Genomic DNA, 72089 nt, shown 5'->3' with positions numbered 1-72089 from the left:
GTAATCGTAGATTAGTAAGCACTTTGCATTCACCGGTCATGTTTAAATTTGTCACCCCGATTTACTTAGAAGACTAACAAATCTTAGTAAATGGGTACAACTACTGTAACAGGTTAGTATATACAAGTGCTGATTGTTGGGCGAGTTGGTATTGTACGTGAAAAAACATGAGAGCGCTTTAAGACAAGGACAGAGGAAGAACGTACACCACAGAGCGCTACACCACATTAGCTACTCAGCACCACAGCAGACCCACATGACCGCCAACCCTAACTGCCGAACTTCGGCAAATATGCAAACATTTTTGCCGAAGTGCTCTGCCAGATTAAAATTGAATGTATGTTTTATTTAAACATGAGAAGAACAGTACACAAGGACGAAAACAAAGAAAAAAAACACACCCAAAAAGAACACACCGAAAAAGACACGCTCAAGCGCCTTGTGTGTCCTACTCTAATTTATTTACTCGAAGTATACCCTCAATTTTCTCTGGAAAATGAACGAACACCACACACACACACAAAGAAAATATTAAAATCAAGAACCTCATTTCAAGTGCCCAAATGCGAACAAGAACGTCAAAATAATATATCTGACCACGCTTACCTGCAGTTGCGTCCAAGGTAGCAGGCATCCAGTACCCTCGACGAAATCACCCTACAACGTTGACGCAGTAGGAAAGAAATATATTCAATCAACTTCAAATAGTGCAAACTTGAGCCATATCTAACTCGCCTACTGAAAGATTAGACTTTTAAAGAAGCCTAATCACACGAAAAAAAAAAAGTCATGACGACATTATAATTGCTAGTCTCTCTGCCGGCAACAACTTAATGACCTTATTCCGTAATATACTACTTTTAATGTTTGCGGAGCGCACGAATAATTTCTAATTGCCGAATGTCGAACTTCGGCAAATATGTAAATATTTTTGCCGAAGTGATTTGCCTGATTAAAATTCAATGTATGTTTTATTTAGACATGAGAAGAACAGCGCACAAGGACGAAAACACAAAAAAAGAACACCGAAGAAGACGCACTCAAGCGCCTTGTATGCCTCACCCTCATTTATTTACTCGAAGTATACCCTCAATTTTCTCTCTTAAATGAACAAACAGCACACACACAAAATAAACATAAAGATCAAGAGCCCCATTTCAAGTGCACAAATGGGAACAAGAAAATCAAAATAAAATATCGAACTACGCTTAGCTGCAGTTAACAGTGTTAAGAACTGTCACGAGATGAGTCCAAGGTAGCAGGCATCCAGTACCCTCGACGAAATCACCCTACAACGTTGCCGCAGGACTAAAGAAATATATCCAATCAACTTCAAATAATGCAAACTTGAGTTATATCTAACTCGCCTACTGAATGATCAGTTTTAGAAATGCCTGATCACACGCAAAGAAAATGCCAAGAAAATATAATTGCTAGTCTCGCTGCCGGTAACACCTTCATGACCTCATTCCGTAATATACTAGCTACTATTAATGTAAGTGAAGCGCACGAATAATTAGCTCAGACATTTATATTCGGTATTTCATAACGTGACATTTTGCCAAACTATTTATTAAACCTCGTTAAATTAAAAACAAACAAACAAAAACGTTGCTATTAAAAATCAGTGTTCAACACTGACTTTTACAAATATCAACGACGTTGAGAATTAATCGCGCCGGTTGGCCGGTGCCGCCAATGAATGCCTGATCGACTACTGCTCTGCGAAAAAAAAAACACTAACCACCTTATGAGATTTTCAAATATTTGATCAGATCCTCAATTTAACGTCCGACGCGACACACCAACGGCCCCAAAAAGAGAAAACCTCCTACCCCCTCACGCCTTAAACCAATGTTACTAAAACACTCAGTTGGGAAACTCCCATAAAGACAGCTTTCAAAAAGTGGCCCCAATCTGTCTCCGAGCACCGAGCTAATGACGCACACCACGCCACCATTTTTCCCGCAGCGGCCTCTCGAAGAAGTGCACGTGACTTCTATTTCGGCTTTCAGAACAGATACAACGGTAGAGGTACAGGGTTTAAAGAAAAGTTTATTGACACTGTAAACTGCAAGACGTAAATCACACCGGTATACAATAGGAACATGTACGCTACAAAGATCCAGGGGCGGAGGTAACGAAAAAACATAACTTAGCGAACCAAATATGGCCGCTGTTTACATCTCATCAGCACACACGAGGAGGGTTCTCTCCTTTATCTAAGAAATGTCAGTGTAAGCCAGGCGTAGCGTTCGGCTGGCTAACGTCATATCCCCCCCCCCCCCCCCCTCTCACCCCACCCCACGCCTCTCACACCTGTGCGAGAGGCGCGAAAAGCAAGTGGATGTGACCACCGACCAGCCGGACGTAGCGGCAAGACCACCGCCTGAGGAACTCTTCCTCGCCCAACCAAAAGAGCTCGGAGTCTAGGTGACGGAGCAGGGTACCCCGCAGTCGAGAGAGGACTGGCCACATTGCACGAGATCGTCGTTGCTGGCCAACCGCCGCACAACGATTCTGCCAGAGGACCAGTTGGCCGACTGCCAACAGGAGCAGGGCGAAGCCCCCGCGGGGGCACCTACCGCCTGACACAAAGTTCCAGATGCCGATACCCCGGAAGCCATGGTGCACCAAACGCCAAAATGAGCGCGCAACGGGACAATCAAAGAAAACATGGGTGTTTGTTTCTACCTGTCCACAGTTGGGGCACTTAGGGTCGGGAACGATGCCCCAGCGGTGGAGTCGTTGTCTTGTTGGAAGGACACCCCAGCCCCGACGCCACTCAAAATCCTCCACAGGTCCGGGAAGGCGGCGAGAAACCAACCAGGTCCACGGAAAGGCGTTCGCCCGATCCCTCTGCTCACGAGTGATCCGGGTCACGCAGAGCTCTTCGACGACGCGAGCCGGTGGCACTTCGCGTACTTCGAGGTCTGGTAACGCCTGCCTCAACTCTTCTTGGCAAGCCACCACCGCTTGGTAAAACGGTGGCGTTGCTTCTGCGCTCGGGTAAAGGTTGCCCAACGCGCGAGGAACAAGCACTCGGCGCGAGGGCCCTAGAAAATAAAGAGCCAGGGACCGTGCCGGGTGATCCGTGTCATCTAACACCCCTAGAACAGTGCGGAGGGAGAGCAGGCGGCACACCGTGCTGACGCAGGGCATGCCCCTTCCGCCCAGTGACGTGGGAAGGCGGAGCACCGACCTTGTCACTAGCTCAGTGCCCCTGCTCCAGTAAAACCGGAAGAGACATGAGGTGATGCGGCTAGCGAATCGAGAAGGGGGAAGTGCAATGGGAGCAACATAGAAAAGTTGCCCACAAAAAACAGCTCTTACTAGGTAAGCTCTGTCGCGGAGGGAGAGCGTAAAGGTCCCTGCAACAGCCACCTGACGTTCAACGGCGGATGCTACAACCTCCCACGTGCGGGGTGCCACTCCACGAGAGTCAAAAAACACGCCGAGAACTCGGAGCTCGTTCACAATCTGGATATCCGCAGGTAGAGCGGGAGGGGAGCCTCCAAACTCCAAAGCCTGGCTCTTGGTAGTGTTTAAACAAGCCCCAGAAAGTGCGCCATACTCCAAGAACAGCTGTCCAGCAGCCTCAAAACTGTCAGAGTTGCGGACAAACAAACTGACGTCGTCTGCGTAGGCGCTAACCACGACTGAGTCCCGGCCGGGCAGCGGAAAGCCACAAATCCGGGAGCAGGATGCAAGACGTCGGAGAAGCGGATCAAGACTAAGAACGTAGAGTAAGGGAGACAACGGGCAGCCCTGTCGTACTCCCCTACTTACCGGAAAAGGTGGAAGAAGACACCCGTTGACTTGCAAATGGCCAGTCAGTCCGCTGTATAGGGACTGAAGTAACGAAATGAAAGTCTCGGGGAAGCGAAAGGCTCTCAGGACCTCGAACAGATAACTATGCTCAACCCTATCAAACGCTTTCGCTTGATCGAGGGAGACACAGGCCCCCGACAGATGGGTAAAATTCGCGTACGAAAAGAGGTCTCGTGTGAGTGACAGGGACGAAAAAATGTTTCTCCCAGGCACCGAACACGTTTGAACTGGGCTCACCACATGGGGCATTGCCGTACGGAGGCGTGAGACGAGTAGAGACGCTACTATCTTATAGTCTGCGTTTAACAGAGTGATAGGTCGCCAAGCCGCAGGATCCGATGAAGAGCCACCCTCCTTTGGGAGGAGGATGACGCGACCTCTTCTGAAGGATGGTGGAACTTTGCCTGTCTCCAGAAAACCGTTCACAAGCTGGACTAGGGGATTCGCGAGGACATCCCAAAAAGTGACGTAAAATTCGGCTGGTAAGCCGTCGGGGCCTGGGGCAGACCCGACTTTCATAGCCCGGAGGACGTCAAAGAGTTCCTCGCGTGTTGTAGGACGGAACAGAGAGGAGCCGAGATCATCAGGGCAGGCCGGGAGATCTCCGCAAAAAAGGCGAACCCGCTCGGCGAAATTCGAGATGTTTACGGCGGGGTTCGAGCAAAATAGGGACGAAAAGAAATTTCGGAACACCGCGCCAATTTCACGGGGGTCCTCCGAAAGGCTACCGTCCGCGAGATGTACATTGGGAACGTACGAGTACCCGTCCCCACCGGCGCGTGTGGCACGGAGGCACCGGAGCACCTCCGGGTCTTCCACCGGCTGGTCACGCAGCCGCTGCGCCACAGCACTTCGAGAGGACATGCTCAACAGACGTTGATGGCGATCGCGAAGAACCGTGAGGTACTCAAACATCAAGGAGGTGCGCACAACACCACGCTGCACAATGCGAATGCGACGGACAACCTCATTGAGGGCCTCCGTCGTGCGGCGCCGAAGCGACTTCCCAGCTGCCGTCGCGAAAAACCGGCAGTCAGACTTCAGCGCGTCCCACTGGGCGGGGGACAAGGCAACGGCCGTCAGTGACGCCCGAATCGATTGTCGTAAGCTAGAGATGGACGGTTCGTCCCGCAGTAGCGAGATATCTAGGCGCCATGTGTCGCCGCGTGGGTACAAAAAACTCGACACATCAAAAACCGCTGAAACCGGGCGATGATCTGAAACGTAGCCTGCAGCTGATGGAAAGGAAAGCACCTCGCAGCTGAGGAGACGCGATGCAAGATGTTTCCGGACATAGACGCGGTCCAGCCGGCTCGACGACGTGCCCCGCGACCACGTGGAGTCGTACGCAGCGCCGTGTAGTTCGACCCAGGCATCGCGCAGGTCGTGCAGCCCGAGAAGCCGAACCAGCTCCTGAGCGTCAGAGGTATTCCGCCCGCGAACAGGGACGGCGCCAGGATCTTCATAATGGGGGGGCAGTGGGGAAGCGAACCAAATTGGGGGGGGGGGGGGGGGGGGGGGGGGGGGGGGAGTTGCTCTGAGGTGCTGTCGCCCACGGGCTTATCGAAGATAGCTTACGCGGTGCGCTCATTGAAAGGGAAATGTGGAGACACGTGAAGGAAGAGGGGGTGGAGGGGGGTTTTCACAGCTGGGACCTCTGCCCCCTGCGCTCAGACTTAGGGCTCACAACCAGGTTTTGCTTCCCTTTCTGAGACAGTCCGGAATTCCCCATGACCTCGACTTTAACTAAGCTCCCCTTCGTTCACGTCTCCCGTCTCCGCTGAAGATAAGCACCACAAAGCGAAATACGGAGAGAAAAGCCAGCAGGCGTCACAAAGGGGAGCTACTTTTTCTAAAGCGCTTGATAGCTTACTCGCCCGCAGTACGACTTCCAGTGGCTGGAAGTTAATAGAAAAAATAAATAAATAAAAGGCATGAACGGCTCTAAAGTCTGGACACTCGTTACACTGGGATTATTTGTACAAAGCTGCTTCATCTTGGGGTGGCAGAAGAAATTTTAGGGGAGGCGCCCGCCACCCCTCGCCTCCCCTTGGCGCCGTCCCTGCCCGCGAACGTCTCGAGAGGAGTCTATTACACAGTTAAAGTCCCCGCAGAGGAAGAAAAAACCGTCCTCGGGCACATACTGCAGAAGGCTTCTAAAAAAATCCCTCGCCGGCGTGTGGCCGCCACGAACTGGAGCGTAAACGCTTATAGCCCGAAACTTGGCATGACCGATAAAAAAACTGTACACAAGGATGCGACCGTCCGGGTCGCATAGTGAAAAAGCACCTCGCAAAAACGAAGTGCGGAATATTAAAACGCCAACACCACGCGCACAAGAAGGTGCGAGAGAAAAATAACAAGGAATCGAAAAACGGGCCTTAAATTCTGCCACATCCCGAGCAGAAAAAAAATTAGTTTCTTGCAAAAAGAGCAGATCGCAGTGATTAGACTGGGCAAAGTGTATCACCTCGCGCTGCTTGTTCGGATTCCGAAAACCCTGCACATTTAACGTCAAAATGTGTAGGCCCATGAAAAAAAAAGTAAAAGGAAAACATGGCAGACAGTTGATTAGAATTCCAGCGATTCCGCGTAGTCAAAATTGTCCGCGCCGAGCCGCTTCTTTTTAGCTGACGAGGCGGGAGACGCGTCCGAGCCGCCGCTAGCAGGCGAGAAAACGCGTTTGGCATCGGAGCGGTCGTCCGGCAAGTCGGCGTCGGGAGATGCCGACTCTGCGGACGACTCACGTGACGTCGTTGTCGTCGAAACCTCTGGCGTGGGTGGCGGATGTCCCCGGCCTGGGGTCACGTCCCCTTCCTCAGCGATGAAAAGGCGGTCGGAATCGTCGCTCAGATCTTCGGAATCAATGCTGTGAGATTCGAGGATGGCGGCCGCATTCGACGAAGCGTCTGAGGTTTGGCAGTCGGGTTTAGCGGCCACGTTCGATGGAACGCGCGAGGCTTGGCTGCTGGCCGCGTTCGATGAAACGCGCGACGCTTGGCTGCCGGGGTTGGCGTCCGCGTTCCACGGAATGTCCGAAGTTTGGCCGTCGGTAGGGGCGGCCGCGTTCGATGGAGCGCCCGAAGCTTGGCTGTCGGAAACTCCGGCGTTCGACGAAGCGTCGGAATCCGAGACAACAGGGGGAGGTGGTGGGGTCCGCGGGCGGATGGACGGGTCCGAGTCGTCACCGGAAAGCTGGGGGGCTGGGTCGGAGACGGTGTCGACAACTCGCTGCGAAGTGCGTGGACGGTCCTCCCTGGGTTGCTTGGCGGCGGCGGCATACGACTTTCGCTGGACGCAGTCCGTGGTCGCGTGGCCGTGGCCGCACCGCTGGCAAGGAGCCGTGCAACCTGCCGTCGCATGCCCAAAAACGCCACATCTGTCGCAACGTGGGGTCTTGCAGGCGGGTCCGATGTGGCCTTCCAGCCCGCACCGGCTGCAGACGCGTCGCAGACCACGGTAGTCCACCATCACCCGGTGTCCCTGGATGTGGACGAAGTTGGGGACCGGCTTCGACATCTCCATCTTGACCACCCGGGTGCCGGTCCTGACGTCCGGGCGGTCTCGAAAGGTGACGTGGTTGATCGCCTTCACCTTGCCGTACTGTGCGAGGACTTGCACCAGTGCCTCCTCTGACACGTACGGGGGAAGGCGGTACACCGAGACAAACACAACGTGGGCTCCCACTGGCTCCAGGGGGACTTCCACGTTACCCAGCGACAAGAAACCTTGCGCTACAAGTCGTTGTGCGGCGGCCATGGTGCTGACCGCTGCCATGAACCTTGCTCCACCGTGGTGTTGCAGGTACGACAGACCATCCCCGCCGGCGACGGCTTGAATGCTGTCCATGATGGCATCTACCGGAGTGTCCGCCGGAGTGTCCGCCGGAACATTAAAAGAGAAACACTGTGCCTTCGTAGGCGTCGACATGGCGGAGGCTTCGAACCCCGGGGACCACAAATAAATTGAGGTCCCTGGGCGCGCGCAAAACTAGAGACGCTTCACACGAACGAGCGACCGCAACCCGACGACAAGCCACCCCCGTGGTGCCACCCCCGTCTCTCCGGCTGACGCGCCGCGTTGAACTACCGACGTTTAAATGCACCTAGGTCAGGATGTGCTACCTGAAAGGCCCGCTGAGGCATAGTTGTATGAAAACAATATTAATTGTTCCGCAAAACCTTGCAAACTAAAGATGATAAAAACATCACGCGCCCATCATTTGGTACTAAACTCCAATAAATTTCATACAAAAAGAGTATTTTCCGTTTGTTTTTACGCAAAAACGGGCTTTCAAAAAGCTCAAGGTGACCACAGTACAGACAAACGATAAAGAGTGGCGCTGTTGTCGCATTTAGCTCGGTCTCGGTGGACGCCAGCGGCCCAGGTTTCGACGGCCAGTTTCCCAACTGAGTGTTTTAGTAACGTTGCCTTAAACCTAGGCGACCCCCGATTCAAAAGGCGTCTTGTCGCCCGGCCGCCCGGCTCGCCGAACCGCCGCTCTCCCCTTTCTTCCACCCGCACACACATACACCGGGAAAAGCTGCTGGTTACGCCACTGGTTAGCGAATGTCAACCTTCTAAATATGCGCTAGTGCAAGCGACAGTCATTCCTGTTCTTGCTCTTTATGAATTTCGATGGTCTAAACCGTGTCTGCGTTCGCGCCACACACTAATTTTATCGAACGCTCGACGCCTTCAAAAGTGCCAACATGTCCGCCAAGCCTTTGTCTAAGGAATACGGAGGTCGCCTTCCCGGGCGGTCATAACCGACGACAACTGCCGCCCGCGCAGAATATTTCCTTACCTGCATACGGTGCACACGACTTGGATCTTCGACTGAAGTCAATGCAGTGCTCTCAGTGACCTCGTAAGAAGAGACTGAGCCGAACAGAACAAAAAGGAACGTTCCTGCGCAGGGACGCCTCCGTCGAACGTTCGAGAAGAAAGACCGTTATGCCGTTATGACCGGGAGCGTCGCCGGTCGGCCGGGCGAGAGCTCTCCCACGCATGCGCGAAGAATGACGTGTCATACGAGGAGACCAATTAGCGAACTCGTTTGCGCCTTTCCACAGCCAATCGCAGCGCCCAGGCTTTGGCAGTGCTCGAACACGTGCACCCTCTGGGAGGTAATATTTACCTCTTTGGTGCCCCTTCGAGGCGAACTTCACCTTGTAGCACCGCATTCCTACTGTCCGCTGCGCCTGAGGAGGTAACAAGCGGAGCGCTTCCCCCCTGGCCGGGAGGAGGGTGGTAAAGGTGGTCTGTTACCTCCTTTTGGTCCCCTTTTTTCTAATACCCCTGTTACACGGGCACCCTTAACCGCGGTTAACTCAGCTTTAACTGCGGTTACGTGGCAGCACAGATGCCGCACTATACCCTCGGACAGCTATATCAAAAGAAGTGAAAAGAGCGCGTGCACTGCTTTGATGGATGCTCAAGATGCTCAAGCGCACGTTCGCCCATAGCTCTGACTGCATCGCCGCAGAATGTTGTCGGCAAGTATTGTGCGCTAATTGTGGTTTAGCGTAACTGCAGTTAAGTGTGCCCGTGTAACAGCGGTGTGTGTGGCGGCTGCTCGAGAGAAGCTATATAATGGATTAATATGCACATTCGATATCAATTATGGTTTACTTTGTGTAATGCGACTAAACTTCGTGTACTGTTTTATTTATCTGTAACCAATTATCGTGTTTGTTTGTTTATTTATTTATGTTTTGCATTGCAATGTAGTAGTTTTCTTCTTTTTTTTAGGTTTACTGGCGGGCAGCGCGCTCCCGGTAGTGCGAGTGTTATTGGTTTTCGTGCTTTTGTTATTTATTTTTATTTGACATTGTTTACAGCCCCCTTATTGTGTAATGTCCTTTTTAATCGGCCCTTAAGGATACATGACGATGAAACTAGTGTGACTAAACAGTTTTTTCGCGTATAAGCCGCAGTAGCCAGTAAAACACAGCATCACTTTTCCTTTTGAATAATTGAGGGTAATGCACACGCTTAATTTCAATTGAAGTATTAGGCTTGTAATGTTGCAATGAAAGGCTGCAAGCTGTATTTTTGTTTCAAAATAAACAATATGAAGAAAAAAAAAGTGTTTACACCCTTTTCCGCAACCCACCATTGGATCGAAGTTTTGCTTTGTGCCTACGCATATTTTTCTCCACCGCTTTTCCTCTTCCAGTAACTTTCGGAAGTCCTGCGCGCTCTTGCTTTTCCATCTGACACGGATGAGAGCGAGAGGATAGCGCAGTTGCTCACCGTGGAGAGCAACTGCGCTAGACATCGTCTTTTTCATCTGTTACAAGCGCATGTACTGTTAAATAGCGTTAAGAGAAGGAATAAAAGGGTTTATGTACAATATTTACATTGTTGAGAAACGTTCTGATCCGTTGAGGCGTTCGGTATGTATTGCGTCGTTCGGTATTCGTTGAGGCTATATCGTTGCGCACTTCGTTCTCTTCGTTCTGCTGCCCCGTTCATTTCGCGATCCAGCATGTCCTTTTCATCGCTCTCACTCAAGAACAAAGTCATAATTAAATTATTTTACATGTACCTTAAGTTTCCGGCATTCCTTTTGGAACCGCAAAAAAAAAAAAAAAAAAAAAGTTTGTCGACGAAACGTTTTACGGTGGTGCTGTCGACGAAACGATTGTCGATGAAACGTCACACTGTCGACGAAACGTGTGTCCATGAAACGTGTGTCCACGAAAAGTTTTCCACGAAACGTAATTCCACGATACGGACCCCCAAAGTAGGAACTTTCTAAAGAGCTACTCTGCCTGTGCCACATATGATTCAGTTAAGGCAACATTGCTAAGGTATGCATGCAATGGCAGACGAAAAAGTTAACAACACTGAGGGAACTTGAACCTGGCGTCTGAGATCCAGAGATCGAACGCGTATTCCGGAGCTCGAAGCTAAGTGAAAATTTGTTGATTTGTATCTGGGTTTGGTTTTAAGTGTACTTCTTATGTTTTAGCATAAAGTAGATTCAACAGAGCAGTAGCATCAAGGAGGTGAAGTAGGAATGTAGGGGTAGGGAGAAGGCGATTGCAGCGGTAGTGTAGGGTCACGTGTCAGGACACGTGTAGTTAAAATTTATGGGCGGACGCTTTGGGGAGGACAGGAGCGCGAATGGCAAAAAAACCGGACAAGGCCAAGCCAGATAGGGCCAAACCGGATGTGTCCAACGTGGCACGCGGTAATTGTGAACGATGGAGCCTCCTCATGGAAACCCCGTTCGGGAGCGTGGAGGAAGCAGCGGACAAAGAGTACCAATGCCGGATCTGCGTGAATGCTGATGAGGTGAAGGGGATGTTGGAGATGATGCGGGGGGAACTCGGGAAAGAGCGGGAGGCTTGAGAGAGAATGGAGGTGGAGATAAAGGAGGCTATGGAGGGGCTCAGGGACGAGAAGGGCGAAAACAAAGGGGTGGACGGGGGAGAACTTGGCGGGCAGAGGAAGGGAACACACACACAGTGTGGTGACTGCAAAAAGTCAGTGGACATAGATGACACAAGGTTTGATAGCGTAGACGAGGCAGGGATGACAAAGTTCATGTGTAGAACGTGCGTCCTAAACGCACGACAGGACAGGCTGGAAGCAGAGAATACAGAGCTGATGTCAAGGATTGTGAAGCTAGAGGCAGAACTGTAGAGGGAAAGAAGTGAAAGACAGACAGTGGATGACAAGCTGGCAAAGGCAAACGAGAAGTTGGCAGATCTGGAGGTGGTCCTTTTGCCATCGGACATCACAGCGAACGACACGGCCGTAGAAAGGGATGGGGGGAGGACGTAAAAAAGAAGCACTGAAGCCGGGAGGAGAAGAGACGGGAAAAGGGAAGGAAAAGTCAAAGGGCAAAGCCCCTGCTTTAATGGAGAGTAGGCAGGACATGGAGGGCAACGTGATCATAGCAGGGGACTCCAACATAGAAAGGTGCAAAAGGGCAATAGCTGAAAAGGTGAAGGGGGACGCCAGGGTCTGGATTGGGGTGTTGCCTGGACAGACAATGAGGGCGGTGATTGAGGGGGTGAAAGATAAAGTATGGGAGACAAAAGAAGGCCAAAACTTTGTGGTGATAGCGGGGGGCTGAACCATGTATTACGAGGGAACGGGGGAGGGGTGGGGAAGTAGTTGCGCAGGGGAGTGAGGGACTTGAGGGCGACATCAGACAATATACAGATCCATGTCTGCACGGTGCCAGAGGTGAGGGGGCAGGGCGTTCACATTGAGAGCCGTGGTGGCCGCAAACCGGGACATCTGGAGACTGGGAAGGGAGATGGGTTTCGAGGTGATGGACATGAATTGGGAGGTGTGCAATAACAGAGAGAAGGCTTTTGAAGGGAGCGGTATCCATTTCAGCCCCTACGTGGGGAGGGCCATTGGGTGGCGGATGGCAGGGAGGGCGGTGGCTTCTTTAGGAGGTCCCAAAGCTCTAAGGGCGAGGAACCCTGCCAGGAGCAAGGCGAAAGGCCCGTAGGAGAGGGGAGGTGGGGTGGGCACATCAGAGGGACACTGGAGGGCAAAGGGGTAGAGGAGAGCAGCGAAGTGGGTTTGGGGGAGGTGCCCAGGGAGGGTGGGCGGAAGCCACGCAGAAACAGGAGAAAGCAGCTACTTAGAATAGCTTTCATAAATATGCAGGGGGGCAGGAACAAAATAAAGTGGGAGGAGATTGAGGAGCAATTAGAAAGCGAAAACTTTGCAGTGTATGGATTAGCAGAAACATCTGAGGGATTTGGAAGAACCACCACACATACCGGGATATCTTTGGATGGGATGCAACAGGGCCAACGGGGAACGCAAGGGAGGCAGATTAGGGATTTTAGTGAAGGGTCAGGAATGGGAAAGGGAACGAGAGGACTGCAGGGAACTTATGTGGATCAAAGGTAACATTGAAGGTTTAGACACAATCCTGGGTTCCGTGTATCTAAAAACAGGGAGTGATGCAAAGGAGGAAAACACACAACACTAAACATGCATATCGAAAGACATTAGGGAAAACGGCACTAACAAGGAAATAATTATCCCGGGGGGCATGAATGCACAATTGGAAGACTTTGATGGACATACGGATACAACAGGGAGGATGTTAGAGGAGTTCTGCGAAGCTCTTGATCTGGTATTGGTTAATGCCCAGGTAAAATGTGATGGAAAAATAACATGGGAGAGAAAGAACTCACACTTGACTATCGACTACTGTTTAATGTCACGGAAGATATACAACAGACTTGGTGGTATGGGAATAGTTGAGGAAAGCACAAAAAAATGAAAGCCGTTTACAACTCCCTGTAACGCCGAATTAGAGCGCAGCTCTTGAGGAGGAGGAGGGAAGGGTACTGAGGGGGTGGGTCAAGTGACCTCGGGTGGCGGGGGGTCACGTGACCTTGGGGGTCACGTGACCTTGTGGGAGTCACGTGACCTTGTGGGAGTCACGTGACCTTGGGACGTCACGTGACGTCGGGGGGGTCACGTGACCTGGGGCCACGTGACGATGCCGATGACGTCATCAGTGACGTCACTGATGACGCCATCAGTGATGATGACGATACGGATGCCGGTGACGTCATCAGTGACGTCACTGATGACGTCATCAGTGATGATGACGATGACGATGCGGATGCCGGTGACGTAATCAGTGACGTCACTGATGACGTCATCAGTGGCTATGACGTCAAAGGGGAGTCACGTGACCTCGGGGGTATCCCCAGGTCACGTGACCCCAGGGGCGGTCACGTGACCTGGGTAACTATCGTGACCTTCGTGAGGGTAACCCTAGTAACCCTTGTGAGGGCAACTCTCGTGACCCTCGTGAGGGTAACTCTCGTGACCCTCGTGAGGGTAACTCTCGTGACCCTCGTGAGGGTAACTCTCATAACCCTCGTGACCCTCGTGAGGGTAACCCTCGTGAAGGTTACCCTCATGAGGGTTACTAACCCTCGTAACCCTCGTGAGGGTTACGAGGGTAAGTAACCCTCGTGAGGGTAACTCTCGTGAAGGTAACCCTTTTGAGGGTAACTAACCCTCGTAACCCTCGTGAGGGTTACGAGGGTAAGTAACCCTCGTGGCCCTCGTGATCCTCGTGAGGTTAACCCTCATGAGATTAACCCTCGTAACCCTCGTAACCCTCACGAGGGTTACGAGGGTTGCGGTTACGCCGACGCCGACGCCGACGGCGACGGCGACGCCGACGCCGCTCAAGCCGGGAACGGGCCCCTAAGAGCTGCGCTCTAAAAGTCTGGGGAGCGACCATAAGAGAATCAAGATCAGGTTTGGCACAGTAAAATCAGAAACGCAAAATTAAAAACGAGGGTAGAAATAACTTAAATGATAAACAATTACAGAACGTATCTAAGCGAATCGAGAACATAGTATCCAAGCAACCGGAAAGAGAATGGACATATGAAGACTTAGTTACTGCTTTCAAAAGAGGATTAGAGAAATATAGAACCAGACAAGGAGGAAGAAAACATAAACGCAAGCCCAAAAGCTGCTGGGATAAAGAGGTTAAGGCAGCAATATCGAGAGGCCAAGCGGCATCTAGAAAACACAGATGGGCAAAAATAAGAGAACCACACCAGCCGAAGTGACATCATGATGGGAGGACTTTCAGGAACAAAAGCGGGAGGCATCAATCAGCATTAATACAGGCCGAAATTGGGAGGGCAGGGGTCCAGTGGATGATAGAGATAAACCAAAAGGATAGGAATGCGGCAAAAAGGGTCTGGGAACACATCAGTGCACACGGAAAAAAGACCGAGGGGTACCAGCAGACACTAATCACATAGGAAGGGACAAAGGTAGAGGGGGAAGAGGTAAGGGAATACATTAGACATACACTCGAAGCAGCATTTTCGGAATTAGAACAGATCAGGCCATAGGGAATAATAGCATCTACACAACACAAGAGGAGGATCATAGAGAAGGAGAGGAAATGACCATAGGGGAATGGGAGAAAGCAGAAGGAAGGGCTCCGGCTGGAACTGCGACAGGTCCAGACGGCATACCAATGAGACTGATAAAAGTTCTAGGCCAGACAAGCAAATTAAAACTAAGGCAGGTGAATGACCAGATACTTATGGGAGGGGAAATACCCAGTGACTGGAAATTGAGCAGGATGAGATTATTATACAAGGGCAGGGGAAACATAAAGACAGTATCAAATCATACCGACCAATCACAGTAACTTCAGTAATATACAGACTAGCTATGTAAATCGTAAAAAGAAGAATGGAAGAATGGGCAGAGAGAAAGCAGATTCTGGGGGAGCTCCAAAACGGTCTCAGGATGGATAGACGATTAGATGATAACTTATTCATAATCACTCAGTGCATAGAGATAGCAATGACAAGCCAAAGGCCATTATGAGTAGCATTTTTGGACATCAAAGGGGCATATGACAATGTGAATCAGGAAAAACTTTGGGACCAACTAAAAGGGTATGGCCTAGGGGGAACCACGGTTAAGTTCCTAGAACGGGTTTATACGGAGAATAGGGTGATTATAAAATGGGAAGCCGAAACTACAAAACCAGCAGCATTAAAAAGAGGACTTAGACAGGGTTGCCCATTGCCTCCCCTGCTCTTTATGATATACCTCAGTGAGATGGAAAAAAGATTAGAGCAGTGCAACCTAGGTTTTGACCTGAATTACATGGAGGAAGGACGTAAAGTAAATCAACTATTGCCAGGGTTAATGTATGCAGATGACATTGTACTCGTATCAGAAAGCCGTGAGACAATAGAGGAACTGATTAGGATTTGCAGCAGGGAAGGGGACAGTTTAGGACTAAAATTCAGTAGGGACAAGTCGGGTATAATAGTTTTCAACGATGAGAAGGGGGAACCCCTGGAGATACAGGACAGTGATAGAACACATAGAAAAGTACAAATATCTAGGGGTCTGGCTCAATGAGGGAAGGAAATATCTAGAGTAACACGAAAAGGGAAAAGAAATTCATCTATTACGAAGCTCAAGGCACTATGAAACTATAACAGATATGAAGTGGTCAGAGGTATATGGAAGGGAGTGATGGTACCAGGACTGTCTTTGGCAATGCAGTACTGTGCATGAAATCTGAGGTTCAATCAGGGTTAGAAATTCAACAAAGAAGCATAGGCAGATTGGCACTGGGAGCACATGGAAAAACACCAAATGAGGGAGTACAGGGGGACATGGGATGGTCATCTGTTGAGAGCAGGGAGGCAATTAGTAAGTTGAAATTTGAACAAAGGTTGACTGAAATGGATGATACGCGGTGGGCACGGAAGGTATTCAGGTATTTATACATGAAAAGTTTAAACACAAAATGGACAGACCAAACCCAAAAGCTTACATTTAAATATCTACACACTGGTGATGGAGCTGAAAAGACTATGTCAGTGAAAAAGACGGTGAACGAGGCAGAGAGGAAAATGGTGGCAGGGGAGAATGCAGGAGAAATCAGCTGTAACAGTGTACAGGTCACGAAAGCAGGAGATAAGAAAGGAAAATCTATTTGACATTTCACTGGGAAGTGCTTTGCTGTTCGAGGCAAGAACGGGAGTTTTGAGGACGAGGACGTATAGGGCTAAATTTCAGGAGGCAGACACAATATGTGCTGCCTGCCATAATGATAGCGAGACACTGGAGCACTTGGTTTTGAAGTGCACGGGGCTTCGTCCTGCCCTCCCTGAAGGGGTAACGGATTTGGCCGGGGCCCTGCGTTTCACTGGCGACGATGGAAGGACAGTAGAGAAAAGGATTACAGTGACAAAGAGACGATTAGAAGATTGGTGGAAATTATCTAGGGAAAATTAAATGATGGACAACCAACTAGCACAGCTGGGAACAGGCGGGACAGAGGAAAATTGGGATCATTACGAACCAGCGCAAGTAGACAGTTATTCAAAATCCAAACACGCAAAAAATACACTCACACAGCGCTAAGTGAGTGTATTTTTTGTGTATTTGGATTTTGAATAACTGTCTACTTGTGCTGGTTCGTAATGATGCCTTACCAACTCGCCCAATCTGCAGTATTAACAGAAAATTGGGACTCCCTCCCGCGTGGCTCCACTCCGGCCCCAGTGGGTCCGGTGCTGGGGTAACGCCGAAAAGGTTTGACCAGAAGAAAATTGGCGACTCCCTCGCCGGGGGGAAGAGGCAGGGGAGTGATGTTTTTTAGTTTTTTTGCCCGATCCCCCAAAGGTCATCCTTGTGATATCCTACACTACCTGGTGATAGTTAGGGGGAGAAAAATTGGTCTTAAGACGGGAGGAATCACGTTTTTGTCTCTTTAGACTTGGGCTAGTTGGCGCAAGCTACCGCCCGTTACAAAGGGAAGAGCCATTGACATCCATCCATCCAGACCTTTATTTCTGAGAAACAGTGAAACAAAAGTTTGATTACATATTTATTATCCACAGATTTTGTTCAAGCCAAACGACATAAAAGTTTAAAAAAATCATTGCAATAAAGATTGGCTTTGAAATTAATTACACAATGAAAAATAAACATGCCTTCAGCAACAATTTAAAGGACCCTGTAACCAAAGAAAATTCATGGCTGAGTTAGTATTCACTAAAACTTGGCTTCACCGACCCTCTTCATTCTAATAAAAATTATAAGAATGTTAGCCATCAGTGAAGCAGAGAAACATACTAACTGTGTTACACAAAAACAAGCAAAAGTAATTTTCCAGCAAAACAAGGACACCTAAGGTGTGAAAATACTGATGCAGACAGCCAAGCAACAGGTAGACAACTGCCAGGAACATGAAGACGGAACAAGAGAGTACTGGGAACACCTAACAGAACGGAAACTGACATCTCAAAGCATATGTCATATAAATACATGATTGAGAAGATGCCAGAACAAGGAAGGAAGGCGAAAACACTTTAGAAGCATGCTAGTCAGTTCCAAATTTTCGAAATCTTTCGTCAATGCAGCCTCGAAGGGGATTACATTGCATTCAAAATGAGTACAGTGCCAATTTATAGCAAAACCCGCTGGGCTGTGCGAGGAATATTCAAATAGCGATGTCCGAACCGGTAGCAGGAAGTGTTCTGGTGAACACACACACTCAGTGATCAGTTCCCCACTGAGGAAACTGCTAGAATGAGGTCTTAGCACGGTACAGGATGTATAAAGAAAAAGTTTGGAAAAAGTTAAATCATACGACTTCATGGGGGACACTACCTAGAAAAAGAAATTCCTGGAAAAAAAAAGTAATTTTAAAAAATGCCATGCCGACATCTACCAACACCTAGAGAGTATTCCCAGAATGTTTGATTTGTGTGCACTGCATAGTTATATTTTATAAATTATTTTCGGTCTATCGATGTTAAAGAAGGTCGAGGTTCAAGCGCTTAGAGCCTGTTTTTCTTCATTTCATTTTTTGTCATAAATTTCAATTACAAAAAATGTCGTTAGGTAATTAGACAAAAGGAAAGGCTTACTCATTGTTTTTCGTAAATGAAATTTAATGGGCACTGCAACTGTGGCATTATTTTTTGTTTACTTTATAGACATCTTTTGTAAAAAATGTTAAAATTTTGTCGACAAAGTAAAAAGTTTAAGTTTTAAGCACGATGTTAGTGAAAATAAATTTGTATGCTTACGTAATTGCATACAAGAACTAATCATTAAACGTAGAATCTCACACAGGCTAGGTGGTGCCGGAAAAAGGGTGGCCAAGAAGATTGTCACCACGGTCTTGGTATCTAAAGTGACATATGCGGCAAACTTCTACCTGCTCACAAAGGCGCACCACTTCAAGCTACAAAGTCTGTTGAATGATGCGAGGAGGGCAATCCTTGGACTACCTAAGCACGCTCGCTTAGAAGAGCTGCACAACTGCATCTACCTCCCTGAATTCAAAGTTCTCCTACGACAACAAAAGGAAGCCCATCGTCCACGACTCCAGCACATTAAAGAAGAGCGAGCCTTTGCGAGATACTTGGACGTCCCAATCAAATTTGTGAAGCCCATTCCGGAGCCAAGGCCTCCTAGGAACTCATCAATCTCACAACCGGCGCCAAAGCTTTCCCACAAAATATGAATACAAAAAGGGGCAAAGAAAGACGAAAGCAGCAAGGCAAGCAACATCGGCAGGAATTACAAGAGCTTCTGGAAGACGAAAACAACATAGTGGTGTATACCGACGGATCTACCAACCCTCCTACTGGTACGTGGGTGGGGGCCGCGTCGATATACCACTGCTTTCAAAGGGCACCCCTGGCCCACTCGGTCATGCCCAGCCCGGCGGGAAGGTCTGGGGACTCTACTGAGATAGCGGAACTTCATGCCATCCTGCTTGGGCTGCACAGCACCGAGGCGCTGAACGTCAGCAACAAACAACTCATCCTCTACACAGACTCTCAATCAGCCATCAGAGAAATCCAAAGACATCGCTGCACCTGCAGCCCCACGATAGACAAGGTCTACAAAACAGCCAACAGGTTAACGAAAGAAAACAACATTCAGTTCGACATCCGATGGGTCCCTGCTCACAACGGGATCCCTGGAAATGAAGCTGCACACGAGACAGCTGGATGCGAGACGAGAAGAATTTCATCGAGCCCGTCCACATCAACGCAATCCTCCCAGCATGCTACTAGACCATCCGACTCATCCTCCGAAGAGTATGACCCTAGAGAATGGTTTCGCCATGAACAAACAAGCGGCAAAAAGAACTCAAGGAGCTGTGGACTGCTAACTACGACCCTATTCCAGAAAAAGTGTTCCGCAGAAAAGACATGGTGCTACTTCACCGTATTCGTACTGGTGGTGCAATGACTCCTAGGACTATATATCACATTGAACTTAGTACTTAGAAGAATAGAACCATATGCAGTACCCCCTGACCATAGCCGTAAACGATGTAAGGATTCTAACTCTATCCACTGACTCAATCATATGATACGGGGATGCTCGGCTCTTGCCAGGCATCAGAGGATGTCTTGGGTGGCCTTCCACTCGACGTAAGACCCACGAATATGGGACAGTGGACACACCCAAATCGGGTCTCTGAAAGGAGGACCCGAATCCTGAAGTCCCTACTTGACTATCTGTCTCGTGGGGAGCTCAGAGTCTGAGGCCTCCCCACCTTGAACACCTCATCATACCGTAAAAACCCGCATATAATACGAGATTTTTTTTCAAATTTTGCCATGTAAAATTTGCGGTTCGTATTATACGTGGGTCCCAACAATTTTCAGCTTCTATGAGACGCGATCTGACGCAGTTTGACGTGGTTTCGGTTTCGTAGCAATATGGCATTCAAAACAGCTATCATCATCATTAAAATCACAATGTCTGAGAAGCCACCATGTGTCCATGGTCAGGCTAGGCAATGGCGTCAACACGAATCACCGAAAACGATGCTCGGCCGCCTTCAAAAGAAAAGTAATTTTGGTTGCAAAAGACATCGGCAACAGTGCTGCCGGGCGACAATACGCCGAAAATGAAGGCAGCATCCGCGGATGGAGACGACGAAAGCAAGCTCTGTTCCCGTGCAACGGAACGAGAAGAAGCTTTGGAGGCCCAAAAAATGGCGTGCTCGCCGACGTCGAGGCAAGTCTCGGCGACTTTGTAAAAGAGCAATGTGAACGGCACGTCGCCGTAGACATCAAGCTGCTGCAAGAGAGGGCCGGAGAACTTTGATGAGCCGACATTGGGTACATTGGGTTGTTCGCTTTATACGCCGCGCCGGGCTTTCACTGCGTAGGTGCACGCCCGTCGCTCGCTCTTTCAAGAAATACGGAATTTCAAATGTGCTCGACAGCACTAAAGACGACTGCTTTAGGGAGGAGGCGTCGGACAAGAAGTCTGATGGAAGTGATGACAGTGATTAAGGTTCAATTATGACGCAAATATACGTTTTTCTTAAGACTTCCTGGGTTGCATTTTACGCGGAATATCTTCGCGGTCCTTAAATTGTTTCACATTATATGCGGATAAAACTTTTTTTTTTCTTCGCGGTCCTCAAATCATGCCTCGTATTATACGCGGGTTTGTATTATATGCGGGTTTTTACGGCCCGCATATAATACCCCGCAAGATTTTAGGGTCTGGCCAGGTTTCCGAACCACCGCTGGTGCGTGGCAAATCTATGCTTAAGCGAAATACCACATGATCTTTCTGTAAATAAATATGTTTACTACTACTAAATAAATTACTTTTTGGAAATTTTGTTTTCACAGTTGCACTCTCCAGGCATTCTGCTGTGTATCTAGCGAATGAAAATGTTGGGTACAGTATAGACCACTTACAACGTAACCGCTTATAGTGCAGGACCGGGTATAACGCGGCTTTTTTAAACCGCCGGTTCGCCTCCTATAGAATTCCAAATACCGCTTAAATTGCAGGCGCGCGAAGGGAAATACCGGTTATAGTGCGGTTTCTGGAATAGCGCGCCGATTGACTGGCGCAGTTCCCTGTAAGACACTAGATAACGGCGCTAGCCTGGCTAGCCGCAAGCGGCGGGGCAAGGAGGTTGCTCAAAGTCATGGCTCCAAGAAGCGGAGAGAAGCGAAGAGAGAGGCTTCAGTTGCCATAGCGACGGAGGGACGCACGCACGTGTCGTTCACGTGCGTGCGTCCCTCCGCTGCGTTGGCGTTGGAAACAACCGCAACGACAGACCAATCGCAGGTCGAGGAGAAGTGTTCGCGCGCGTTGCATGCCGGTCGCGGGCCGGCTTCTATCCGCAAACATGGCGTCGGTTGCGATCGTTCCGCGTAAAAGCGCTATCCTTGACTGTAAATTTTCGTTGTGTGCCGCTATGATAACCCAGCACGTACTAGAAGGGAAAATCCACCTACTCGTGCGGCGATGTCGTGGGGGCACTCTCAAGATGGCAGAAACGCCCGTGTCGTCATGTTTGTTTACTTCGACTACAGTGGTGCTTTCTAAGCATTTGTGTTTTCGAACATCGCCCAGATTTCTTATTTGGAGCATTTCACGCCTGTGCTAAAGTTGAAGGTATTACTGGCGCGTACTGTATAATGGATGCGAACTTTCACGCGTCTTCATCGCCGGAGAAAAGTGATTAGGGTTAGTAATCCTGAACGCTCGCAACGTCCGTCCGCAATCAGCGATGCCGCTAAAAGGCTGCGCCAGGCAAAAGTCGCTCATTTCTTTCAAAATTGGCACACTTAAAAGAGAAGTGTAGTCTGGTGAAATAAAGACTCCTCTTCGTCTAACATAAAATAAATTATTTTACAAAAATAAGTTGTCTCATGGCATGTATTTTGGCCTGAAAAATTGATGTTTTGGTTATAACGCGGTACCGCTTATAGTGCGGATTTTCGCGACTCCAGCAACATACGTTATATGTGGTCTACACTGTATTACACTAGTTTCCTAACAATAGTTTTCCCAAAACAATGTCAGCGTGTTTCTAATAAAAACAACTATAATTTCCTTCACATTTCACGTACACAGATGAAACTTTGCAGTGCATTTTGTCTTGCTACTACCAATATACTTTAATTTTCATTTATACTAAGCCAAAAGTTCAAGAGTAGACCCTTTTCGGTAGTGTCCGCCCTTAAGACCCGTTCACACACTTGCGTTTGACTACGACCGACTGGGACAAGACCGGCTTTTAAGCGTCTTGCGACTGCTCACGACGATTTTGTATATTTTATTGCACAGCAATGCAAAAAGTTGCAAGCTCTCACTAGAGCCTTAAAAACATGTTTTTAGCTTCTCCAGTGTAAGCAGTCCCAGGGGTGTGAACGAGCCATTACATCAGTATCGAATTCCGCAGCAGCGAAAGAAACAATGTAAAAATTTAAACTGCCAACCTTTTTTTTTTATAAGCAAGATTAAATTCTGACTGCACATTAATCTTTGTTACATTTGTATCTTCCTCATAAATAGGAGTAGTATAAAAAAAAAAACAATAAAGACATTTTTACAAACATATTAGACCTTGCCTCGAAGAGCACACCTTGAGCAAGTTCAAGGGAGCTTGGAACAAGAGCTAGAGCATGACCCAATGTACATTCAGTTACAGAACACAAAGTAGTTGCTTTGAAAAATATTAAACAATGTTTCCTAATCCTTGACCCAACCTCTGGATCACAGCTGGAGAAGAATCACCTAATACTCCCCAATACCTTAGTGTGATGACGAACGGTGGCATTTGGACAAGAGGCTCCAGAGCAAGGCCAATAGTCTGGCTCTGTGTGCACACTGTATGTGGCCAATCAAGCTGGAATTCCGATTCAAGTTTCTCGGATATTGCTGGCATCTGAAAGGCCCACTTGGTTCAGGCAAACCCCCAAACGCAAATGCCCTTAGGGTTTGTTAACCTCGGTTGTTAGCATGTGCCCGATAAGGCAAGACCGTTAAAACAATGACTTCGGACACTGCTGGAATTAGTCAGGCTTATTGTGCATAAAAGCTTCAGTGTGGCACGCTTAAATAATAATCCGAGCAAAGCCTTTGGGACACCCATGTTGCACTCGGTTATGTGAATACTTCGATTGGGCACAGATCCAAGAGGCGTCATACTCCGCTCGAGGAGGAGGGAAGGGGGAGGGAGAGGAGAATGAAAAAGGAGGGAAGAAGGAAGGAGAGGAGGATTAGAGAGAAAGCAAGAGGGTGTGGGAGGGAATCGGGGAAATTTGTCCGAAAATTTGTCTCAAAACAAAAAAGAGGGGACTTGCGGTCAGTGAGATTCCCTGGCGATTTGTGGTGGGCACTTTGTTGTGGCGTTCTAGCAGATTTAGAAACTCTGTTTCTGGATGTTCGGCTGAACGCTGGTCGCTTACTGTTACAGTTAATGAATGGGGTTAATATTTTTAATACACTCGACTAGCTCTACCTGCTCCCGAAGGCAAGGGGCTGCAGCGGGAGGTATGAGAGGATGCCAGCTGGCAAAATAAAAACTGCTGCAACGCTGCAGACACGCCTTAACTGGCTGAGATGAATGTCGATGGACACCCCATCCGCTGCAATGATGCCTTCCTCCGAGTCCTCGATATCGTTGCTAAGCACTACCCGATGCCTTAGAGCACTCGAGCGGGGTTCGATTTGAAATTAAACTAACAAAAAGATTTTGTGTTGATTTGTAAATTGGTTGAACTCGGAACTTATTTTTACTCTTAGGAGCACAGGAGCAATAAGTGTGCACTCTTTACATTGGGCCTATTGCTCAGGTTTTCAAGAACATACTAGGTTACTGGATTTGATTTCGTATAGCTGCGTTCTTAGCATTTTGAATTTGGGTTGTTTTGTTATTTTATTTAATGTAATTGTATATTTTGTTTTGGGATTGGGTCAATCCTGGGTAAAGTTGTTTCCAAACTTATTTGAAACGGGCTGTTCCTATTCCACCTACAAACCGCCAGGGTGCGCTGAGTCGAGGGTATCACAAATATTAACCCCATTATGTGCTACAATAAGCGACCAGAGTTTAGTCGAACATCCAAAAACAGAGTTTCAAAATCTGTTAGAACGCCCTAAGCACATGAAAAGAAGATATCGCATTCCAATTCGTCTGCTTCCCTACAACAAAGCACCCACAAAAAATTGCCGCAGGACCTCCCCAACCGCAAGGCCAGCCCTTTTTCTATTCTCACATCTCACTTACTCCTCTCTCTCTCTAAACCTTCCTTCCTTCTTCCTCTCCTTACTCTTTCCTCCTCCTCCTCAAGAGGAGAAAGATATGCCTCTTGGATCTGTACCCTTCGACTGAAATGGCATCAAGTTCTGCATGACTTTAATGATTACACATGGAGCAGGCTCAACTTGCAGGCCAACTGCAAGCATTCTGCACGTGTGCCATCTGGTTCTGGCAAATAAACTTCTATTCTCAGCAAAGCTTTTGGGGCATTGTTTGCTCTTGTAGGCATTTTAAACACTGTGTGTTCGATAATGGCGGACAAGAGTGGTATTATGAGAAAAGGCTTGGGGACACTGCTTGCATTTAAATGGCTTTTCACCTGTGTGCACTCGATTATGGCTTCTCAAATAGGAATTGCGGGCAAAAGCTTGTGGGCACTCCTTGCACTTAAATGGCCTTTCACCAGTGTGCAATCGATTATGGCTTTGTAGACCAGAATTTCGAGTAAAGGCTAGGGGGCACTCCTTGCACTTAAATGGCTTTTCACCGGTGTGCGTTCGATTATGGCTTCGTAGATCAGAATTTCGAGCAAAGGCTCGAAGGCACTCCTTACACTTAAACGGCTTTTCATCAGTGTGTACTCGATTATGGCTTCGTAGATGGGAGTTTTGAGCATAGGCTTTGGGGCACTGCTTGCACATGAATGGCTTTTCGCCAGCGTGCATTCGATTATGGTTTTGTAGATGGGAATTTCGAGCAAAGGCTTTGGGGCACAGCTTGCATTCAAATGGCTTTTCACCAGTGTGTGTTCGATTATGAATTTGTAGAGTGGAATATTGAGCAAAGGCTTGGGAGCACCGCTTGCACTTAAATGGCTTTTCACCAGTGTGTGTTCGATTATGGCTTTGTAGAGTGGAATTTTGAGCGAAAGCTTGAGGGCACTGCTTGCACTTATATGGCTTTTCACCAGTGTGCTTTCGATTATGGCTTTGCAGACGGGAATTTCGAGCAAAGGCTTGGGGACACTGCTTGCACTTAAATGGCTTTTCACCAGTGTGTGTTCGATTATGACAGGTCAGAAGAGAATTATAAGCAAACTCTTGGGGACAAAGCTTACACTTAAATGGCTTTTCATCAGTGTGCATTCGATTATGCTTTCTTAAAAGGGAATTTCGAGCAAAGGTTTGTGGACACTGCTTGCATTTAAATGGCTTTTCATTGGAGTGCATTCGATTGTGACCTTGCAGATGAGAATTTCGAGCAAAGGCTCGGGGGCACTGCTTGCACTTAAATGGCTTTTCTCCAGTGTGCACATTATTATGTCTTCGTAGGTCGGAATTTCGAGCGAAGGCTCGGGGGCACTCCTTGCACTTAAATGGCTTTTCAACAGTGTGTGTTTGATCATGGTTTCGTAGATCGGAATTTTGAGCAAAGGCTTGGGGGCACTGCTTGCACTTAAATGGCTTTTTACCGGAGTGTATTCGATTATGGTTTTTTAGAAGGGAACTGTGAGCAAAGGCTTGGGGGCACTGCTTGCACTTAAATGGCTTTTTACCGGAGTGTATTCGATTATGGTTTTTTAAAAGGGAATTGTGAGCAAAGGCTTGGGGGCACTGCTTGCACTTAAAAGGCTTTTCACCAGTATGTGTTCGACTATGACAGGTCAGCATGGCATTATAAGCAAACTCTTGGGGGCAACGTTTGCACTTAAATGGCTTTTCACTGTTGTGCTTTTCAGTGTTGCTGAGCACTTGGACCTTAGAGCCAGACTTGGAAGGATGCCGGCACTTGGATTGTGCATCACCATGAGCAGCCAGGTGGCTCACAATTCCACGCTGATCTTTGGTGACATAGTTGCAGGAACAGCATCTGAACCAGATGTCCTTGGTGACTTTCAGTGGGCAGCTGGTCTTGCCCAACAATGTGGCTCCATCACCTAGAAGAAAAAACCATATGTATTCACACACAAGGAAAGCCTAACAAAGATAGCCAATTAGTTTGGAAAAAAGAAGTCATTAATGCAGTTTTGCCACAGCTGTAGTTTAATATTGTGTGGTGCTTTGAAATTCAATTCACGGAAGAACTCAAATGCAACTGGCAATTTTAAGCAAAGTGAAAAATGAAAATCCCAGTGATGTGATTGGCCTAAGCCGTTTTGGAGCACCTTTTGGAGCAGCCAAAACGGTGTTTTGGAGCAGCGAAATTGGCCTTTGGAGCAGCCAAAACAGTGTTTTGGAGCAGCAAAAGTGGCTTTTGGAGCAGCCAAAACAGTGTTTAGGAGCAGCAAAAGTGGCTTTTGGAGCAGATATTCTTAGAAAAATAAACATATTCGTTTTAAGTGCTGGACGAACAAAGGACACTTCGCTCGCCGCAATAAACAAATTATGGTCAAGTTGGACCACCTGGGAGTCTTCAGTGGCGTACCAACTTGTTTTTAAGTGTGTGGGGGGGGGGCAAACCAGACACCCCCCCCCCCTCCCTCCCCAGGGCCGGGGGGCAGTGCCCTTGGTATTCCTTGGACGCTGCCGGCCAGTGCCAGCGGTGGCTGTTTCGGGGGGAAGAGGGGGCGACAAGCGCCCCCCTTGCCCCCCTGGTTGGTACGCCCACGGAGTCTTTCAACATGTAACTGAAATGCCAATGATATGACACATTTTGCAATGGTTCTGTTAAATTATACATATATATGTACCGTTATAGATAAAAAAAAGAACCAAACTACACATATTAAAATTTATTTGAAAATGACCAGCTTATTAGTAAATATCACAGCATTAGGTTGACTACCGCCTGCCTTTGGCTAGCAATGAATTCCCACTTTCAATGCCTCCAAAGAGCCATTGAGACATCCTCAAGTGAACAGTGCTGTGAGCGTTGCCGAGCAATTCCGAAAAACCGCTTGACACCGTTTTACTGGTTCCCGACGTGCCAGATTTTCGTCAAAGGTAAGCAAACGTAAAACAACGGGTTGCACGCGTCCCGGCTGGTGCTTCTGTCGTGCAGTCATGTTTGCATGCACATGAGGGCAACTTCAGCAGGCTTGCATTTGCACTTGCTTCGTCGCGCGAGCGGAGATGGCTGTTCGATCGAAACAGACACCATGCCACTCCGCTCCGTCACCAACTGGTTCCCAAAATTGTACACAAAATGTAACTGTCCAGCATACGACAAAAAACTGTCCAGTTACACGTGCTTGCCAGGCCGGCAGGCGAGGTACAAGCTAAACACACAGAAAAAAAGAACCTGAGCGAGTCAGGTCAAAACAAGACATCGCGAGTCAGGGTCAAAAAGTACTTGGAGCACTTTGTACAACGACTGAAGCACTGAAGCGTCAACACACGCCCGTGTCTATCGTTGAATTTTTTTTTTTTTAAAGGCGCGAGACGAGACACATGAACGACGAGAGCGTAAAACGAGAGGTGGCGGGAAAAACTATGCAGCCCGGATGGACGATTGATACAGGGTACTTTTTGTTGGCCGGCCGCTTGGCTACCTAGCTCATTCATGCATGCTCAATTACGGTACTCAGTTTAGTTTCAGTTTTGAAAGACGACCAAAATTGGTCTTTTGGCGCAGGCTTGGCGCAGATCACCGATATTTTGGCAAAATGTAGCAGGATGTAGCAGGGTTAGCCCCTGGGAGCAGTTTGGCGCAATTGGCGCAGCAATCACATCACTGAAATCCTAAAAAAATTCATATATTTTTATTATTTTTATTTATAAATTATACTTCACATATCTTCTCACTTTGGAAAGTTTTTCTGTTTTCTAAAAAATTTTCTTTTTTCACAAGAAAATGTTTGTACCCAGTACCTTTTGATTTAGGATCTGGATCCGAATAATTTTGGGGGGCTGGATACATAATTATTCAGAAACTACAACAAAAACAATATCTGAAGATTGCTAGATATGTTGTTTCCTAATTGGCAATGACTGATTATGGCAGTTCAAATGGAACGTCTTCCATGAAGTTATCAGTAAAAGAATTACAACATGTGGTGCAGTCAGTCTTGGGCAGTAACTAGTTACTAGTAACGTGTTACCGGTAACTAGTTACTTTTTTTAGTAACTTGTAACTGTAATGTGTTACTGCTTAGTGGAAATAACTTGTAACTGTAACAGAGTTACCGTATTTGCACGAATATAACGCGAGTTTTTTTCCGAAATTACGTGCTCCAAAACGCACCTCGCGTTATATTCGGAATCGAGTTCAGCCACGAGGCGCGCGAGTCTGGAGAAAGCCAGAGGAGAAAGTCATCCCTCCGGCTCAATGCAAAAGATCCAATGGGAAAAGAAGTGGGGGTGTGGAGGGCCATTTTCTAGCCATTGGGCCACGTGAAGGGGCGAATAGAAAACATAAAAAAGCATTTTTATCGCTTTTGTGTTTTTACATCGCGCGCACGCTGCACGCGCGCGCGCCATGCGGGAATGCGGGCACCGGCCAATTCGAGCCAAGCCAAGCCGGGTCAAGTCAAATCAACACAAGCCAAGCCAAGACCGCCGACCGCGTTTACGCAATCGTGCAACACGAGGCATTTGTTTACGAAGAGGGACCAGAACAAGAAGTGTGTTCGTGTATCGGGTTCAGCAGTCTTTTTTTCTGCCAGCGCATTGTTTAGTTTCTGCTCCAGAGTGGTCTGGTGTTTGTGTGTTGGTGCTTCTGCTTCCGCGCCTTGTTTGGATTGTGGGCTGCCGAGGAGCTCCCACGGAAGAAAAAAGAACTACCAGACAAGCAGGTGCCGTGCTGCTGCATACCTGCGTAGTCGCCAAGTGGATTGTAAACGGAAGGACCTGAGCAGTGAGGATGAGTGCAGTCAAAACATAAACAGATATTTCTTCCATTTCCATTGACTTTTCACTTCTGCTATGCCCCCAAGTGCGAGAAATTGACGCGGCATCGGTTCGCGTTATAATAGTAATAATATTTTTTTTTCTTTTTGGGGGCATCAAAAACTGCCCTCGCGTTATATTCGTGGTCGCGTTATATTCGTGCAAATACGGTACTAGTTTTTTAGAGTAACTGTAAAAAGCAACGTCGTTGCAGTTACTTCTCAGATTTACAGGAATACGACCATCAAATTGCCTTGCAACTCGTGAGAGAGTCCCAAGCCCTGGTGCGGGAAGGGCACAGCAAAAACTGCTGCAGGGAACGCCTGGAGCAGGAAGGAAAAAAAATAAAAATATAAAGAAACTAAATTTTGTTTGACACTGCACGGCCAAGCTAGTCCCGCCAACTGGGAGGATGGGGACGTTTGTGTCCGTACCAGCCATGTATGCCCACAGCGCACAGGGATGTAACAAAGCGCGGCATCTTTAAAGCATTCCTCTTTTCTTCGTCCCGCGGAGGGAGCGAGTGCTTTTTGAAGAGGACAGTTTTTAGGGATGGTCGCCCCAAACGCCCGCAGGTTTACGGGCGTTTTCTTGCCACCAAGCATACGTTTCCTTCCCCTCTAATTTGAATCGTCCATCTCCCAGATGCACTCTTGCGGGGTCTCGACTTCAGGCTTGTTTTCTCTCCCTTCCTTTTTTTTTCACAACCCAATTACCGGCCTTGCCTCCCGTCACCCATTTCTCCCTTCTCGGGTCCCTTCACTTGAGAAAGAGTATCTGCTCGAAACGTCTGCGTCGTTCTGCTTGTTTGTCTGTGTGTTTTTGTAATTGAAAGACCGCCCTTAGCTGGGGCCAGGGGCACTTGGCATCAGTTGACTTATAGATATTCAAGTCGTGGGCTTTCCGGGTGGTCTCTTCTATTTCGGGTGGTAAGATAGAGGAGCAAGTTCGATCTGGTTAGGAAGCGACGGAGGAAAGGCAACAGCCGTTTGGAATTCCATGCGCAGTGGTTGTTTGTACCTCGATCAGTGCTTATTTTGACGGAGGAATGTAGCCGCAACATTGCTCTCAAAGTTTTCAAGGAAAGCTTTGTGTTTCATGAAAGATTGAGAACACGCAGTAGAAAATGATTTGATCGACAAGTGGATTAGAGTAGCATAAGAATTACAAGGTAGGACATATTATTATTGACTTCACATTTGCACGATTTATATTGCTTCAGTCCAATTTCGCCTCATAAAAAAAATCCGAAATTAGAATTGACCGACTGTAAACTGGCACCATGATTGGATATACAAGATCTGGACGCGTGCCCTTGTGTTCGTGTACACCTTATGGTGGTCTCTCTTATTTTAAAGTTCTTTGTAGACCAGCTATCAGCTATGCTAATGTTTAAAAGACTATGGTCCCCTGTAATTTTGCCAACCAAGAGACTCCAATTCTTTATCATATACCGTAAAATACCGGGCAAGCACCCGCTCAAAATTTTGAGATAATCATAAAAAAATGGAGGATGGGCGCTTGTCCGGTCATCAGTTCTACATATCAATGTACTGTGCATATTTTCTCAGATTTTACAAATTTGGGAATTGGCGCTTAATGTGGTATGGGCGGATGCACGGTATTCTACGGTAGTGGATTTACTCGGATACTGCTTTAAGTTATGATCTGAGCTATTCATAGTAAAAATTGAAACAGGAAGAACCAAATATATTAATATATATTATTAAGAAAATCTTAGTTCGATATAATCAGATTCACTACCGTGAACAACACAATGTCTTTTAAGAAATCTATGCTAAACTAAAGGCATATAAAAGAATGTCCATTTTGAATGTTTTCTCATGTTTCTTCGTAAAGTAACGACGAAGTAACGGCGTTACTTTAGAGACGTAACTATAACTATAACAAGTTACTCTTTCAATTTTGTAACTCTAACTAGGTTACTTTTTTACCTGAGTAACTGTAACTGTAACACTGTTACATTTTAGCAGTAACGTGCCCATGACCGGGTGCAGTCATGTCGCGCTAATATGGATGCCCCACTATACAGACACAATTTTGGGGGATCAATCCCCCCCTATGCAACTCTGCCTCGTGAATATTAAAAGCCGGAGTGCAGGCTAAGGTTAGCTAGTTCTGGGAAGAAACTGGGTAAATACATGCAACTCTGTCTCATTATTACGAACACAAAAAGGTCCACAAATAAGAAAAAAAGAGCTAGGTTAAGACCTTGGGTTACAGACTTCACCAAGTTCCACTACTTTCGGCTGCTCGTTTCGCTCCCTTCAAAAGGCATGACCTTGGCACCGAAGATAAGCTCAATTTATCGGGGCTTTCCAGCCAAATTTGTAACCTTTCCTTCTTTCCTTGTTATGATGTTCTTCAGGTTTGTCATCTGTGGCCACTTTCTAGCTTGTCTGGCCTCTTTCGTCTATGCACATTGGCAGGCAGCCACGTTCTGGTTGAAAATCAGTCTGGTAACCGTGGACAGACCTTGGCAAAGCGATAATGCCAGAGGGAGCACTTAGCTGGCTCAGGCAGGGACAGGAGTCTTAAGAATAAACACATACAGGGCTAATTTTGAAGATATAGATAAAACATGCTCTATGTGTAGAGGAGATAAACAATTGAACATGTGATTCTAACATGTAAGGAGTTTAGTGCTGCCCTTTCCGAAGGGGTATCAGATGTACCGGGGCCAGAGTTTCGCTGGAAAGATGGCAGTTTGGATCACAGTAAAGTAGATGCAATAGAGAGGAGGTTAGAGTGGCGGAAATTATCTAGGAAAAAGGGATTGAAGAACAACTACCGTAAAATACCAGGGGAGCGCCCATCACACTTCCCTGAAAACGGAAATAATCTGGAAATGGGCATTTGTTCAGTCAAATTGGACGCTTAGTGTATAATTTGCAGCATTCCCAAGTTTGGAACATGTTAATAGTGGGCGCTTGAACAAAATAGGCACTTTAATGGTATTTCATGGTAAGTAGCACAGCTGGGGCTGGAGAAAAATTGGGACTTCCTCTCTAGTGGCTCTGGCCCAAGGTCTCAAAACTGTACCCCAATGGGTCTGATGTTGGGGCGATGCCAACCAAAAAATTGGTGACTCCCTCAACAGGGCAAAGAGAAGGGTGGTGCGTGCTTTACGGTTATTTTTGCCCAATCTCTTAAGGGTCATCCCAGCAATCAATCCAGACCTGCGAACCCTACAATGCTAAAAAATTCTACAGGGTATGCTAAAAAACCACTACAATTGTGGGAAGAAATACAAAAACCGTTTCTGTTCTTCAAAACTTAGTCACAAAACGTGACTATGATAGGATAAAGCTTGGCATCATTGCCAACGTCAATGCTTACATCAGTCACAACTAAAAACGGCACACTACTGAACTACTAACATCGCCAATCTCTTTTTCAGCACTTCCCTTCATTATCGCAACTGTCTTGGTTTGAGCACAAGCATAGTTAGTAGCATCCCTTTGAACCGTGGGACATTTTCTAAAAGAGGTCACCGGCGCAATCAACCGCCGTGAACGGCCCGTTCTGTTCAACAAAAATGCCGTAAAAAGGCATTCTGCTCAGATAGTTTAGTGATCCGTTGATCGGCTAAAGTAACCTCAAAGCTTCTCATTGGTTTCAACTAGTTTTGCAGAGTCCTTGTGCTTTTTCGTACTGAAATGACACAGAATGTCTCGGCTCAGTACGAACAGAGTGTTCGTACTGAGATGACACAGAGTTACTTGGACTGGGGCCAGCTGAACTTAGAGGAGAGATGAAGCGTGAGAAACAGGGACAGAAAAAGGCATAGACACTCCGCTGGAGTGTCTATGCCTTTTTCTGTCCCTGTTTCTCACGCTTCATCTCTCCTCTAAGTTCAGCTGGCCCCAGTCCAAGTAACATGCACCAACTGGCTCAACTGAAACCCATGACACAGAGCATTGCCGCGGCACGAACTACAACATGCATACCTTTCGCCCCGATACATGGAAAGTCGGTCGAATAGCTGGGAATGAACACTTGAACATAGTTTTTCCCCGACATCTTGTTGTAAAGGTGGTTTTAAGGGATCATGCGAAAGAGTTCCGGCAAAACAATGCACGACTTGCGCTACAACCCAAATTGCCACTAGAAAGATTTCCTAAACAGAAAGGTATTTTAGATTTGGATAGGTGTTAGCAGCTATACCCCTTACAAAAAGTAGTAGCTTGCACCCCCTAGCATAAAGTCAATGCATCAGTGTAGCCAACACCGAGTTGCAAACTGGCAAGATGCAGCTTGAACAAAAAACAATTTACTATATATTTTTACACAGGATCAGAAAAAATCGTAGAAGTATTGTTGTCAATACGATAACCATAAGAAAGCGGGCACTTTACGATAAAATTGTAAAACTTGGCAGGTATGTCACCCCCACGGCTCGGTAATATTTACAGAAAAGCATTGGCCTAAAAGGGGCAAAATCAGATTTTTTATGTTTTGAGGCTAGGTGGCACAAGCTAATGCCCATTATAAATGGTACAGCCGTCAATGTCCATCCTTCCATCCATCCACATTTGTAACCAAACATGTAAACGTGGTATTCTTTTATAACTAAGTAAAGACAAAACTTCCTGGACCTAAGAGTACTTACGATTGGATCATACTTTGTGCATGTTTCAATGAGCAAGAATGAGCAGCATGTCTTAGAAGTTTTTCTTGATGGAGAATAAGAAAGGGTATGTCAAAAGAATGATACATCATATATCGATAAGTGTACCTAGCTCAGGAGTCTCAAACACGCAACCCTCCACTCGCTGCGACGCGGCCCGCAGGGGAATCGGCTGGAAGCCCCCGTTCCCATGTACCGAGAGCTAAAAATGACAGGCCATGTTTCGTGTCGTAGATTCACTTTCGCTCGAAACATAGTTCTGCAATTATAGTTTTAATATGCCTTGGTTTAATTTTTGCACTCCAGCATTTTACCATGTTAATCAACTATATGGCAATCTCTCTACGGTTCTCGCCTTCAGAAAGTACCACCATTAAAATACAAGTAGTACAAGTTGGTCCTGAGGAAAGCAGAAACTGAAAAATGAATATATTTTATTTAAACATGCTAGGTTTCCTTAATTTCGGAGTGAATTGTTTTATTAAAAAATGCCAGCACGTTGGCAGTGTGGTGTTATTCTAACTGGTTATCACAACAGGTAAAGGCCCAAAGTAGTCCTATAAACAAATCAAAGTTAAAGATGCCACTGGCAAAACTGTGAGTTTACAAAAAGCAGAAAGCGTAAAGTTCCTTCCTTATAAAAACTTTCAGCCCGGCACCCCCGCCCTTCCTTCCCCTTTTGCCTTACGTTGGCCCTTGACTTTTCGGGGGTGCGTTATCTGGCCCCCACACTCAAAGGAGTTTGAGACCCCTGACCTGGATCATATGAGGCACAAGACTAAACAGTTGTCCATCTGGCCTTTGTGTCAAAAGTTATGTGTTATGTGTCCCAATGTGACAATGCATTGGAAACCCGCCCTTTACATGGAAAACAATTAAGACAATTAACAAAGGTTAAGCAAATCGATTGAGAATTTCTAATTATTTTGTAAATGAAAAATGAGTGGGTGTACCAGCTCATGTCGCTTTAACTGCCTGCGTGTCGTCGCTGTGAGTGTTCAAGCTGGTCAAAGGTTACCACCGGCTTCTGAGCAGGCAATCAGCGGTTTGACTGTTTGTCATGCAACCTTGTGCCCTGATGTCATCTTTGTCTTTAAGGAGGTTTCTTGTTCATAGTGCCACTTCTTTTGCCATGTCCTTTTGCTCTGTTAGCCGTTCCAGCGGGCGATTTCTGGTTATGTTTTAGCAGCCGTAGTCTGCAAGTGCCCTTCAGCAATCACGCATCAAGATTATTGACTCTGTGCTTGGGTCTTGGGCACAGGGAAATCTAGTTTCAGGAGCAAGTGCTCCTTTTTGAATCCTCCTGACGCTGCCCGCCGAGACAGGCCTAGTTGCCTACAAACCTTATGAGCCATGATGGACCCCGCCGCATTCTTCCCCTGACCCCAAAAACCACAAAATACCTGGCGCCACCAACTTCTAGGAAGTGCTCGGTTGTGCCTTTTTCTTTCGCCCTTCACCGTCCAGAGAATGAAGGTGGCAACGAGTACAATATATTTGAAAATGACATCACAAAACAACACAACATTTTTGGGCGCACGAGTAAATATTTGAAGCATCACAGTATCACGAGGATCCAGGAGGCAGAACCACTTTCGGTATTAGGTATTCAGAGGTTCCAGCCGGAGTATTTCCGGCTACGCAGTCGCCATCCTTGCAGTCCTTGCGGAAATAGAAACGGGTGATAGGTTCAGGCGTTGTCTTGTTGATAATTTCAGCTCACAAGCGAACTTGGCCATATTTCTAAATAGTAGTCTTTTGAGAATAATGAAAAGCAACTGTGCGTTGTGAGGTTGTGCGACCTGTGAGCCACAAGGGTTTTGTTTTGCAACGTTTGTCAGCTTGCTCGCCACATCCTAAATACCAGACCACGTTGGCACGATAGTCTATGTCGTAAAACTCAGCGATCTCACCTAACTGCACTCGGCATTGTCCACAGTGAAGCGAATACCCCTTTCTGCCAGCTTTTTATATCTGCAGACCAGTCTTTAGATGACAAGGTGAGAGCAAAACAAGAAGAACAACTAGGTCAAGAGATAAATCTATAAAGTTGGCATCACTAGCCACATCAGTGGCACCACTAACTAGAACCTTCCAGGGCCTTCTTTTCCCCCTTCCCGTAATAGCCGATTCACACGACGGACCGAATCACAATTTTCGTCCGCGGACCGTGTACCACGTGACCGGCACGTCACCGATTCCTGCGATCTGCGCCTCGTCCGCGGACACGCGGACTGATAAAGGTGAGCGCCTTTTTTACTTGCGGACTTTTGGCGGGAGGTTGACTTGAAAAGCGTTTAGTCTGGCAACGGTACACGGTTTTCTGGATTTTTTGCCTCTGGGTGTTTAAAACAAAAATGGCACATTGTTCTGTTTTGTGCGTTCGTTGGTTCATTTTGTCGCGCGATTCTTGGTTCCACGCGTGAAAGAAATTCCAGAAACTTTGTCCGGCTGATGCGACGCAGGTTCCGGTACTCCTCCGGGTCCGTGCCAAGAAGCTCCCAACAAAACTCGTCTAGCACGCTGCGATAATTCTTGAACATCCAATCAGGATTTCCCCGAGCAAGACCTCTCTTGTGGATGTGTTGTGGATGTGGTGTGCTTGAGTGTTGTGCACGAGCGCGGAGTGCGTGAAGGCATCTCCAAGCGCCCCTCCGCGAGCCCAGAACTTCGTCGCATCTACGGCGAAGCTTTCTCGAGCAGGACCATGCCTGTGTCATTGTCATGCGTTGGGTTAGTAAAGTTAGTGGCGCTTTGTGCGAAGCCTATCCCGGTGTTTTGTCTCGATCTGTACGTAACAGCAGCGTATGATTCTTTATCGCGGTAGCAAACGTCGATTTCTCTCTTGGACAACGGTACCACGGCGCGATGTTGGGGTTTCACGGCACTGTGGGGTGGCGAACAGGTTCGGTTCGTCCTCGCTGGCGTCTGTTCGTCACCTCCTTCGTGTGGATGCGCTTGGGAGACAGATGAACCGCGGACATGTCATCACGTGATCAATCCGTCCGCGGATCAGTCCGTCGTGTGAATCGGCTATAGAGTCGACGCGGCTCACACGAAAGAGGGGGATAGCTGCTTCGTTCCCTCAATAAAAGCCCCCGATTCGTCTCCCCGATCCTCCGTGCCTATGGACAATGTCTGGAGGTCGCCAGAAGATGATTGCAGGAGAGCTTCCCCTCCACCCTTTCCTCCCCTGTTCGCGCCACCAAGTTTTGAGACGTCACAGCCCAAGCGCCAAGGATTGGTTGGACTGGTTGTCTGTCACTTTGTCCTCGGCCCTCTTGCATGTTTTTGCTTTCTCTGGCTAAACTCCAGCACCGAATTTTGAGAAAGAGCGGACATGAGGGTAGCGAATGAGTACCCCCTTAAGACTGCTGTAGAAAAAGATTTTGCATTCACCAGAGTAAATGACGGGCTGTCTTCTTAGGTGTGCGCACTTGCACAGTTGTGTGGCAAAGCACCGTACAATTGTTTAGCTACATTGATCTTGCCGATACCGACGCTTCTATCCAAGTATGACTCAACAGTTGCTGACGAGCAAATGCTCGTCAGCAACAGACACTCTACTTCTGCATTGAATATATGGCAAAAAAGTTTGTCAGATCGCGACTTCTGCTAGAAAGAAAAGCAAAAATTTTCATAAATTCCTTAAATTCTCTGACATGGCCCGGCAAATTCAGGCGATTGATTAATTTGTTCTATCCAATTTTCACTAAGAATTGTTAACAAATTTAAAATCGTTCGCTGAGAAGTGCATCACGCTTCTGCGTGATGCACTTCTTGTTTGCAAAATTAAACATACAACGGTAGTAATTCATAGTAGGTGCTTACCTCATTTTTTGGGACGCTGAAGTGTCACCGACTTACTGGATTTAAGACTTCAATAGCGAGGGGGTCTCGCATGTTTCGCGCAGACAGGGTGAATAAGCAGATATTTCATTAAAACGACGCCGGAAGGCAGCCACCCCTTCTTTCTGCCATTTATTTTGAGGAAATGTTTGTTTACTGGTTTATGACATTCAGAAAGGAATCAACTTTGAACTAACAAGAGACCAGCACTCACAGAACACATTGGAACCTACAGGATACAGGTAGTCGCTTTCACTGGAGTGCTTACTACACATGCGAGAAGTTCTTGAATTTTGTTTTCCTATTTTCAATTCGGTGAGACCTTCCTTTCTCAGTTTTATTTAGCCCGAATCATAATTAAAAATAAACCCTATTCGCTGTGGTAGATGCTGTAGTGGGGTAAAGCACTGGTTATTCTATTTTCATCATCCAACCTTTTGTACTGAAGTAGAGAACAGCACACCACCATCCGAGCGCTTCGACACCTCAGTGCCAAAAGTGTTTGTAGCACGACTAGGGTGCCACAGTTTCAAGCTTTGGTAAAATGTCCAACTACAGATATCACTATATTAAACACAATGCATAAAACAGGCTTTGCCCCGCGTTACCCAAACAGCGCAGGAAGCGAGCTGATCAAAAGTCAAGTTTGGGAGTTTTACGTGCCAAACCAATGACGGGCATCTAGCACGCCCCAGCGGAGTACTGAGGATTAATTTTGACCACGTGAGGATCTTTTGTCCTGCAACCAAAAGCTTGCCTTCTCCGCAATAAGCCTCCGTCAGATTGCGGGCACGGCGGCCGGGATTTGAACCCGCCACATGGGTATCCATAAGTCGGCGCTCTCGTCTCGGAGCCACCGAGGCAACTAAGGAAGCGAGCTATTGAACCGAAGAATCCCAAGATCTACGTGGTCTGTCCCGGTCTGTCCTACCTGTTACGTCACAAACGATGATGATGATAGCTACAGAAGCGCCCCTAGTACTTCACGCATGCCGCCAATAGGAGTCCAACATTTAGCTTGCCCGAAGTCAATTCACGGCTGCCATGAACCTCTCCTCAAATTCAAGTTTGCTGCTTGCCTCCCTCTCTTTGAAGAAAAGTCCAATCACCTTGCACAGTTTCATCTGCGATCTTAGCTTCCCTGGTGGAGGATCTCCGAATAGTCACGGACCCCTAGGAGCCTGTGGAAAACTCTACAAGAAGTGCTGCTCTAGAGTATGACCACCAGAAGCGGCAACGAAAGAGGCGGCACCAAGGACACGACTACAAAAGAGTTACACGCAGCAGCGGCAGTCAACGACGGGGTTATCTGCCATACATTAACCACCTGACTCGGCAGGTAGGAAAAATTTCGTTACCTAATTGGAGCACTCAACTCCCACAGCTGACTGTTGTTGCTGGTCGCTGATTGCACATTACGATTTCTGAATGAAGTGTGACTGAAATGTTGAAAGACAATAAAACCGACAACTTGTGCTTGCACTGTAAAAAACCTATAGAACAATAATGATGATGATTGGGGGTTTTTTGGTGCAAGAGCGATTTTGGCCATATTGCACCAAACAAAGGTTTTTCCAAGGTGCTTAACGGTATAATCTATAAAAACTGCAAGCTACAGCTGGTGTAAAAGGCCAGTTTTATAGATGAAATTTAAAACTCGATTGAATGGTACCAATGATTGTTTGCCAAGCAGAAAATATGGATGAAAGGAAAGGTGACCTCGAAAAAGTTCTGGGAAACATGATCGCCGCTCTTAGTTTAAAGATTTGCAATGCCACAGGATGTGCAAAACAGTCATAGCTTTCTCACAGTTATCGCAAAGTTTAACATCATCACCACAGAGCAGGTGCAAATGAGTCAAACAGGTATGACCGATTCTTAAGCGGCAAAGAAGAACTTTAGCCTGACGGTCTTTATGGAAAGAACTCTCCCACACCCCCAGTTGGGTCTTGATAACATGAAGAGGTAGTTCTCTTGTTTCATATCCCAATCCAACTGCCATGACTTCTTAATTGATTTCTGGCTAATTGGTTTCACGTCTTGGTGTGGCAAGCCAAGAGGCAGTTTTGGGCACTCTTTTGCAGAGCCAGCAAGTAAGTCTGCTTTCTCATTGCCGGAAATCCGAACCCAGTAGAATTTGATCAGGTGTCCTTGCTGAAGTGCTCGGTTTAACCGTACCCGAAGATATCGCACGAGAAGGTTCCTGCTGTCTGCTAAGGGTGAAATGGGTAGAACACCACTCTGGGAGTCGACAAACAAAATAGCTTTCATGATATTGTTCTCCAATAAGTACTCAACAGCCATTAAAATGCCGTACAGTTCAGCAGTAAAAATATTTGCAAAAGTGTAGTTGTCATACTTTCCTGAAGGCAGTAGAATAAACCGCACATCCCACAAAAGTTTGTTTTCGATCCATCAGTGTAAGAATGCGAGTAGTCCTCGTATTTCTGTTCCAAATCGGCAAACTCCTGCTGAAGAACAAGTGGAGAAATGGCTCTTTTTCTGTGCTTGGATAGTGACCAGTCACAAGAAATTGACAGAATGTTCCAAGGCACAACTCCCTCATTGCTCCTCAGCAAAGCAGCCTCACTAAAGGGAAGGCGGAGCAATGTTGCCAAGCTTTGAGCTCTGAAGCTCAGGGGCGAACAATACTCGGCTTGTTTTCAAAGAGTCGGAAGGATGTAGAGGGTTGGAGGGCATCAAAAGAGGGTGGTGGTGGTGGTGGTGTTTGCCTGACGTGAGGTTTTTCTCACTGGCTGTGGAAAAGTTTCACGGGCTTGGGTTATTGCAGTTTTGATGAGAATGAATGCAGGGGAAAGGAGGGAAAACAGATGGTGATGAGAACTATAGGATGATGAAACACAAGCCAACAAATTGAAGTAAAATAGAGTCGACAAGAAATCGGTCAAAAGTGAGAAAATGGGCATATCTAGAATGCGAGCATCACAAAATGTTCACAAAATTCCCACGGGAAACTTCACGAGAAAAACTATCACTGGCACACAAACACAAAAAGATAAGTGGGCGGTCAGACTTTCTCACTCATCGCAGCCTTGCCAGAACAACAGGCATCCAAGAAGCTGAACAGTCTTTCAGAGATGTGTGCATGTGGATGCTGGACCCTTGGGGAATAGCATATCCACGAGGGTGGGTGAAACACCGAGGCTCTTCAGTGAAGCTAGGACAGTTCTTTCTGTATTGTGGTGTACACATCATCAAAAGAGGGATGCTGAGGATAGTTGTATATATCTTGTAAGCATAACAAAGACTAAAATATTGCCTTTGTCTTTCAGGGGACATTTGATGTGTATCAGCATACAGGCTAAGCTTAGGCGATGTTCAAAACGCACCCCGTGGCGAGTCGGAGCCCGAGATGATGGACAGGGTCCAACATCTTTAGGGCAGACGGATGTGCCGGCACATAAACAATCGCGCCATAGTCCAAGCGGGACCGCACCAAGAAGTTATAGAGTTGCAAAAGGCACAATCTGTCAGACCCCCAGGTCGCATGCGACAACACTTTGAGAATGTTTGATGAACGTAGGCATTTATGTTTCAACTCTTTCAAGTGAGGTATAAAAATAAGCTTTTTATCAAATATTATTCCTAGAAACTTGTGGGCCTCCTTTACAGGTATAGCAACGTCATTCAAGTGCAACACTGGATCTGGAGACAGGCCACGGCGAAGTGAGAAGGGAACACAGATTGTCTTTTCGGGGCAGAACCTAAAGCCATTTTGATCAGCCCACTTCCCATCTTATTGATTGTGAGCTGCAGTTGCCGATCACAGCTGGACAAGTTACAAGAGGAAAACAATATCTGCACATCGTCCACATACATCGAACAGGATACGGATGGTGGTATAACCTTAGCCAGACTAATAATCTTCACAGCAAAGAGTGTAAGGCTCAATACTCCACCCTGAGGGACGCCATTCTCCTGGGGAAAAACATCCAACAGGATGGAGCCCAACCGCACTTGGAAGGTCCAACCTGTCAAGAAACTTGGAATGCAGCGAAGCATGCGACCTCAAACACCATATGAGTACAAGTCTTGAAGGATCCCATATCTCCAAGTCGTGTCAAAAGCCTTTTCTAGGTCAAAGAAGACAGAAACACAATGCTGGCGATGGACAAATGCTTCCCAAATAGAAGTTTCCAGGAGGACAAGGTGGTCTATTGTCGAACGGCCCGATCGGAAGCCACACTGATTTCTATCAAACACACCCTCTATTCTAAAAAAATGTACAAGACGGCGATTAACATGTCTCTCGTAGGTTTTGCCCAAGCAGCTTGTCAATCCAATTGGGCGGTAGCTCATCGGTAAAGAGGGATCTTTGCTAGGTTTCAGTAGAGGGATTATAAGTGCTTTTTTCAACAGTCAGGAAAACAAGCAGCATCCCACAGTAAATTAAAAAAAGGTGAGTAAATTGTTTAAAGATTCAGGCGATAGTCTCCTTAGCATCTGGTATTGAATCCTATCTGGCCCAGCCGCAGATTCTTTTTTGACGCCAAGAGCCAATTCAAGCTCACACTGTGTAAATGGCTTATAAGGAATCCTGAGCACCACAAGAAAAAATAGCTTGTTTTTCCGCTGTTGCTGTAATCCTCTTTAAGGATTCACTATAGTTGGCTGAGTTAGAGACTTCCTGGAAGTGTTCACCAAGAATATTTGCTTGTTCCTTAAAAAGGGACCAGCAGTAATATTCTTCCGCCTGGCGGAAAGTCCTCACCCTCTTTCCTTTCCCTTTCTCTTGTATTGTAGCTCGGCGAGGTGAGGGGAAAGGTTTCCTTTTGCGCCGGCTTCTTCTGAGAGGATAAGCCGAGAAAATCCCCATTCTGAGCGACGGGCGATGGGTGCGGCAGCAGCGGCTTCGTGACTTACGGGTATCTTCAACTCCTATCGCGTAATCTGCCCTATTTTTCGGCGCTTGCCAAGCCTAGCCCCTCGGGTGTAGGTTTTACGGAGCTGCAAAGCTGCGCCCTCGCAGTCACCCAACTTGAGGTGTCGAAGTTTTTTGGTTTAGCCCGTGGCAAAGTAAACGCATACTTGGGAGCTGCGATGCATCCCCGCACCTATTGAAGGAACGTTTCATAGATATTCTCGGTTGATCAAGGAGCTCAAAACACATGCGCGAGATGTGGTGACTTGAATATGCAAGGATGACTTACATCTTCACAAAACATTCCATCTTAAAAAAAAAAAAAATAACGGCTTATCACGCTCAAACTTGCCTCAAATTGGGATCGGTGGAAAAGAAAACGAAGAAAACGACGTACCAGGCGCGGGCATCTTGTAGATCAGGGGTGGCCAAACCGCGGTTCGCGAGTCGCATGCGGCTCTTTGCTGGTCCAAGTGCGGCTCGCGGATCCCTCGTAAAGGGACCTCCCCCCCCCCCCCTTATTCCCTTGCGCCCTTTCCACGTTTCCCAAGGATTTCAGAATAAAGAACAGCTTGCGGTTTGGCAGCCTTATGCCCCCATACTTACAGTCGAACCACTTTTCACTTGTATGTTTTCACAGATCCTGTCTCTTCCATTGTTCGAGGGAGTTTGCCGGATTCTAGGGGGAAAGGCATCAAGGACAGGGACTGTCAAACCATGCATGCACTTTGGCTTGAGGTCCAGGAAATGCTCAGTCTCGCGGCCTTTGTCACTCGCCGGTGATAGTTGTCCCCATTAGATAAAGCATGTTCCCAATCGTTTCTTGTTGAAGGTCGCGGAAGACCGAGTTGACGCCATTCATAGCCCTCCCCTCCCCTCCCCTCCGTGGCTCTTACAAATTTCTTGGTTTAAATTGCGGCTCATAGGTCGGGTCAGCCTGGCCACCCCTGTTGTAGATCATCTCCGTTTTCTAGCAGCAAGCACAAAATATTGGAGTACTTTAGCAGACTGTTTTCAGGCTTGCTATATTTAGCGGGAGCTCGCGCTCCCACTTCGATGCATTCTCTGAAGCGCGCGCCTCAAGTGGCAGCGGACCTTTGAAAACGATTGACTAAAATGCCCTGTTGTGTGCCTAACTCGCAGAACATGATGGCCAGCGAAATGTATGAAATTCATATTTACACATTCCCAACAACCACCGGAGAAAAGTGATTAGGGTTAGCAATCCTGAACGCTCGCAACGTCTGTCCACAACCCACAACACCGTTAGAAGGCTGCGCCAGGCAAAAGTCACTAATTTTTTTCAAAATGTGTGACACACTTGAGAGAGAAGTGTGTACTAGTCTGGTGAAATAAAGACTTCCCTCAAACTAAGCTTTATTTTTTATATAATATAAAATAAATTGTTTTACAAGGGTAAGTTGTCTCATGGCATGTATTTTGGCTTGAAAAATTGATGTTTTGGTTATAGCGCGGTACCGCTCATAGTGCGGATTTTCGCGACTCCCGCGACATACGTTATATGCGGTCTACACTGTATCCCCAAAAACACATAATATGAAAGGTTCTCTTTTTTTTCTCATTTAGTAGGATTACCCCGTAATTATAATTCTAGTATCCTATACAGTATGTAAAGACTAATTCAGTATTATTGGACGTGTTATATAGATATATTTTTCAAGTTAGAGGGATTAATGTTACCTGTAAAAGTAGGTGGAAATGCAGTAATTTATACTTATATTGGTGTGCTCTGTTGTTTTTATTATCCGCGCAATAGCAGAGGCTCCTGTTGCATCCCACGCACAAACCATTATAGGCCAATGTGGGCTTTATATGGCATTATTTTTAAAGAAAGTAAATAAAGATGGTTTATGTATTGTATATAATTGTGTTGTGCAGTCTAGATGCAGCCACTGTCCTGCTTATAAAAAAGGAGGGAGGGGAAAAAAACTTACCTTGACTTGAGGATTGAACTGGTTCCATTCGAACTGCTGCCCGAGGTCAGGTTCGAAGGGAGTTTCGTAAGACCAAGAGGGACGCAAGGGACCACTTGAGATCCTGGGAACCAAATGCAATGAGCAATGACAGTAGTTAAGAACAAAGTGAGCACACCCTCCAAGCGCATCAAGCTAGGCAGACATCTATGAGAATAACACAAGAGAGACACCAAGGATTTGGCCATTTCGAGATAACAATGACAAATAGATGAGGACATGAAATGCCTGTTTGCCTAGTAATGGATGGCAGCCTGTGCAACCTGACTTAAGAGTTTGAAGGAATATTAAAAGCCCACAAGGTGTTCCACTATTAATGCTAAACTTGCTTTGTATATTTGTTGAACCTCAGGGCCCTCTGATCATCCTATTCAGGAAAGCCGCCATGTTCCGCCTCCCACAAAAACTTTCGAGTGTAGCTAAACGCGGGACATGCACCACGAAAAACTATTTTTTTATTACTTAATGTAACTGAATAAAACTTCCACAGTTTATAATGCTTGACCTTCTTTATAATAATATTGTTTTAGTTTTGGTACAGCTTGTTTTTTTATGTTCTACATACTCTGAACATGCAGCAAAAACAATCTGCTTGCACACAGGTGGTGTATGGGGTACAGATTCGTCTGGCGTCGCATTAGGCTCGAGGAGGAGGAGGAAAGAAGGAGAGAGAGGAGGAGTGGAGAGGAGGAAATAAGGAAGGAGAGGAGAAATAGAGAGAGAGAGAGAAGAGATGGGGGTAAAGAAGGTAACTGGGGAAGGGCCCCCCCGGAAAGTTTGTTGAGAAAAAACTCAGAACTTTTTTACTCTCAGAAGCACAGGAGCAATAAGCGGGCGCTTTTCACATTAGGCCCATTTCAGGGGTTTTCAAGAACCTACTAGATTAATGGTTTTGAATTTGTATAGCTGCTTTCTTAGCATTTGGAATTTCGGTTGTTTTGTAATTTTATTTCACAACGTAAATTATAATTATTTGCGGCACTGGGTCAATCCTGGGTAAAACTTTGTTTCCCAAACTTGTTTGAATGGGGCTGTTCCTATTCCGCTTACAAACTGTCACGGTGCGTTGAGCCGAGGGTATTAAAAATATTAACCCATAAATAATCTGTAACAGTAAGCGACCAGCGTTTAGTCAAACATCCAGAAACAGAGTTTCTAAATCTGCTAGAACGCCCTAAGCACGTGAAAAGAAGATATCGCATTTCAAATCGTCTGCTTCCCCACAACAAATCGGCAAGGGACGTCCCCAACCGCATGCCCCTCTTTTTTCTTATTTTTCATAGCAAACTTTTCGGGGGGCCCTTCCCCAGTTTCTTGAACACCTCTCCTCTTCTCTCTCTCCCTCTATTTCTCCTTTCCTTCCTTCTTTCCTCTTCTCCCCTCCCCCCTCTCCTTCTTTCCTCCTCCTTGAGCCTAATGCGACGCCAGACGAATCTGTACTGGGTATGGCAATTGACAAGAGCCTAGTAAAAAACACCAATTAGCTCCTTTAAAACTGCTGCCTGTATTGAACAACAAAAATAATGTGTGCTAGAGCTATTCTATGTTAAAATACTTGAAAACATCGAAAACACCGCCTTCAAATGGCTAACAAAGGTTTCTTAATGTTTTTATAAATATAAAATATATAGACCGACACATGGGTTCGACGTCGTGGAGCAGCGGCGGCGCTGCGATCGCGCCGGAGTCGGGTGGTGTGGGCAAAAGGGCACGCGTTTTGCGTAGGCATGATAGCATTTCAGCGTGCTGCAAAGCTGTGTAGCCATTAATTGCATGAAAGGTACAGCAAAAGTAGCGGAGTGAGTTTCCACAACTTCCCAGCTGACTCTGAAAGGTGCAGAAGGTGGATAACATCCAGAGATCAAAAATATTGGACACCTCGCGTAGACGACCGCTTGTGCGGAAAGCACTTCCTAGAAACTAAAGTGTGGCTTCCATTTCAATCTCCATCCCGAGGCTTGCTTATGTGCAGGGAAACCGTCGTCTGGTCGAGACCACCCAGATTTTGTTCCTACAGTGTTCGTGCACAAAGCTCCGGCCAAGCGCTTCTCGGTGCCTCGCTACCAGTGTTGCCGGCAGAGCGTTACTTTTCTCTGTAACGCAATAACGTACTCGATACTGTTCGAGACAGTAATGGGGAACATACTTACGCTACTTATTTCGGATGACGCGTACTAGTAGTTATATTACTCGTTACATATTCTTCCCAAGACCTGAAAAAAGTACATTTTTTTTTCGTGCTTTCCCACTTTGTCTTACCTTTAGCCCAGATGCAGCCGATGCTACCAGCTGATGGAACCAATCGACAGCGTCAAAAACACACCATGATGGTGTCTCTACCCATATGGCTAGAACACATAAGCTGTCCCTATAGACCTTTCCAGCGGCAGTCTCGAACGAAACGATTTACAGCGGATGCCCCTGGTTTTGAGAGGGTAGATCAGTGTTGCCCGACTGCAATGAGCTGTGGGTTTTCTAGTCGGTGGGCTGTGGCAGCCTGCGTAAGCGCAATTCCAGGCGCTGGTGGAGGCTGAAGTGCCGCGTTTATTTATTATTTTTTATTTTGTGTTATATGGCGAATAGAATTTCTCGGGGTTTTTAAGAATGCATTGTACTATTTTTTGGAAACAAAAACGAAGAAATGAAAGCTGTTTTGGTGAGTCCGTGCGCGACAGAACAAATGCAACTGGAAAATTTGTTTGGTTTTATGTTGATCTTTTTACGGCACCGTCCACTCAGCCGTGTCAATTTACAAAGGTCTTAGCCGTCGAAAATATTTGACCACACAGAATATCTGAACTGCATGAATATTCCCCGCCCAAATGAAATTCAACGAGTATCCTCAATCGAACAACATATATTGTACATACCCCACGGTGCTGCGTTATCCGAACAGGACTTGAGAAAGGTCTCAAAAAACAAAGCATGTCCAATCTACAGTGTCGACGATCGACGATAGTCACTTCACAAGAACCGGACGGAATCTGATGTGTTTTGGGGAACATCTAGAAGAGCTGCTTTTTTGCACGGCTTCAAAGCAAATGAACGAACGTGTCTATTCCGTCCCCACACCCCGGACCCGACCCTATCAGCTATTTTTTTTCGCGAAGACCCGGAACATAGCCGGGAAGGCTTTTTGAAGATTATCTAAACGGAAATAATCCTCCAAGAACGTCGAACTGCCTGCGTCGTTCGCTCTCTTCGTTCGGTTCCTGTGAAGGCCAAGCAGGCTACGAGCCTTGGTATTCTCTGGTTCTCACAGTGGAAGACAACACACAAAGGGTAAGCATCCTAAACAGGCGAATAAAGTAAAAACTTCCCAGAAAAGCCGGCGCACTTCGAATGCACAATGCAGGTGGGGAGTCAGGGGTCGCTCGACTCGCAAAATGGCGGCTGCCAGAACGCTCTTTTTGGAAAGATCTATTGTAATGCTAAATTTGTTTCGTAAAGTCGTTGAACCGCGAAACCCTTGGATCCACCGATTTAGGAAAGCTGCCATGTTGCTCGTTCCATAAAACGTTGAGTGTTCCACCAGGGAAAACAACTTTTTTTATTATTTAATATCATTGAATTAAACTTCCACAGCTTAAAATGCTTGATCTCCTTTATATAAGTCTAGTGTTACTTTCCATATAGCATGTTCCTTATGTTCTGGATGCTGTAAACATGTAGAAAATACATGTTCTTGCGGACAAGTGGGGCATGGCAAAAGACTTAAAAGAGCTTAGTAGAATAAACAAATTTGCTCCTCTTAAACCACTGAGTGTAATGAACAACAAAAATGCTGTGTCGTCGAGCTATTCTATTTTAAGATATTTGAAAACTGAAACAACACCATTTTCAAAGGGCTAACAAATGTGTCTTGATGGTTTTATAAATATAAGAACAATGCATTCTAATCAAACCTAGACAATTGCAACCCATATATTTTAAAGCGTATACATGTCAAATTTGGCTGTATATCACAATATTCACAAAAATACTTGTGTGCTTTTGTGAAGATGCCCCAAAATTACACAGAAAAAAATGTTTTGAATGTTACCATAGATGCACAGCGACACTCTTCCACAGTGGGAAAAATATTTTGTTAATAATTTTTGTGAGAGATCGAAGCTACAGAAGACTGTGATGGAGCGGGGACGCAATGGCAACGATGACCATTCGAAGAACTGCGCACACAAAAGTCGCTCAAATTTATGCACTTCTGGGTTGTCTGTTTTTCAAAGTGTTTATTTCACTACTTTCGGGATCATACCCAGTTCTTATTATTTTTATTTTAAAATATGAAGATTCAAAGAACATTAGACGCAATAAAACCTAAAATCAATTTTTTTGCAAAAGATTGGCGTTTTTCGACCCCCACCTTCCCTTAACCTAACACTTTATGTCCCTGGAAAGGGACATGAAGAGAAGCGATGTTGGGCACCAAGAAGCCTTTTTCACGGCTAAAACCCACGAGGAGGGTTCACCTTTTAGGACCATTGCACGGAAAGAGGGGCATGGCAGCGGTTGGTGAGCTAACACCTTCTGAAGCAATTTCCCTGCAACATAGTGACCCATTTTTAATACGAAACTCAGAGGGGGTGGTTGAGTACTTGAATTCCGGTACCCACGTGAATGCGGCTGCATTCTCTATCGAAATAGTTGATTAGTTTTACTCTGTTTTCCATGAGGGTTTCTTCGCATTGGTGCGTGAGTGTATCGACAGCTGTGTGGTCAAGTTCCAGAATACTAGCGGTGGGGAGTTGATGGTTTCTTGGAACTGCTCAGGTTCTACTTTCAGTCGACTTTTATTGTTTGAAGGCGCATACAATTTACAAAAAGAAAAAATTGATATAGGCGCATCCAAAGCTCAAGTGCTTTGCAACATTTTTCTGGCGAAGATTGACCAAACCATTAGCGAGAATTTGGATGCGATCAGTGCCAGTAAGGTATTTCGATTTCTTGATGATTGCAGGCTGGTGACCAAAATGCCTGAGGGCGCTTCGAATGATAGCATTGTCAATTCAGTATAGGATGTTATTTTACACTGAATTGACAAGCAGTATGAAATCGCTGCTTTTCTTGTAAATACAATTTTAATTCGGAAGAAAACCAAGGAGGATATTTTGATGTGTGAACTTTTTTCGGAATATATAGGTCTAACGCATGACGAATAACCGAAGTAAGGTTTTGAACTGCTGACTGAACGCAAGGTTCTTGCACAATCGTCGTCCAGTCATAATGTGCAAGGTATCCATACAGAGTCAGATAATCACCCTTGCGAAAATTGAAGACTGAAGACATGTTCTTAGTATTAATAAGTGGGGACAACCGGCAAGAGACATTAAATGGCGGGTAGAACTCATCAACACTCACTAATGGCTGAAGAGCCGACGAGACACAGTATGTAGGTGAGCTAGACAGGAAAAGGTCAAGCACATTTCCCGCATTATTTTTAAGGTTATTTAACTGGTGAAGACCATTGAAGTTTATGAAATCAAGTAAAAAGAAAGCTTTCCTCATTGTTTCTGAATTAACACCAGTGACAAGACCAGAAGCCCCAGTCTACACCCGGAATATTAAAATCACCCAATATATGCACTCTAAACTTACTAAAGTCAATTTTTGCCTGGATTTCGTTAAAATAGTTAATAAAAGACGTATGCTCGTACAATGGCGGGAAATAATAATTTCCAATAAACAAATTAAAACCATCCTTTGTCTGCAGCTCCACCCAAACACATTCATCATATAGCTCCAGGTCGTACCTTCTGTGTGAGTTTATGTAACCGGCAATCGTAACTAGCACTCTGCCTCCATGCTTCTTTCCGGTTTTCACGTAGTTTCTGTCACGCCGATGCACATTGTAGGTTGCCGGAAAGTATTCAGTATTTACAAGGCTATCATTTAGCCACGTCTCAGTTAAACATATAATATCAGGAGCACTGTGCAAAACAGTAACCATGAATTCATCAGACTTTGTACGGAGTCCGTGCGTGTTCTGGTAATAGATGTTAATCATGTTAGGGATGCGGGACGGCTGACATAATGGTACGATTTTCATGTAGCCTCCCAAAAAGCTCTTGGAAAATGCAGCCCTCTGGCCAGGCATCAGGCGTGTTTAGCGCGTCAAACAGATCCGGCGACATACCAAGGTGGAAAGACGCATAACTCGGAAATCTAGGCTTTAGCTTTGTGTAGGTGATCTTCTTACCCCCCAGAAAAGGCTCGACGAGTGCCTCAATGTCCTCCACAGAGGTGTCGGGTGACAAGCAGGAAACAAACAGAGCCTTGTCATAGAGTGGTCAAAGCACAGACACTACGCTTGAAGACTTCGCCGTTCCCACCGAGGCCTTGGTCCTATGCCGCGGCTTTATTATGATAAAGCCATCACCAGATTCAGCGCCTTGGTACACCGGATTAGTACCTGTGACATCGACACCACTAGCGAAGTTCACGGGACCCGCACTATTGTGCACACTTTCGGAACCAAATGGCTTGCTCACAGTTGTGGGTCTGGTCCCTCTCGAAGTGGATGAACTGTTAGTCCATGCTTCAGTAGCGGCGACGGTCTTCTGCAATGTTGAAGAGCTGGCGGCAGCTGATGCGTAGCTTCCATTAGGTTGCCTCCCCTCTTGTAGACGTTGCACGGACGAACTCAGGGCCGCGTTTTTATTCAGTTGAGAAATCTGGACGCGAAGGACGCAATTTTCAGACTTCAAATCGTCCTGCAGTGCAACTTGCTGACGTAGAGTGACGACTTCAGAGCGAATGGCGTTGTTCGCTGCCGTCAGGCACTTAGTTTCGGCCATTAGATCGTCCAGTTTTGTTGCCATTTGCTGAAGAATCTTGACGAGCGACGGTGTCATGCCCTGAAGGTCAAACTCACCATTTTCTGCACTGCCTTTGTTGCTGTCATCGGGAGCTGTAACCATAGCTGTCGCACCTCCGCTGCCATGAGCTGCCACGGCGTCGTCGCTGTCGATACCACGTTTTGTGCAAGACGTGCACTTGTATGCGCTAATTCCATCTACCATGAGTAGATCATAGTCCGCTTCAACGATATTCACGCACTTACAGTGGAAACGCTTTTTACAGCTGCCAGAACAGCAGATAAACTGCTGTTCTGGCAGCAGTTTTGTAACCTTGGTCAGAGGACACGGAAGTGTGTGCCTCCTGATAGCACTCAACTGGCAATGAGAGGAAGAGCCTTGACTTATATAGGCATCTCCCTCTCTCCCCCTGCCGGCAGGCCCTCAGCCGATCCCGAAGGAGAGTGGGCGAAAATGATCTGCGTAAGGCGTGAGGGAATGTCTGCAGGGTTGTGCGCAGTGGGGAGCCACTTGGCCCGAAGGTTTTTCTTTATTACAAGGCAAGACATGGCAAGGCACGGGGTCCAAGGAAGGGCACGGAGGTGGCCGCGGGTAATGGCCTGGCGAAGGGCCAGGTTGTCAGTGAAGATCAAAGTCAGAATGGTGGCAATGAGGGCAGCCAGAGTCCAGGCGATGGCCTCTCGAAGGTAGATGTGGCCGTCCGGGAGAGTCAGGATGGCGAGGGCTGCTGAAGGGGTCACCACTCTGAAGCCACAGTTCGACGCATCAGCACATATGACCGATACAGGAGGGGTGGGGGTAAGGGAAAGGGTATGGGGCATGGTGTTCCATAGACAGTCGAAGGTGGAGATCCACTGGAGAGGGGGGGGTAAAGGAAAGGGCAGCCTCAAAGAGTGGTCGAAGGGCACTGTAGCCAGTTCTATATAAGGAAAAGTAAAATGCCCAAATGCCTGCAAGGCGACGGTACTGGGAGAGACTACACGGGTTGCGCGGGAGGGCAAGGGTACTAGACAAAGATTGGACGCGCTGAGGCGTGTGCGATATGGTAGATGCGGCGGTGTCAAGGGCGAATCCCAAGAAACGTATGTATTGCGAGGGCGTTAACACACTGTCCTTGGGATTAAGAACAAAGCAGCAATCTAAGAGTTGTTGGACGAAAAGATTGGTGTGGCGCTGAAGGAACGAGGGATCTGGGTGTGCGAGTAGAAAGTTATCTATGTACGCCAACGCCCAGATCCCGAGTGAGCGAAGTGTTCGTGCAATGGCGGTTGCCAGTACTTGCATTAAAAATGGTGTGGGCCGGAGGCCAAAAGGAAGACGTGTAAATGCGTAGTAGACTCCGTCCAAGCAGAAGGTAGTGAGGCGTTGGGCGGATGGGTGAAGGGTAATGTGGTAAAAGGCCTCCGCCAGGTCCACCTTGGTAAAGTAAGCATGAGGTGGAAGGGGGACCTGGAGGAAGACTTTAGGAAGAGGGTCCAGTCGGAAGGGGAGGGGCATGGAGGTGAAGGGTAAGGTGGCTGGCGTCTAGAATAAATCTAGATTCCGTGGAGGATTTAGGGGCCAGTTGTATGGAGCTCAGGAAGGGACCGCGACGAGTGACTCGAAGGAGTCCGGAAGCAAGCATTAAAGAAACTGCTTCTCGTAAGACCGGCAGTTGGTCTGTGGGAGGGGGTCGGTTGTTTACTACCGAACGAGCGTTACAGGACACTCTAAGGTTGCCGTAGTCGGCTGGGAGGTAGAATTGGAATATTGACGCGGTACGGTCCCAATCTACCAAAGGAGGAGGTGCACTAGAGCGGACGTGGTGCCACTGAGGGCTGGGAAGAAGGGGAAGGCGGGAATCTTCCTCAAGGGGTTCGTCGTCCCCGTCTGAGGGCGCATCTGAACCTGGTTGATCCTGCAGCCATCTGAGGATGCAATCCGCCGCGAGTGCCCACGTATCCTCCTCCTCTTCCGCAGAGGAGGAGGAAGTGGACAAGGGAGGGTGAGCGGGAGATGTTTCAGAGGAGAGGTTGATTATTAGGTGTTTAATGGCGCAAAAAGCAACATAGGCCATGCTGCGCCAAAGGAATAGTTAAAAGACTCTATAGTAAAAGGAAGGAATTACTATGCAGAGGATCTATAACTGGTGCAGGTAGCCAGTTTTTTTAAGAAAATCTAAAATATGACCAAAAGGAACTAAAGGTTGATCTCCAAGTAAAAAGGCTGGATGAAATGGAAGGTATCCAGAAAGTGCAGGGAAACTTGTTCGACGTTCTTGATCAAAGAATTTGCAGTGCCACAGAATATGCAGCATTGTTAGCAATTCACCGCAATGCTCACAGACTGGGGTGTCCTCACCACAAAGAAGGTGTCGATGGGTGACACGTGAATGTCCAATTCTCAAACGACACATTAAAACTTCATGGTGACGGTCTCTATGGTGCGAACTCTCCCATACCTCCAAACGTGGTTTGATGACATGTAGCTTATTATTTATTTCTTTGTCCCAGTCTTGCTGCCAGGCATTATGAATTGCTTTTTTAAGAACTGGTTTAAAATCTTCTTGAGGCAGCTGAACGGGTGTTTCCAGAGCATCCTTAACAGACGCTGCCAGCCTATCTGCCTTCTCATTACCTGAAATTCCCACATGGCTTGGTACCCAGCACAGCTTGATATTGTATCCCATTTGGGAAGCCAGGTTTAACTCTACCCGTACTTGTTGCACGAGCCGATTCTTAGAATTATTGAGGGAACAGAGAGAGAGGATAGCACTCTGGGAGTCCACAAACAAGATAGCTTTCCTGATGTTGTTGCCTAATATATATTCGATGACCATGAGCACACCATAAAGTTCTGCAGTAAAAATGCTGGCAACAGAGTGAAGCCGTCGAGCTTTTACAAAGTGTTCTGAATATACAGCCGAACCGACAAAGTGTGGAGTTTTTGCACCATCAGTGAAGAATTGTGCATGGTCCTTATACTTAGCTTGCAAGGTCATAAACTCTTGCTGAAGGACTAGTGGTGCAACAGTTCGCTTATTGTATTTCGCTAGTGACCAGTCACAGGTATAGTGCACCGCCTTCCAAGGAGCAATGCTTCGAACTTTTGTCATCAAGCTACGCTCAGGAAGTGCAAGCTGCAGGGATGCAGACATGCACTGAATGCGGAGGCTTAAAGGCCGTACTATACTTGGCTTATTCTCAAAAAGACGAAAAAAAGGAGATACCTGCAAACAACGGAAGGATGGGTGTTCAGGGTCAGATTTGACTTTATAACTATAGCATAGGCTGAGGAACTGTCTTCGCTTTTCTAGTGGCATTTGGTACGTCTCTGCATACAAACTCGGGACAGGCGACGTTCGGAAGGCCCCCGTGGCAAGTCGAAGTCCAAGGTGATGCACAGGATCTAGCATTTTTAAAGATGACGGTCGTGCCGAGCCATATACAACCGCACCATAGTCGAGGCGGGAACGAACCAGCGAGTTGTAGAGTCGCAGGAGGCACCTCCTGTCAGAACCCCAGGACATGTGTGCAAGCACCTTGAGAACATTGGCAGATTTAAGACACTTTCGCTTCAGTTCTTTTAGATGGGTCTGAAAAGTGAGCTTCTTATCAAAAATAACACCCAAGAATTTGTGTTCATGCCTAACGGTTACATCAATGCCATTCATCTGCAAGCTGGGATCTAGTGACAACCCTCGACGTAATGAAAAAGGCACGCACACTGTTTTTTCTGGTGCAAACCGGAAGCCATTTTCATCGGCCCCCTTACTCATCTTATTTATTGCTATCTGCAATTGGCGCTCACAAATTGACAAGTTGCAGGAGGAGAAAGCGATCTGGACATCGTCTACGTACAATGAATAAAAAACTGATGGTGGTATAACTGCAGCGAGGCTGTTGATCTTAATTGCGAACAAGGTAACACTCAAGACACCTCCTTGTGGGACGTCGTTTTCCTGTGTAAAAACATCTGAGAGCGTGGATCCCAGGCGGACTTGAAAGAAACGGTCTGTCAAAAAGTCCTTTAAGCAACGCAGCATGCGACCACGAACACCGCACCTATACAGGTCCTGAAGTATTCCGTACCGCCATGCCGTATCGTAAGCTTTCTGTAAATCAAAAAAGACAGAAACGCAATGCTGCCGGTTCACAAAAGCCTCACGCACGAAAGTCTCCAACCGGACAAGGTGATCTAAGGTTGAGCGACCTCTTCTAAAACCACACTGGTTTTTATCGAAAATTTTTTTTTGTTCTAGAATGTATACTAGCCTTCTGTTAATAAGCCGTTCATAAGTTTTTCCTAGACAACTAGTCAGTGCTATAGGCCGATAACTTGCTGGTAGGGAAGGGTCTTTGCCAGGCTTCAAGATGGGAATGATGTGTGCTCGCTTCCAGCACTGTGGAAAACAAGAAGCTTCCCATAAATAATTAAAGAAAGACAACAAATTCACCAAGGATTCAGCCGACAAGTGCCTCAGCAGTTCATAATGAATCATATCTGGACCAGGTGCCGACTGCTTCCTTACTCCAAGGGCAAATTCAAGCTCACACATTGTGAACGGCCGGTTGTAACCAGTATCACTTCCAGAGAAATCAATACGCTGTTTTTCTGCCAAGAACCTGATCTTTTTAAATTTGGTAGAGTAATTTGAAGAACTGGAGACTTCTCGAAAATGATCAGCAAGAATGTCAGCCTGATCTTTTAGTGATGGGGATGATGAAGGAAAAAGGGGAATGCTGAAGGAGTGGTAAGTACCTCGAATTTTCTTAACACGATCCCATACCTCTTTTGCAGGAACAAAACTGTTTAGGGAGGATACATATTTCACCCATGAGGTCTTCTTGGCTTGTTTTCGTGTCCAACGAGCTTTTGCTTTACAATGTTTGAATTTGATCTTGTTCTGAACAGTCGGGTACCGCCGAAACTTTCCCCAAGCCTTATCCTGAGCTTTTATGGTGGTTGTACAATACTTGTTCCACCAAGGCTTGCATTTCTTGGGAATATTTCCAGAAGTTCGGGGAACTGACAGAGAAGCAGCATTTATAATTTTTTCGGTAAGATAAAGAGTCGCTTTCTCAGGAGACATAGCTAAAAAAACAGCGGGATCAACCACTGCCTCCAGAGAAAATAAAGCCCAGTCGGCTTTATCTAACTTCCACTTGGGAGCACAAGCTCGAAGAGAAGGAAGGGAGACTGAACTTTCTAAAATTACAGGAAAATGGTCACTACCGAAAGGATTTTCTAAAACCTTCCAAGAAAAAAACAGGGAAGTAAAGTAGGTGATGATATGGAAAGATCAATGGAAGTAAAAGTATTATGAGGTGCACTAAAAAAAGTTGGTTGTCTCTTGTTTAAAAGGCAAAGGCCAGATGACAGTAAAAAACGTTCTATGACACCGCCACGAGAGTCTTGACGAGCACTGCCCCACATGGGGTGGTGTGCATTAAAATCTCCTAAGATTAAAAAAGGCTGTGGCAGTTGGCCCACAAGCCCTTGCAGGTCATGTAAATGCACTGGAAAGTTTGGTGGAAGGTAAAGTGAAACAATAGTAATTAGGCGGTCAAGCAGAACACAAACTGCTACTGCCTCTAAGGGGGTTGCGAGAGGGACAGGCGCACAGGCGATACCACTCTGCACAACCACAGCTACTCCACCAGAAGAGGTGTTACAAGAAACACGGTCTTTTCTAAAAACCTGATGTCGCCGTAGTACCTGAGTATGTGTTTCATTAAGATGAGTCTCCTGTAAACAGATGGCAACAGGCTGGAGCTCATCGAGAAAAAAGTTGACATCATCAATATTACGAAAAAGACCGCGGCAGTTCCACTGCATTATACCTATATTTTTAACCATTTAAAACAAAACAAGTATAACATACAAATTATATCAAAAAGCTATATTCCTTACGGTTTAAAATCTATTTTTACACGCGGTGCACTTTGTTTTTTAGGGGGGTTATTCTGCCTCCGATTAGAGTCACCGGAGGCAGAGGGGGTGGACTCTGATCTTGAGAGGAGAGCCTCCTCATCAGATCTCGACCCACCCTCGTCCATGGGCTCGTCTGCAGTTGCTGGCAGCTGGCCCTTGGAGGTCGACTGCCTTGGCACCTCCCCAGGCTTCCTCTGAGGAGCAGAGGTGTGGGGAGGTAGGCCCCGACCCCGAGAGGTCGAAGCAGCCGGTTGAGCAGCAGACGACATCTCCTGTTCTGGGGCGGATGCTGGCAAAGCAGCATTTACCATGCGGTTCGGAGGCGGTGCCACTGGCGCCGCTCTCGGGGGTTTAGAGGGGGACCGTGACGGGAGATGCAGGTCATCCGGAGACGTCTGCGTTCCCATCGAAACTACTGGCCGCGCTGGTCCCCTGCACACGGCCTCGGCATAAGAGCCTTTCGATACAAAAGCAAAACGCTTCTTTGCCTCAGTGTAAGTAATGTTTTCGGTAACTTTTAATGTAAGAACATCTTTCTCGTCTTTCCACACAGGGCAAGATCGAGAGTATGCCGGGTGGTTGCCACTACAGTTCGCACAATGAGGCTCATTATCGCACACATCTGCAACGTGTTCCTTGCTAGAGCACTTTGCACAGGTGTCCCTTCCCCGACAGTTCCGTGACCCATGGCCGAACCTCTGGCACTTAAAGCACCGTTGAGGGTTCGGCACATAAGGTCGGACCCGGCATTGAAGGTAACCTGCCTTTACAGTCTGCGGCAGAGTGGTTGAATCGAAAGTCAAAATTATATGTTTTGTCTTCCGTTCCACACCATCACGGCGGATAGTGATTCGTCGTGCATCTATAACTCCTTGACTAGAGAGGCCCTCAATTATCTCTGGCTCAGGTGAGTCAAGTAAGTCATCCTCAGAAATGACCCCTTGAACACTGTTCAGTTTGCGGTGAGGACTGACGCTTACTTTGTAGTCAGAGACAAGGTTCAGTTTAAGGAGGGCATCACTTTGCTGCTTTGTGTTGACCTCGACAAGGAGATCATCAGATCCCATCTTCTTTGCATTGTAATTGGCGCCAATAACACCCTCAAGAACTTTGGAGACTAGAAAGGGAGAAAGTTTGCCAAGTGGCTTGTCACCTTCCGAGTGCATAACAAGGAACTTCAGGAATTTTTCCAGTACAAAAGATTGTTTCGTGTTCAGTGCTTCGGTGCGGCCCCTTTTGGGGGGCCGATCAAAAGGTTTAAGTTTGGAACCCATATGAAGGGGGAGGGTTTTCGGAAACTGTGGTGCACCGCCCACCACCGAGCCCAACAAGGGAATAGGTAACGCTCCATAACAAGAATGGCTTGGCTGAAGACGCTACGCTATTAGTGCTGCCCAGTCTCTATAACCAAGAGTGGTTTTGGACAAGGTGTCTGTCGCCACCCAAGGTTAGCCCTTGCCGCCAAAGGAGTTGAAAAGGAAAGAAGAGAAATGAGAAGAGTGAAAAGGAGGGGAAGACAAGGGTGAAAGTAGAGAGGGGATAGTAGAAGTGGTGACTAGACTGAATCATCCTGGCCGGGCCTTACCAGGACTCCCGTCTACGAGAAGCAGGGGCCGAAGTGGTGTATTGCCTCACCCGGGGGGCCCCGAAGGGTCCAAACCTACCCCGGGCTCGGCTCAACCACCAGGATGCCCTTTTCCCCGCACACGGGAAAGCCACGCACAGCCATACGTGGGCGGGCGAACCCGCATGGCTCGGGGTCCGTGGAGACGCCACTCTCCAAACACCTGCTTTCACAGGTGCCCCCTGCGGGGCAGAGGAGAGGGAAGGTGGGGATAGGGGAATGTCAGCGCACCGCAGAGCTTGCAGCAAAAGGTCAGGGGGGTTGACTACACCTTGAACGACTGCTACAACGTCCTGGCCGTCAACAGAAATGACTACAGGCTGTGGGTCGTGCAAGACCAATTCTAAGGGATGCAAAAGTTCTTGGGCTAGAGACTCACTACTGCTGAGGGTGGTGGGGAAGGAGGTAGTTCCGCGTAGTGTGCAGAGTCCCACAAGGGCAAGCGATGGAGAAGGTGGCTGGGTGGGGCATCTGCGGTACGACGAAGGGGCGGAAACAGGTCACTCTGGATGGTCGGGAACGTCGCAGGTGCGGGGCACTGTGGCGCGTCCTCTGTTGCCGCGGTTCGCGGCACCACGGCCGCGGGTAGTGGGACGGGACTGGCAGTCCGATGCTGGAGGGGCGGCTGGTGGTGGGGGGAGCGGTGCTCCCAAAAGGTAGGAGGCGCTGGGGTCTGCGTAGCCCTGGAGGGCGACTTGCCAGGCGGTGAGCGCGACGTGATACAGTAGCCTGACTCGGTCGAAGACCTTGAGCTTTGCTGATGGACGGAGGGGGGGATCGCTGTCCCATACCTGAAGAAAGAGCTCAAGGGTCTGTAGCTCCACGACGTCCCGAGTACCGAAGTAGCGGGACTGGCTGCTGGCCCTGTCGACATAGAGCAGAGCATTCCTGAAGTCTTGGCGGGTGGGGGGTCTCGGGTTGTGAACAAACGCTGTCCACAGCTTCGTGTCGCTGGGCGACTGAGACGGAGATGACGGGGGTAGTTGCGATGATCCCGACGGGGGGCGTCGTCGTCACTGTCGGAGCTGGGGTCGGAATCATCGGGGAGACGGGCATCCCTGGAAGAACAAGACTTCCTCGTCGTCCTCGTCTTCGCTGGTCTGGACGGGGACAGGCTGGGCAGGTGGGGGCATACGAGCACGTCGGGCCTGGGGGATCTCCAAGAAGGCAGCCCTAAGGGCACTGGTGAGGGCGGTGACAAGCTCCGCTGACGCCGGTGGAGGGTTGGTGGGGGTCCGGGTGGCCAACGGGTTAGATTGTGGGGCGGGAACCGAGGAGAACGGTACCCGACTCTGAGGGCCAGGCGGCATAGCTGCTGGCTAAGGGCTTCCATTTATGGGTGTGCCGCCACAGGTAGGCGGTCTGGCTGAGTGCGATCTCAAAAATCTATCGGTCCGCTTCGGGGGCATCGGAAACGGTCGCACGGCAAGACTTGGGGTCTCGATGCAGCGGTAACCTTGGTCGGAGGACACGGAAGTGTGTGCCTCCTGATAGCACTCAAAACGGAGCGGAGCAGCTACCACACGCGTCCTTGCTGCCGCCCATTCCGATGAGGAATGGGCGGCCGTTCAACCTGTTTTGGGAGGCAGTTGAACGGCTTGGCACATCGGGCTTCCCAGCTTCAGTTTTGTTGGCGGAAATGAGGAAGATAAAAACGGGACTCCAACCATATTCGCGACTCCAACTAACTATAGGTGGCGCCACTCATTTTCCAAGATGGCGGGTTTAGTGAGGGTCAGAGATGCGTGCCGCTGTTGAGCCTGTCTAGTGTGCTGGCTTCACTCAGCGACATAAATTATTTCTGGTAATACGAGGAAGCTAATGTTTTATGAGCGCAGGTCACCTCTTTAACCTGAAAACAAGAACGGTGTTTAGCGTATTAATTACGGAAGGATGCGCGTTTTAATTCTGTAGCGAAACCGAAACTTACATCTGTTTTGAATTTAATTTCTCGACAGAGGTCTTAATTTCGGATTCTTTTATGACTCAAGATGTGTCTTACATTGTAATTACTTACCTAGAAAAGTTGTTCGCGGAAACTTTATTTTGTGACATACTGTTCGATCCAGGCTGATATTCGTAGTTGTTGAAAAAATCAGTGCTGATATCTGAGCGTTCTCGCTGCCTTTTTCTCGCTCAGATAATTGTCATGGGAAATAATGACAATTATCCCAGCACAAGAATAAGAGAATAATTTCAATTTTTACAATATGTCCACGAAACGCATAAACTAATAAACGCTGCTTTCACTGCAACAACCCAAGACGGAATCCGAGTCAGACAGCTGAAGTGTGTGTGTCTTTTTATAGCACCGCGTGACGCGTAGGACTTCATATTACATCCAGCGTTTAACTGTTTGTCTATCTTGATAACTATGTCAGAGTTTTTCATATGCTAAAAAGAAAACAGAATTATACCTTTCTGGAAAGACTATTATGGTTAAATAGAGTATTCTCGTGATTTTGGCGTTAATTAGAGGCATACATTGCCGCGATTTGTATTAATAATAATAATATTAAAATTCACATATTTGAATAAGTAATTCTTCAAGCTCTAATATAATTTGTTGCTTATGATCTAATTTTAAACGCGCGAAGAAATATGGCAATGAAAACTGTGGTAATTATCATCACTGGTTCCAATTGCTGCATTTTAATTACAAATAAAATGAAAATAGTCTAAAATCAATGAAAACATTCTAGCTAATGTGAGAAATCCATGTAAAATTATATTAATTGTGGGTAAAGTATATTGTGCTGTCAAAGTCGCGACTTTTGACAATCGGCGGAGCGCCCAAAGTTGCCGCCAATATACTTCCAGACCAAATGCCCAAAAGTTAAAAAAAAAAAAAAAAAATTTAATTACTAGTTTTTTTATAATATCTATTTACTTTTGTATTTGCTCGCCGTCGTTTTGCCAATCTCAGCCTTTCCAGTTCGAAGGAACGCCTACCTGCTTGCACGTCTGCTCACTGCAGCACGTTTCGTGGGCGTTGGAAGCCGGTGAAACAGTAGTGAGTTTTAATATTGCATGTATAGGAGCGAACTCAAGCCCTGTGTGTTTGCGTTAGCTTTGCGCGTTCCACACTGCGCGTGCGCGGAGCCCGAAATCGCGGCCTTAGATGGCGCATAGCGATGAGGCGCAGGCACAAAGTGAGTCACACAACTCTAACGCAAACGCACACCGCTAGCGTTTGCTTCTATGCGCAATACTAAAACTCTCCAGTAAGGTATAATCCCATACCGGCTGCAGCACTACATTGGGACAGTGAAGAGTGTTGTTTGCATTCGGAAATGACATTTCGCGAGCCAAGATCGCGAGCAGTTCCGCCATGCCCGCTGAGCAGGAGAATCGGGGGACCCTCACTAGAGCGCTTCCCGTTTCCGCCACGGGAGGGCGAGCGTCGAGCTGGAGACGCGAATAGGGAACGACCAAATAAGAGACCAGAAATAATCTCTTATATACACAAGATCTCTGATCATATGAAAAAGATAGCAGGGCGCTACCATTTGTGTTGTCTTTCGGACACCTAGTAAGACGTTGCAACTATGCACCACAGTGCCTGACAGAGGTGGGAGATTCAACAAATGTGCAGTACACCACAGGAATAAGTATATTCAGTGCTTCTGACACCCATTAACTATTTTGCTACAGAGTCTATATATTTTTAATAAAGCCCAAAAACGCAACTGCTCGGAACCGAAACCTAAACCAGCGCACTGAAAGAGTGAGTGGCAGAAGTCACGTGGTACACCTGACCGTGCGCTTTTTGTTGTTTTTCTTGGCAGAGCGCAGCACACGACGTGTTGCGGGAACCATTTGCCGTACGATTCCTTTGCAGTTATGTTTGTTCCGCTCGCTGTTCTGCAGTTCAAGATGAGTGGTTTTATACAGTGCAGAGTAGAAAATGAGTAGCGAGTGCCCGTGCTTAGTTTTCGTGATCGGCTCCGAAAATAATACCCCCAAGCTGTTGCGTGAAGAGCTGCCTCACATGTTCTGCATCCAAAAGTGGCATTGTGCTGCAGAGTCTGCACAAGTTTCCAAAAGATCAACGGAATCAAAACAAATGGCTGGCTCCAATTCCTGTAGAACATTACGGGCACCTCGGAAAGCGGACGCTGCCCAATTTATGTGATGCTCCTTGCATTTTGTAGAAAGTGACTACATTGAGTTCGCAGGTGTCAAACAGGAAATCCCTTTCCATTTAGTTCAGCGACGTTTCGTCCACAACATATGTAATTTTCAGTGATAATTGTAAAAAAATATCTCACAATGTTTGACAAAAAAAATAAAGAAACAGTACGCCCACACTTGGGATTGAATTCGCGTCCACTGCGTATGAAGCAAACATCCTTCCACTGGGCTATTGGAGAAACTCTCCGTAGTAACGCAGGCGGTCGACTGTAGGTCGGAAAGTTAGCTGCCAATTTCCCTCCAGCAAAAGAACCACCGGCTAGAAGTCGGCCAGCAACACGCATTGGTCACATTCGCACCTAGTTAAGAAATCGTAAATGTGCATATTCAACTCGAAGTACGCACTTCGCGCTGGACATTTCCGCGAGCGATGTCTTCAGCCACGAGAACGGGGCGATGCATGGGTCAGCGACGTCTTTGTGCAAATAGGCTTGGTGGTCGGGCGTGTCGTACGGGGAAAAATACCAATTCTTTTGATCGGTCCAAAATTTCTCTTTCACAGGCAGACAGAATTCGCCGGTACCGCCAACAAAAGTTCTGAAGTAGAGATCCTACGCCCGTCGTCCGCTGCCATCGCCGTCCAGCGGCCCCGCGAGTCCCACGATACGCGAAACGATGCCATTTTGACAATTACGCAGTGAACGCACAGAATGCTTACGGTTCTCTGTGCAACTTTTTTTTCAATCAATGTATTTGCAGCTTTTTAAAAGCCAGAAAAAATGGGCCTCATATTTTTTTCTGTTTTTAATAGTGAGTAAGTCCCTTCAATGACCCAGACTTTGACTAAATTTGGTGGCTGTGTCTAAACTAGTGAAGGGCCGAACTTTTGCCAAATTGAAAATTCAGTGCCGAATCTTGGGATTCGGCAAAGCTAAAGTTTGCCGAACTTCTCTAAAGATTCCGCAAAAATACATTGTTACCAGATTGAACATTGACATTTGGTTTTTACTGGTAAAAAGAGGTTTTATGTTTGTTTTTTTCTTGACTTAAATGCAACATGTAATGAATATTGAAACAGTTATTACAAAATAATTACTGAATTATTCTTCAAGATAACTATATTGGTGTCGTTTTTGTGTGTTTACTGGTAATTTTACAGTGACTTCTTGCATAAGTGGTGCAACGTATGAGGTTGGGTAGTAGCAGACGCAGTCAAAAATCCTGCTACGAGTGTTTCGGTTTTGAGACCTCATCGGTGCAAGCCTGCAAGTGTGTGTACTATCACGGACTCTGGTAGCTGTAACTGGAGCACTACATAGCTCCTATGGAGCAGAGTAACGCAATCCTTTGATCTGCATACTTTGCCAATAACATGGCCAACAGAGCAGCTCAGCGCGAGTCATGTGGTACTCAGGGTTCCAGGAGGCGGCCCGCCCTATGGGAGAATATATAGAAATCGACGCAACACGGCTAATTAAAAATAAACGCCAAGTTAACACTTTTCGAAACTAGTCTGTCGTGAAGTTGGTAAAGCAGTAAACACTTTATCAAAGTTTTCATAATATCGGATGCGTGTGAAAATTTTGAGAAGGCAATTTGCAAGGTAACGGCGTTTGAAGCAGACGATTTTTGTACGCAGGAAATATGGACTTTCTAGGTTGGCCGGAGCGGGTCACGTGGATAATGCGACGTCGCCGTGACGTCACTACGTCGTCTACTGCCAATATTTTTTTTTTTTAATTACGTCCTTACATGGCATGCAATTTAGCGCAAATTATTCTAAAATGTTCCTTTATTATGTCAAAAACTATTGACGTTCCATACATCCCCACAATATTGAGGAAACAAAGATTTTCTCACGTTCCCCATGCATTTCTGATCCGAGTTGGAACCCCCGGGCGTTCGTCACTAGTCGCCGAGAGATGGAGTTCTAGATTGCGCTACTCTGCTTCAAAGGAGCTATATAGTACTCTAGCTGTAACATGCGAGTTGTGGCCATCCCGCACCCCGAGCGTTGCATAGCAGGCGCCGTCTGAAACCTGGCCCGTGCGCCGTGTGGTAGACTCGCTCTTCCAGCCAGCGAGCACACCTCCGCTTTGTCGTCTGCTAGGTGTAGAGCAGACGACGCCACGGCGTCCTCTGCCAATGTTTGCTGAACACGGTTTCGTGGGCAAATATTTAGGCACACATCAACTATCAGCTGTCTCTGCTCGTTTGATATTCTCGTCATAACAAACTGGTGTCGAACTCATTCTAGGCAGGCAATGTTTATTGGAGCAGATTGCAAAGTCATTATGGCATAAACCCTGTCTACTTTTTTTTTTTTTATTGCTTTCTTTAAAAGCAGTAGTGCGCAATGCACATTTCAACAATACACGTTCGCAAACCAGCATGAATGCAGCAGGTACGACTCAGGAATAGACCGTCCGCTGCAAGTTTGACCGAGAGAAATAAAACAATCTGCCGTGATGCATACAGTTGTGATGATTATCCTCAGTCAGGCGGACGTATATCCGTGAGTAAGATAATCAATCACCGTGCAAGAGGCACACGCGAAACCCAGGGCACCTCTTACTCACCTCTTACATGGTGGTTCGCTGAACACGAAACAGTGTTCAGCGAACATTGGCAAGTGCTGTGACGTTGTCTGCTCTGCACCTAGCAGACGACAAAGTGGAGGTCTGCTCGCTGGCACCTGCTATGCGGCGCTGGGGGTACGGGATGGCCGCCACTCACGTGTTACAGCTGAAGGAGTCCGCGATAGTACATTGTTAAAATAAAGGCAATAACACTGCGTTCTTCCTTTCTCTGGGAGTAACCGCTTCGTGTGTGAAAACGAATGCAACGGTTGCTGAGCCTTCACCGAAAGAGATCACAGTATTATTGTAAATATGCATGTTTTTTGATTTGAGTCACTTGACATTAGCTTTGCATGAAAGTCTGCGTCCCATATTCACAACTTCTCGTTTTTAACCTTTAAAATGCCGGTTTCTGATGTTAGGACACACAAGGATCTTTAGGGAGATGAGAAGAGTTAGGAATATGGGATGTGCAACGTCGAGCATGATAGTTCTGTCTAGTTTTATGCACACATGAAAACCGCAAAATAATGCTATTTATATAAAAAGCAATATTATGTTGTTTTGGCATAGACTACTTATGAGCCGAAAACAGGATTTTTAATTGCGACGAGTGCTTTAAAGAAATTGTCAGTGAATGTTTCAGCTACCTCGTACCACTGGAAAGGTCAAATGAAAATTACGTTATTAAGGATGTACCTCATCCATTGTCACATGCGCAGTGGACTGCGTAAATAACTGGTCGATCTTCTGTTCTTGAGGCAGAAAATATTGAATACCACACTCGCAGAGGCTCCCAAATGCACAATTACCGTGTTGTCCACTCTACACTTCGCCGTAACCGCTGGTTGTACTGCACTGTGCGATGGTAGCCGCACGACGTTCTTTTGCAATCTATGGGCCATGGCCCCGTCGCGTTCTCGCGTGTGTGCAGACATTTACCGAATTTTTGCCGAATCTTTGCCGAACTTTCCTTCAAAAATTTTGAAATTCTTGCCGTGACCACGGAGAAGACAGTGAGCGCAACTCAAAGCGGCCAGTTCTCGATCGGCGGTTTTCGGGCGGAAAGAAATTCTGTGCTGGGTAGTTGGGCTCTCATATGTCACGTACAACTAAAAACCTCGGCGAGCATAAATACCCTGTCAGTGTCCCTTTAAATGTTTAGTTGAAGTCTCGTCCTGTTTATTCCTCCCTTTGTCTATTTTTTGCGCGCTGCTATCAGTTTGTAATCGTTACCCCAACTCGTCTGCATCGCTACATTGCTCCATTACTCCTTTACCTGCGAGTCTTCTTTTAATTTTATTTGGTCCGTGTATTGCCGAGGACACTCAGGCGAAGAGCCGTTTTTACGACTTCAGATGACGCTACTCGTGCGAGAAAATTCTAGAAAATTCTAGGAAAATTCGACGTGGAAGCAGTCTCACATAAAGTGACGGCCGTGAGCAGGGCCTTGCGGAACCTAACGATTCAGTCTTGGGAACAGTACCTGTTTCTTCAGTAGAGAAGCCTTTGAACGTGAAATCAACTTCACGTTTCACGGTCACCGTTTCATGCGATGCGGTTGTTGTTGCTGAAAAAAATGTCAAACAAGCGGTGGATCAAACAACACGGCTGAAGCTGAAACGTTTGAATCGGGCGGCGTCTCGCGCCCTCTGCGTTACCTAACGAGCGTCTGTTGCGAACCGGTATAAACCGCTGCGTGACTTTCTTTTTTCTTTTTTTTTTTTACTATTTGGTTATATATTGCGCGTTTTTATAAAAATTATTATATTTAAAAACAGAAACTAAGGCAGTCCTCGAGCCCGGGGAACCGGCCATCACGGTGTCAAGTGTAGAATCAGTGCAATCAGGGGTATCGTAAGTTGGAAAGCGAAACCAAAACAGCGGACGACAGACGCGCGTTGTGTGGAGCTGCAGCCCGCCGAGGAAATTGAAGGGCGTTGCGGGGGCAGTGCGACATCAAGTCCAGCGTCGAAGGGACGCTTTGCAGAAACCCTCCGCCTTAAGGAAGACCCTGCTTTCATCATGACGGCAGTGACAAAGACCAGGCAATACGGTGGGTTCGCGCAATGCAGCGACTGGGGAATTAAGGTGGGTTCTTTTGGAGGAATCGCCCTTTAAATGACTCAAAGAAGCAGCTACCTTTATTTAACACTGTAAAAGTGCAATTGCTTCAGATAGCACATTTCTCTTGATCAGTGAACGATGTTTAGCTTCGGTATATTTCAGTCCCAAAGCTGTGTTCCACAGCAGGTGTGTAAAAACAAGCAACGATTATAAAGAAAAATAACAACCGAAAGGAATATAGTGTGTTCAAGGTACGCCAGAATTCCGGCGGAGCTTATATACCAGGGGTGGCCAAGCTGCGGCTCGCGAGCCGCAGCTTGGCCGCCCCTTATATATAAGCCGCATGCGCGAGCCGCATGCGGCTCTTCGCATGCGGCTCGCAGCTCCCTCCCCTACCCCCCCCGCCCCCCTCCCTTCCCCGCCACCCACCCGGTCACACGAGAACTAATGCAACGCGCGTTTTACATCGCAAGGCAGGTTGCGGTTTGGTAGTCGTGTGCTACCTTGCGTACAAATGGACTGTTTTTGACTCTGATAAATTGAAAGAAGTTCGAGTTTCGTTAATACTTTTCTAAACAAAAGTTTGCGGCCCCCCCCCCCCCCCCCCCCTGCGGCTCTTGGAAGTTTCCTGGTTTTGTTTGCGGCACTTAGGCAGGGTCAGCTTGCCCCCCCCCCGTTATATATTGTTAATATGCAATTCCTGACACTATATGAAAATGCATCTTTACGAGCCATTGAACACATTCAAAACGTAAAGAATAAAGTATGTGAACCAGGAAAGGTCTCTCTTTTCTTTTTTTCTTTCCTTTCTATGCTCGGGAGTTATTATTACGCACTTGTTCTCAAAGGTTTCGAGCATGCGGGTGACGTTTCGAACATAAAACAAGCATCTTAGCACAGAGCAGAAAGAAAGCAGTACTTATCGAAAATCTGACTACGTATTACGTGGCCTACATTTTATTTCGACCATTTACCACAGGGAGCTCGTCTTCCTTGGTTTTCCAGATGTCATTCCTTGGTTTGACACGTACGTCCCCCATGCAGGAAAGGGTCGACGAAGTGTTCGTACGGTTCGTACCAACAGTGTCCGGCACATAAATATATTTATGAAGCAGTTTTAGCACCATTTTAATGCACTGAATTCAAAAGGAAAAACACTGTAACTGACTAATTATTTCATCTGCCTGACTGAGAAATGTTTCAAGCTACCTAGTACGTAGGAATTATTCGGGATATTTGCTTTTATAGCAGAGCGCAGTGAGAAAATGCACTCGCTTTTTCCCACAGAAATGCATTACCGGAAGTAAATTTTTGACTGGTTGCCGTCTGCTTTTAATTTGCGACAGCACACTAGCGCCGGTTGGACCTCTAGCGTCCATTATCATAACTCGATTAACTCGATGATCAGAGCTCGGTCGGCTCGGTGTTTCGACCTCCCCACCCATTCTCGTGTCCTCCTCTGCCTCCGTTTCTTGGCACTACTTGGCACACAGGTCGAGAACCCTTTGGAGTCTCGTGGACCTTGAGCATGCAACCGTTACGAAGTAACGCCGGAAGACATGGAGCGCGTGCTGGAGGCAGGGTGTTCGAAAGACACGCGCCGACGTTCTCGTTTTGTCAGCGATCCTACGTCTTTCTTGGCTTCAGCAAATCCAGGGTGAACCCAACGCCTCTCAACTCGGCACAATTTGCAAACGACCGGGACTCTGCATCTTACTTGGTACGTGCATCTGTTGTCATTTCCCAGATGCCCTGTAACCATGTATTAGCTGTCGTATTCCTTAAGCTCGGAAAGTGAGCAAAAAACACTGCAACTCCTACAACGACATCCAATCTATAAATTCTGGAGAGGAGAGCCAGGAGCCACAACTACAGCCCAAGGAACAAGTGTCTGGTACAAAAAAATATTGTGGTAAAAAGAGTGAAAGATAGTGAAGGCTGAAAAGAAGCAACTGTCGTTAAACAATGTGCAATCACAAACACGCCTGTGCTGAGAAGTATCAGCGCCATAAAATCAGTTCATAGTTCTAGACTCCCATATCTCTTTTCCATACCATTTGAGAATGCAGCACTATGTCTTCACATGCATTAAAAAACCTTACTGAAAATAAATCACCTCAAGAAGCCCCCCACTAAGAGGGGCATGGGGGCCCTCCCCCCCTCTCTCGAGCTCTTTGGAAAAGCAAGTACCATAGCCTCGGGAACCTCTGGGTGCACCTCATTAATCTCATCTGTGCGCCCTGGTGCCTGCACATATCGATAGTTGGCACCCAGTGGATAAATAAAAATTTATCCACTCACCAGCTCTGGTCATTAAGTAACCACAGCTGGTGAGTGGATAAATTTTTTTTTTTTTGAACTATTCGCACAGTCATGTTCGAAGACCCTACATAGTATTAGCAAATACAATAAAGTTTAGTGCTGAAAATTCCTTCGAAAGCCATTCAAAGTAGTTGCAATTGACGACAGTGGCACATCTAGTGGACCTGCAGCCTATGCAGTAGATGACCCAACACGTTTTGTAAGCCCCCGCAGGGGGCACCTGTGAAAGCAGGTGCTTGGAGAGTTGCGTCTCCACGGACCCCGAGCTCCGCAGGGGGCGCCTGCACCTTAGGTGCTAGGTGCTTGGTGAGTAGCGTCACCACGGACCCTAGCCACTTTGGCGACACCACAGACCCTGAGTAAAAGTGGCTAAGACCCACCCACGTCTGGCTGTGCGTGGCGAGCCCGTGTCCAGGGAAAAGGGCATCCTGGTGGTTGAGCTGAGCCCGGGGTAGGTTTGGACCCTTCGGGGCCCCCCGGGCGAGGCAACACACCACTTTGGCCCCTGCTTCCTGTAGACTGGTGTCCTGGCTTGGCCCGACCAGGATGATTCAGTCAGTCGCCATTTCTTCTACTATCCCCTCTTTTCTTTCTCTTTCCTCCTTTCTCCTACTCTTCGTTTCACCTTCTTTGGCGGCAAGGGCTAACCTTGGGTGGCGACAGAACACTCTCTTGATTCACACTTGGTTATAGCTTCCTAGTAGCACTGGTAGAGTAACATACTCAGACAAGCCAGACCTGTTATGAGATGTTACCTATCCCCTTGTTGGACTCCGCGGTGGGTGGTGCGCTACGGATGCCGAAGTTTCTGCCCTTCATATGGGTTCCAAGCAAAAAACCTCCCCCGATCGGACCCTGAAAAGGGTCCGGACCGAAGTATTTAGCAAAGAGACATCAGTTGCTGCCCAGAATAGCTTCAGCCGCTTTCTGGTAATGCACTCAGAAAATGGAAAACCACTTGCCAAACTTTCACCGTTTCTTATTTCAAAGACTTTAGAAAACCTAATTGGTAAAAACTTCAAAGCAAAGAAACTAGCATCTGGCGACTTGCTTGTTGGGGTGGAAAACGGAGTGCAAAGTGTTGTTCTTTTAGACTTAAACAAGATCTCGGACTACAAAGTATCTGTCACCCCACATCGCACCTTGAACAGCTGCCAGGGCGTCATCTCAGAGGACGACCTGCTGGAGTCTAGCGAAGAGGAGATCTTGGAGGGCCTTTCCGGGCAGGGTGTGGTCGCCGTGCGAGGCATCTTCATACGCAGAGACGGACAGGAGAGACCATCGAAGCACTTAGTCCTCACTTTTGCTTCCACTGTGCTGCCCGAGAACATCAAGGCAGGCTATCTTCACTGCAAGGTGCGCCCCTACATACCAAACCCGAGACGATGTTTCAAATGCCAACGATTTGGTCACAGCTCTGTTACCTGTCGTGGGAAAACGACATGTGCAAAGTGCGGAGCTACGGACCATCCAGCTGACACATGCGAGGGTACACTTCTCAAGTGTGTCAACTGCTCTGGTGCCCACCCCACTTACTCTCGAGCCTGCCCAAAGTTTCAGGAGGAAAAGAAAATCCTAACACTAAAAATCAAAGAAAACCTCACGTACCCTGAAGCAAGGAAGCGATTTTTCTTCCTCCAAGGAGGCACCTATGCCGAGGCGGCTGCCAGGGGGGCAGCGCCGCCACTAAAGGCAATGGTGGGCACTCAGTACAGTCTTCGCGACTTGGAGTGCTCACCCAGCCCCCCAACCACCAGCGAGGCCTCTGTGGGTTCTCAGACCCCAGCGGCCCTGCCCAAAGCCCCACGTGCCAGGACGGTTCCCCATCGTCCTGGCCCTAAGCCCCGAGTGGTGCTTGACACCACTCCCTCTCAGAGCAGCGAGGGGCCCACTCCTTCCACTTCACAGCGGGAGGAGGAGGCCATGGAGGTATCTGTTGATCCAACAGAACCACCTCCACCCGCCAAGGGAAGTACAAAGCATACCCCCGAAAAGGGGGACCACAAGAAAAAACCTCCTCGAGTCACTGCCCCGAGTGTACCATAACTTGT

General features: G+C 47.1%; 1 protein-coding gene across 3 annotated transcripts; it reads right to left on the bottom strand.

Moving 5' to 3' along the window:
* Nucleotides 1-22801: 22801 nt before the first annotated feature.
* LOC115309113 (zinc finger protein 420-like) lies at nucleotides 22802-67221 on the bottom strand. 3 transcript variants are annotated; one of them, XM_042294643.1, is made up of 5 exons: nucleotides 67136-67219; nucleotides 44546-44648; nucleotides 41629-41700; nucleotides 25650-26318; nucleotides 25237-25398 (listed from the first exon to the last, which is right to left on the bottom strand). In XM_042294643.1, exons 2-5 carry the CDS (start codon nucleotides 44571-44573, stop codon nucleotides 25364-25366), a joined length of 804 nt encoding a protein of 267 aa, XP_042150577.1. In that variant the 5' UTR covers nucleotides 44574-44648; nucleotides 67136-67219; the 3' UTR covers nucleotides 25237-25363. The 3 variants fall into 3 exon arrangements, with proteins under 3 accessions (XP_040075085.1, XP_040075086.1, XP_042150577.1); XM_040219151.1 differs by having other exon boundaries at nucleotides 22802-26318; XM_040219152.2 differs by lacking the exon at nucleotides 41629-41700 and having other exon boundaries at nucleotides 22802-26318; nucleotides 67136-67221.
* Nucleotides 67222-72089: the final 4868 nt, after the last annotated feature.

The sequence above is a fragment of the Ixodes scapularis genome, unplaced genomic scaffold, assembly GCF_016920785.2.
Source record: "Ixodes scapularis isolate PalLabHiFi unplaced genomic scaffold, ASM1692078v2 PGA_scaffold6__148_contigs__length_123643588, whole genome shotgun sequence".
NCBI lineage: Eukaryota > Metazoa > Arthropoda > Arachnida > Ixodida > Ixodidae > Ixodes > Ixodes scapularis.
Note: the sequence above shows the minus strand (reverse complement) of the source record. Positions and strands in the feature narration are given on the sequence as shown.

Excerpts from the sequence above, each read along its gene's own strand:
- LOC115309113 (XM_040219151.1), bottom strand. The coding sequence starts at position 44,573 with ATGGAACCAGTTCAATCCTCAAGTCAAG. Across the intron at positions 41,701-44,545 it reads AGTTCAATCCTCAAGTCAAG|GTTGGACCTTCCAAGTGCGG; the intron begins GTAAGTTTTTTT and ends GTTTCTTGACAG. Across the intron at positions 26,319-41,628 it reads GGAGAATGGCGTCCCTCAGG|GTGATGGAGCCACATTGTTG; the intron begins GTGGAGTATTGA and ends TTTTTCTTCTAG.